At 41.8% G+C, this 72,089-nt stretch overlaps 1 protein-coding gene across 1 annotated transcript; it reads right to left on the bottom strand.

Moving 5' to 3' along the window:
• Positions 1-30,066: 30,066 nt before the first annotated feature.
• LOC144584179 (uncharacterized) lies at positions 30,067-49,743 on the bottom strand. The gene is made up of 4 exons (XM_078379738.1): positions 48,318-49,743; positions 46,801-46,851; positions 44,261-44,404; positions 30,067-40,306 (listed from the first exon to the last, which is right to left on the bottom strand). Exons 1-4 carry the CDS (start codon positions 48,441-48,443, stop codon positions 40,199-40,201), a joined length of 429 nt encoding a protein of 142 aa, XP_078235864.1. The 5' UTR covers positions 48,444-49,743; the 3' UTR covers positions 30,067-40,198.
• Between the last annotated feature and the right edge of the window lie 22,346 nt (positions 49,744-72,089).

Here is a 72,089-nt window from a genome sequence, read left to right as displayed (position 1 = left end):
GTGAAGGCCAGGCTGTGGAGCTGAGCGGGAGCGGCCGCCCTCCCTCATTGGGGATAAAAGTGGTTTGAGCCTCACGGGGGTGGGGACATTGTTACATTGGAGCTGGTGGTCCGGTTGCTCAGTGGACAGCATAGGAGGGCTGAGGGCAACTGCTTTTGGGGTGGCGGCCATTTTGTGAAGCTGTGCTCGGCCGCATGGCCGGCCGGCGGCGGCCATTTTAGATTGGGTTTCATTTTCAAAAAAAAACAAAAACATAATAATAATAATAATAAAATAGAAGAAGAAGGAATACTAATAATACTAATAATAAATAAATAAATACAGGAAGGGGGCGAGTTACGGATTGTAAATTTTATAAAGGACGGTAGGGTATTACGGTTATCAGCAGCCAGGTGGCCGGCAGACCATTCATTTCAGATACCGGCCTGGGGAGATAATTGTAAGTAGATATCAATAAGAATAAAATACAGGATGCCGCCCAAAAAGGGGGGCGGTAAGAGGAAAGGGAAGGAACCAGCGAGGCCACGGGGGGGGAAGCAGCAATCCCCCGTGCAATCATCCTCTGATGATGAATCTTGGGCTATGTTAAAGGAGTTGCATTATAAGGTGGCAAGCATGGAGGCAAAGAGATTTGAGAAACGGGCTCCTAGTGGTGATGAGGTTACGCCTCGCCGGTCTGCCAGGGAATCAAAGGGAAAACGGAGGGCTGAATTGAAGGCTCTTACGTGTGAATTAACCAGGCGTTTTGATGTGATTGAGTCGGAGCAGGACCAGGAGCTTGGAGTCCACGACGAAGACGAAGGCACATCGAAGGGAAGCATGGAGGACAGGGGGCGTAAGCGGAGACGTACAGGGGCGGCGAGCAATGAAGAGGCGGGGGAAGGAACGTCCTACGGGTATGATCCCTATGAGGACCCGGCTACATATACACCAGGGGCTGCTGACACTACAAGGAAGGATAGAAGGGGTGAGTATGATGGAACGCACAACACAGCAGCACAGGGGGTATACTGGCCGTGGATGGAGGGCCAACAACAACCGGTGGGATCTCATAATGTGGGCATGTCTCCCATGTCATGGCCTGGGGGGTTTTGGCCACAGGTGGCCCCGCAATGGTGGGGTTGGAGTATGCCTGGTATAGCGCCAGATAAAACTGGGACGACAAAAGCAGATAGGGAGTTATACACTGCCCAGCATCCTTCCGTGCCCAATACAGGCTATAACTCCGCCCCATATTTAGCTACGCCTTACACAGATTACAGTTCGCCCCTAGGAGATCATTTGACGCCAGCTATTAAGGAGCGGATTTGGAAAGGCGATTATATTGACTTCTATGACCTCTTGAACAGGGAATATGAAGTGAAGGAACTGGACAAGGATGATGAAAAAATTAAAGAAAAACACAGGAGGAAGAGGCCGGATAGGAATTGGAATAATTGGGTGACTGGTTTCACCATTTATGCCGGGGTGTTGGTAAAGATGCAACCCTGGAAGGCAGCGGCACTCTTTCAATACTATGACATCATGCGTAGAGCAAAGGCGGAATTTGAGGGCCAGGCGTGGTTGCGGTATGATGAGGCGTTCCGAATGAGGAGTGCTATCAGGCCGGAACTGCGCTGGGATGAGGTGCACCCTGGGCTTTGGCTACAGCATATGTCGCCGGCTAAAATGAATCTGGGCGACAGATTCGATTGTGGGCACCTTAATATTAAGTTCCCAGGGAATACTGGTACCCGCTCAGGGGCGGGGCAGACGGTTCAACCCCGGCTGCCTTGCTATGAGTTCAACAATAGGGGGTCCTGCAACAAGTCCCCTTGTAGGTTTAAGCACGAATGCATTACTTGTGGGGGCAAACATCCGAGGTCCAATTGCTTCCGGGCAGCAGGACAGCGTCAGGGCAAGCAAGGTGGTTCCGGTAGGAAGCCTGAAGGGGGCGGCAGCGCTACTGGGAAGGGGCCCAACGCCAATCAAAATTGATAGGTTGGAAGAGGGCTTATTACAGTATCCCAGACAGGAGGATGCAGCATATTTGCGAGATGGTTTTAGATATGGATTTCGGATACCAGCATTGGGTGTTCGAAAGGCATTTTTTGCTAGGAACTTGAAGTCAGTTAAGGGAATGGAGGAGGTGGTTTTGAGGAAGATTAGCAAGGAGGTGAGGGAAGGTAGGGTACTGGGGCCATATGACAGGCCGCCACTGGTTGACCTAAGGGTTTCGCCGTTAGGAATTGTGCCCAAGAAAAACCCAGGGGAATTTCGGTTGATACACCATCTATCTTATCCGGAGGGCGAGTCTGTAAATGATGCCATACCGGAAGAACTGTGCTCAGTTAGATATACATCATTTGATGAGGCGGTAAGAATGATCAGATCTTGTGGTATCAACGCTGAGTTGGCCAAGGCCGATGTACAATCGGCCTTCCGGATTTTGCCAGTTCATCCGGACGATTTTAACTTACTGGGTTTTCAGTTTCAAGGCCATTACTATGTGGATAGGGCCCTCCCGATGGGGTGTTCCATCTCGTGTGCGGCCTTTGAAAGGTTCAGTACATTTGTGGAATGGTTGCTACGACAGAAGATTGGGTGCGCATTGACGGCTCATTATCTGGACGATTTTTTGTTTTGTGGGCAGGCAAACACTGGTAGGTGTCTCAGGTTTCTGGAAGCTTTCCGGCAATTGGCAGCGGAGTTAGGGTTGCCATTGGCTGAGGAGAAAACGGAAGGGCCGTCAACGACCCTTACCTTCTTAGGGATTGAATTGGACACAACTCAGCAGGCTTCAAGACTGCCGCAGGACAAATTGGTAAACATAAGGAAGCTGGTTTGTAGTTTTGGGGATAGGAATAAGGTAACTTTGAGGGAGCTGCAACAATTGGTAGGACACTTGAATTTTGCCTGTAAGGTGGTAGCGCCAGGAAGGGCTTTTGTAAGGCGTTTTTCCAGCGCCATGTCAGGGTTGAAGAAACCGTTTCATAAAACACGGATAACACGGGGTATGAGAGAGGATCTGCGGATTTGGGAACAGTTTTTGAATCAATTTAATGGGGTTTCTTTTTGGAGGTCGGAGATTAACCTAAGGGCAGATGTTCAAGTGAATTCCGATGCTGCCGGGACTTTAGGGTTTGGCATTTACTTTCAGGGAAGATGGTGCGCAGGGATGTGGCCGGATGAATGGCACCACCTAGGTATTACTAGAGATTTAACATTTTTGGAATTTTTTCCAATAGTTGGAGCATTATGGTTATGGGCTGATGAATGGGCCAATACTGTGGTGCGATTTTGGTGTGACAATCAGGCGGTGGTGCACATTGTTAATAACTTAACATCACGTTCTGAGAGGGTTATGGAGTTGGTTCGAGCATTTACTTTGAAGGCGCTCCAATGTAATGTAGTGGTACATGCTCGTCACGTGCCGGGCATAGATAATAGGATAGCTGACGCCCTTTCACGCCAACAGATCCAGCGTTTCAGGGAACTGGCACCAGAAGCCAGGGATCTGCCAGAAGTGCTTCCGGCAGAGGTCTGGCAGATTGGCGTGAGGAAGCGTCGCGAGCAATAGATATGGCTTTGGCCCCGAGGACAGGTATGAAGTATAGAATGGTAGTGAAGGAGTTTTCAGAATTTCGGTTCAGGGCATGACTGGAACCAAGGTGGCCGGCACCGGTTGAACACATACAGCAATTCATTGTGGAATTGCATCAGAAGGGTTTGGCCCCTGGTACTATTCAGGGTAAGTTGGCAGCTTTAAAATTTTATGCGAAAGCGAATGGTTGGAAGGATTGGTCAGGTGAATTTAGAATTAGAAAAATGATTGAGGGATGGTCCCGGGAGAGGGGTCGGTCAGGGGATGACAGGACTCCTATATCGCCAGGGATATTGCTGAGTTTAGTGGATCTATGGGGTGCGATATGCAAGGATGGGTACGAAGCAGTGCTTTTTCGTACAGCATCTCTAGTAGCCTTTTTTGGGGCGCTGCGGATTAGTGAGCTGGTAGCCTTAAGTAAAACAGACAACTCTCGGGTGGCGTTACAGAGGACAGACGTAGGGATGCAAAAGGATCAGGTCGTATTTCGGATCAGGAGGTCAAAAACTGACCAACATGGAAGAGGTGGACAGGTTAGGTTGGGTCGTTGTAGTATAGACAAATTGTGCCCAGTGCGGGCGGTAAGTCAATTTCTGCGAGTCAGGGGGGATGCCGAGGGTTATTTTTTCCAACATGCAGATAGCACACCACTGACAAAATATCAGTTTTGGAAAATAACTGATATGGCGCTGGAAAAAGTAGGGGTACAGGGCATGCGTTTTGGTACACATTCATTTAGAATAGGGGCCGCTTCGACTGCGGCGGCCATGGGTTACGATGCTGAAAGGATCAAGCAGTTGGGTCGTTGGTCATCGGGTTGTTATACTAAATATATCAGACAATTACCTAACGTGTAGGTAGGTGTTGTTTTTGTCTTCCAGGAGGAGAGATGCCGGAAGCACGATGGAACGTTATGATGGTGGGACATAGCTTCATCTATTGGGCAGCTCGATACGCTGCTGCTTCCCGGTGGGGAAGTGATTTAGGACTGGGAGCCCAGGCCTCCATTACATGGAGGGGCATACGAGGCATGCGATGGATTCAATTTGGTCGGCTCACGGCATTTGGAAGCTCGCCTCCTGACATCTTGGTAGTTCACTTGGGGGGCAATGATTTGCCCCAGGTGTCTGGTAAAGCACTGATACTGGATATATTGAGGGATTTGGATAGGCTACATGCCTTATATCCCAGGATGAGGATCGTTTGGTCGACGATCATTCCACGCTTAAATTGGCGTGGTGCTATTAATGTGGACAGGGTAAACAATGCCCGTCGTCTGGTTAATAAGGAAGTTTGCAGAAGTGTCTGCAATCGCGGCTTCGGTTCTGTGATTGGCCATCGCAGGATCTTGACATCCAAACTGGAGTATTTCCGCGAGGATGGGGTCCACCTGTCTGAGGCAGGTTTGGACATTTTCCTGGATGATTTGAGAGGGGGCCTGCTGGAAGAATTTGGTTTTCTTGGTGGGCTCATGGGACATAGCAGAAGCTAGTCCTCATGTGGTGGCGGGTAGTGCGGGAATAACTGGTCGTCACGGTGTTTCCCTTTTGGTAATATTTCTAAAGTAACAGTGCGTCAATGCTGACAGTTCCTGCGGATCGTGCGATTACAGGGCTGAAGGCAACTGAGGCGCTGAAACACCTTCGGACCAAAAAGTCATTAAAGGAGATGGCTGGAGGTCCGGGTGTTTTAATTAAGCCTTCCAGGTTCCACCGGTCGGTAGTACAGCTGGAACCTGGGGGCTGGGACTCGCCCATTGGCATATAAGGAATTATTTGGTGTTATTTCCCCGCACTACCGCAGGTCCCCTCAATATGGATTTGGTTATTTGGTTTAAGGAAATTTAATTTGGCTAATAAAGTGTGGCCCAAGTTTAATACCAAATGTATGTTGTCTGCGTCTTCATTTCGGTGCTTGGGGAAGCAAAAAGGACAACCTGTTCTGATAGAGTTCAGCTCCCCTGAAGACCTTAACTGTTTGCCACTTTTTCACCCTGTGACTGTGTGCCAAGGATGGATAGAAGGAATAAGTGGAAAAGATCAAAAAAAAGGAAGGAGGAAGTGGGGGGAAGTAGAGAGGCAACTAAGTGGATCATGTTGGGGAGTGGAACGCCTGCACTGCAACTTGCAAGACTTCTTGTGTCACTCATGCCATGGTTGAGCAATTGATCACATTACTCATTGTGCTCCCTACATGCCCTAGCCGTATGCCAGAGAGCCCAAAAACATGAAGACCACTTGCTCAGTTTTCCTTACATGCCCAGAAAAAGCCAACAGATTTCTTATTTGAGCGTATTCAAGTAGCTGCAGTCGCCAATCAGCTGTTCCCCCCCCAAAAAAAATAGTCTGCTTCCTGAGACAACCACCCCATTCCCCACCTCGTAATCAGGTTGGCTCTGGAACTGTGCATCTCCCCTCTACATAAACTTTGCCCTGGATTGTGCTGTCTATGAGAAGCAAAACTGGGCAAAATCAGTTTCACTGCTTCCCACGTTTTTAGTTAAACCTCAAGCCCTTTCTGTCCCACATGTGGGGAATCTGCATATTCTGCTTCGTCAGAACTAGGTCTCACTGAGTTCATTGTTCAATTGGTTCACTGAGTTCATCTTACTCTTGGATAAGTGCACTTAGATTGTGAATGTATTTCAGTGTATTAAAGTTGTTGATATGCATTCTTGGATTGTGCAGCCATAATATAAATGATCTCAACTAATCTCCTCTCTAATATCTCCATTATATTCATTTCAAGAATATAAAATTGTGAGTTATCTTTATGGATGTTGGTACAGCAATTGATTGATTGATTGATTGATTGATTGATTGATTGATTGATTGATTGATTGATTGATTGATTGATTGATTGATTGATTGATTGATTGATTCAATTTCTATATGGCACTCACAACGGCCAGAAATGAATGTGCAAATTCAGTCCTCTTCCTCTCACAAGCCCTCTATTATTCCTATATTTGAAATTTAGCTTCCTTGATGGGTGCATTATTATTATTATTTTTCTAATTTGAAAAAAAAAATCATGATGAGACCTATCTGTCAGTAAAACTTGATCAGGTGCACTCAGAAACTTTTATTTAGGAGAGAACTTTTACAACTTTTAATGGTGGTATTTAACTTTAATAATCAATGTACTTGTACAAATGAAAGTGCTTTTGGAAGACCTGGAATCAAGAAGTTTTTAAATTTTTATCTTGGCGAAAAAAATGAACCCTTTCAATCTCATTGTGATCAGGTTCCTTGTCAGAGTCTGACCGTTCCTTAGTTTTGGTGGGAAACGACAAGAGAGATAGTTCTTTAACAATAAACTATTAATAGAACTCAGGTTTCTCAACAACAACCTCTATGGGATCAACATGTCCAACACCAATGGGAAAATCTGTCCATAACAACGGTAAAATCTCTTCATAAATTTCTTTCTTCAGCGGGAAGTATGTCCGAATCATTCCTGGTCTGTTGGCTTTCTCAAACAGCTACTCCTGACAGCACATATCGTCCCGCAACAGGGATGATAAGACCAGTCTCCCTCAGGTGGCTTCTTGTTTGGTTGGAGAGGACCTGGCCAGATTACCTTCCTCCAGGGACCCTGTCCTTGAGGGTATACCAGTACCGTCCTAATACTTCTATTAGCAATTTCACTTCCCTGCCTTTTATATCTGATTCTTTGTTTTCGTGACTTCCATCTCTTATTGCTCCCTTCTGAGGTATCTTAAACACCTTTGGTCCTCCTCCTTCCTCTTGCCATTCGTCTTCTAGAACTACTACTTTTCTTGTTTCCCCTGATTCTCCCCCTCCTCCGTTGTCAAGAAAACATCTACCCCCTTTCTGCCTTTCTTTCCTAACTCCTCCCCGTTTTCTGCCGCCTTCAGCTCTTTCAGACTTTCCATAACTTCCACTACCTCTCTGTCTCTCTCTGTCTTTTCCCTCCTCTATAGACGTATGAGGGGACACTTCGCTCTCTCGCTCTCTTGTTGTCTTTTATCCTCCGGTCGACACTCATGCACATACATTGTTTTGTTGTATGCTGTCAAGTGGATTATGACTTATGGTGAACCAAGTAATGTTTTGAAGATGTATGAGATGTTTAGGAAAAATGTTTACCAGTCTCATCCCCAAAGTGAGTTTTCATGGTGGAATCCTAGTCCTAAATCCTAGTCCAGCACCGTACATGTTAAACTAGATTGGCTATCCATAAATATACATAGATAAGATACGTTTATTAGCCAATGGCCATCAGACTCAAAGTGCTCAATAACAAATCATCAAGATTACATAACAATGACTTTCAATATTTGAGATTAAAAGTATTTTAAAAGTATTTAAAAGATACAGTACAGTAGCATTTTATATAATAAAATTCACATTTAAATAAAATTAGGCTTCTTGTTTACAGAGATACCAACCTGTACAAACCTTTTGTTTTATTTCCTGTTCATCTTTATCAGATTGGGTTATCCAATTTTCCCTCAATTTAATAGCTAAACAACCATATTTAGAGACTTTACAGGTTATTTCGTTGTTTCCATCTGCTAGCAACTTCTGGAGACAACCTTTCCTTTTTCTCTCCTCCACTCCATGTCTGATAGTATAGGATTAATATACATACACATATTTTTCCCCAGTACACGATGTGGGATACAAATTAGATATTAAGGGGAAACACTCAGAATTCTCTGATTAACCTGTCTCCTCTCTTACAGTAGGAATTTCTCAGAGCTATGTGTATTACATCCAGACATGCATACTAAGTGGATGCTTACTTTCCAATGGCTGATAAAAAGCACGCTGAATGCAAGATACATTGGTGATGAAACTCCTGTTCTATATTTTTAAAAAATCAGTACTTAAAGAAAAACATCTTATATTTAAAAATATGCTCAGAATATTCTATAGCTCAACCAGGATAGCTCAATGGCTTAGGTATCTGGCTGCTGAGCCAGAGGTTGGGAGTTTGATTCCTCACTGTACCTCTTTCAGAAGGATTAGATTCAGTGTTCCATAGGGGCCCTTTCAGCTCTGCATTTATCAGATTATTATTATAAACACTTTCTCTGCTGCTTCTTGCGCTTTATATATGGCCACACTGTTGTAAAACCACAGCTATTCACTTTGGGTGACTGTTATCTCAGTCCTTCATCCTCTAATAAATTAGCAGAACCTGGAACAGTTACTGCTTTGGACTATGGCATCTCCAATCCTGCAGCCATCATGACTATTGGCTCCACTTTGATCCACATGAAAGTATGTGTCTGTATAGTTTTTTTTGTCTTGTGGAACTGTGTTAGGTGATGTAAAACCATTCTATTGCTTGTGCCTCTCACCAACATCTTCTGATACAATGGGTGAGCTACAAATATAATTGCAAACTTAAGACACAACTTTTGCAAGCTTCGTAAAATAGGTTCACATGAAACAAGGGCTGCAGTCTAGACGATGCATATGTAAGGCTGTTGCCTTAAAAAAAGGTGGAATCTAGCAAACATTGCAAAACCCACAGAATAAAGCACCATTTTATATTACAATGCTAAAATGTAAGTCCTACATATAGCTTAGCATAGATTTACATCAGCGCTAAGGAAACTGTGGGACACTAGCTCTTGCTGAACTCTGACTCCCAGCAGCCCTAACCAGCCCAGCCAATGATAAGGTATCATGGAAGCTACTCAGTATACAAAGGGTATAGGTCCTTCTCAAAGTCCCATGTGGTTCTGTTTAGCCCCCCTGTAGTTTTTTTTTTAAAGAGGATAAGTGTTTCATATACAGTCTCAGGAATAGAGAAAGCTGACCGCCGAAGAATTGATGCTTTTGAGTTGTGGTGCTGGAGGAGGCTCTTGAGAGTCCCCTGGACTGCAAGGAGAACAAACCTATCCATTTTGAAGGAAATCAACCCTGAGTGGTCACTGGAAGGACAGATCCTGAAGCTGAGGCTCCAATACTTTGGCCATCTCATGAGAAGAGAAGACTCCCTGGAAAAGACCTTGATGTTGGGAAAGAGTGAAGGCAAGAGGAGAAGGGGACAATAGAGGATGAGATGGTTGGACAGTGTCATTGAAGCAACCAACATGACTTTGACCCAACTCCAGGAGGCAGTGGAAGACAGGAGGGCCTGGCGTGCTCTGGTCCACGGAGTCATGAAGAGTCAGACATGACTAAACAACAACAACAAAGATTTCTAACCTATTAACTCGTAAGTCCCATTGCCAAAAAGAAAAGTGGCTTTTTCATAAACAATTCTGCACTTCATTGCTGATCTCAGGCTCTTTTGATCAGAAGCTGATCTCTATCTTTGGTTTCCGGAATCATCTTTTCCCTGGAGGTTTTGTATTTCTTGATTTCTATGACAAATCCTACATTCAAGGAGGAAAAAAAACACCAGATGATTCAGCCTAAGACTGTGTTAACAGGGGAGAAACTACAGGCACACAATAGCAACATTTTTAAGTTTACCACCACCAACAACAAAAAGTGATTGTAAGGCTAATCCATCACTTTTCTCAATCATTTTCCCCCTCTCTCCATTTCCTTTACCCCCTCCCGAGCAATCTCACACCCTGCATTCAAAACAACCACACACAGAGAGCTGTACAAATTACATGATGAGAGACTTTCCCCCCCCCACTTCCCATTCATTCTCATTTAAAAGGCAATCCTAAACAAACCGTGACCCTACATGAACGTTTATGAAAATGCGAATAACTGGCATGTTCGTGTTTTCGACATAAAGACATTTGACACATCCCCTACAGATATTAAATTATGCATAATTCAGTTGTTCGTACTCTGAGTTAGGCACCATCTCATGTTCATCAATACAGCTGGTGCTTCTAGTTCCTGGACACTATCCCACCAAACCTGTCTTGTTGTTAGTAATGAACTGGAGTTTCCATCAGTGCTGGCCCAGCACTCTGTCCACCACATGACATTGGCTAACAAATGTGTACACAAATGTACACATAAAAGGAAGAGAAGAAAAAAAATTCAGGTAGGGTGGGGTTTTTTTAAAAAATAAAATACTGTGAAAGAAGGAGAGATTTTTCTGTGTTCTCCCTGTCCCATCTGTGAATCATTAAGTCTGTGCAAGTGGGACGTGTTCCTTCTGTGTAGGTATGGCTTTCCGGCCATTGCACAAAGACCCCAGCAGTCGGTGTGTGAGTTTATCCAGTGTCTTTCTATACGATGTTGGAGTCAGGAGTAGAAGCAAATGACTCAAGTGTGGTGAGCCATATTTCTCATTAAATAGAGCAACTGGAAACACAGCTCATGGAAAGGTGAGCTCATTTATCAAATCTTACATGGGTGACACAGATGCTGTACTTTATTACCTCCAAGGCTCTAGGTAAAATCAAACAGTTTCGTTGAGCAAAGCTGAAGAATCATAATGTTGTTCTTTCTGGTGGTGCTTCATCTATTTCTTGAATATTTCTTGCCTGTTCCTTAGCTCTAGGAAAACAATAGAAAGCTAAAGAGAGAGGGCTGGAACTTGATTTGAATACAGAAGGTTCCAAGTTAAATTCTCAGAAGCTCTCCTTAGACCCAGAAAATAATTCTGGCTAAATCTTTAGCATACTACCATCAATCTTTGCATGTCAGTAGTACGTGATATGTCTTCCAGATATTTGGAGGACCAAGCCCCATAGTTCCTGACTACTGGTCGTGATGACATTAACTTGAACGAGATATTGTCCATAATATCTGTAAGGTGTTTTGGACAATATCTCATTCAAGATATTGTCCAAAACACCTTCATTCGATATGAGTAATATTGAACTAGACAGACAAATTTGCTCTGTATAGGATTGCTTCCTATCATTTGCATTGTGAAGTCTCCAATCATGTTTTCAGATGTTTGAATACTCTGTTAGATGTCTCAGAGATAATGCCTGGTGTCTCATTATTTAATTTCTAAATAGCAATTTTAAAAAATGTAAAAAGAAAGACCAAAGTAGAAATGATCCAGAGTGACAAGGGTATGCGAGATGGTGATTTGACTGCATGTGCAGTACAAAGGCCCCTTCACGGACTGCTGCCGTGTTATGGCAAAGGGGCTAGAATAACTCAGAGAAGCTATGGGCTATGCCATGCAGGGACACCCAAGATGTACAGGTCATAGTGGAGAGTTCTGATTAAATGTGATTCACCTGGAGCACGAACTGGCAAGCCACTCCATATCTTTGCCAAGAAAACTCTAAGAACAGAAACAAAAGGCTAAATGATATGATGTTGGAAGATGAGCCCCTCAGGTCGGAAGACATCCAACATGCTACTGAGGAAGGGCAGAGGACAAGGACAATTAGCTTGACAGCTAATGAAGTGGTGAGGCAGAAGCTGAAAGGATGCTCAGCTGCAGACATGCCTGGAAGTGAAAGGAAAGTCCAGTGCTGCAAAGAAAAAAACTGCATAGGAACCTGGAATGTAAGATCTATGAACCTTGGGGAGGTGGATGTGGTCAAAGAGGAGATGGCAAAAATAAACATTGACATCCTGGGCGTCAGTAAACTAAAATGGACAGGAATGGGCAAATTCAATTCAGACAATTATTATATCTACTATTGTGGGCAAGAATCCCATAGAAAAAATGGAGTAGCCCTTATAGTCAACAAAAGAGTGGAAAAATCTGTACTGGGATAAAATCTCAAAAATGATAGAATGCTTTCAGTATGAATCCAAGGCAGATCTTTCGACATCACAGTAATTCAAGTTTATGCACCAACCACCAATGCTGAAGAGGCTGAAATTGATCAATTCTATGAAGACTTACAACACCTTATAGAAATGACATCAAAGAAATATGTTCTTGTCATTATAGGGGAATGGAATGCTAAAATAGGGAGTCAAGAGATAAAAGGAAAAACAGGTAAATTCAAAATGAAGCCAGGCAAAGGCTAATAAAGTTTTTTCAAGAGAACAAGCTGGTCATCATAAACACTCTTTTCCAACAACACAAGAGGCGACTCTACACATGGACATCACCAGATGGGCAATACCGAAATCAGATTGATTATGTTCTCTGCAGCCAAAGATGGAGAAACTCTCTACAGTCAGAAAAAACAAAACCTGCAGCTGATTGTGGCTCTGATAATCAGCTTCTCATTGCAAAATTCAAGCTTAAACTGAAGAAAGTAGGAAAAAACCACTGGGTTAGTCAGGTATAATCTAAACCAAATCCCTTATGAATACACAGTGGAAGTAAAGATCAGATATAAGGAACTAGATTTGGTGGACAGAGTGCCTGAAGAACTATGGATGGAGGCTTGTAACATTGTACAGGAGGCAGCCAAAGAAAAGGAATTGCAAGAAAGCAAAGTGGCTATCCAATGAGGCCTTACAAATAGCAGAGAAGAGAAGAGAAACAAAATGCAAGGGAGATAGGGAAAGTTACCGAAAATGGAATGCAGACTAACAAAGAATAGCAAGGAGAGAAAAGAGGGCCCTCTTAAATGAACAGTGCAAAGATACAGAGGAAAATAATAGAAAGGGGAAAACCAGAGATCTGTTCAAGAAAATTGGAGATATTAAAGGAACATTCTGTGCAAAGATGGCCATGATAAAGGACAAAAATGATAGGTACTTAACAGAAGCAGCAGACACCAAGAAGAGGTGACAAGAATACATATGATTACTATTGCCTTCATTTACACAGGCTGTGATTTGCATGCAGCTATCATGAAATAACTCACAAAAACTTTATTGGGCTCCATGATCAATGCAGATGGGAACAGCAGCCACAAAATTAAAAGACACCTGCTTCTTGGGGGGAAAGCGATGACAAACCTTGACAATATCTTCCAAAGCAGAAACATCACCTTGCCAACAAGGGTCCGCATAGTCATAGCTATGGTCTTTCCAGTAGTGATATACGGAAGTGAGAGCTGGACCATAAAGAAGGCTGACCGCCGAAGAATTGATGCTTTTGAATTGTGGTGCTGGAGGAGACTCTTGAGAGTCCCCTGGACTGCAAGGAGAACAAACCTATCCATTCTGAAGGAAATCAACCCGGAGTGTTCACTGGAAGGACAGATCCTGAAGCTGAGGCTCCAATACTTTGGCCATCTCATGAGAAGAGAAGACTCCATGGAAAAGACCCTGATGTTGGGAAAGTGTGAAGGCAAGAGGAGAAGGGGACGACAGAGGACGGGATGGTTGGACAGTGTCACCGAATTTACCATCATGAATTTGACCCAACTCTGGGAGGCAGTGGAAGACAGGAGGGCCTGGCATGCTCTGGTCCATGGTGTCACAAAAAGTCGGACATGACTTAACGACTAAACAAGAACAAGTAGTACAAAGGAAAATGTTCAGAAGAGAGTAATATTTGGCAGGGTTTTTTGTCAAGAACAGCTTGCCATGCCTGTTTGTTTATTTTCTCCTGGCAGAAATGCTCAATAAAAAGTTTTTTAAAAAACAAACAAAAAAATGCATCTGTTGGTCAAAGCACATGATTCTCTTCCTCTCATTGGTTATGCAACTATAAATATTAGCAATACGAATTTCAGATTTCTTGATGTACAAATCCTGTAATTCTGCATTCTAGTGGTTCTACCTAACAGAGAGACACCATATAGACACCTAAAAGTGGTTTTCCTTGGAGAAATATCTTTGGGGTTTAGGTACACCAAAATTTGCCTGAGCTTCCTACTCAGAAAGGAAGTTCCCACCTAGCACTGGGGGAGGGACAGGAATCTTGGGAGAAGCTAGGTCTAGCTAGGCTTCAGAGCTTTCCAGCTAAGGCCTTTCTCCTAGGTGAGTCACATTCCGGTGTGTCAGATATCTCTCTGTCAGATAGAACTCCCAGAATGGGAAATTATGGGATTTGTAGTCCATATCTGAAAATCCCATACCTAGTAAACACATGGTTAATTTCATGAGGTTCATGTCTTTAAGGAAATCCCAATTTGAGAAGGAAACCAGGTTAATTTTAGGGAATATGTAATCCCCTTAGCATCTAGTTTCAACTCTACAGTCTTCTCTCCACTGAAAAATGTACTAATTTTTTCATCCTTTGGAGTTTGAACAAAGCTTCTGGGATCCAGAAAAGGACATCCACCAGATTCTGATCTGGCCTGACTGTTATGTGCTAAAGCTCAGTAAAGACTATAAATGATCATTCAATAATTCAAACACTCCAGAAGTGGTTTGTGCGTGTGTGTTTTGAGGAGAGCCTCACTCTTCCATCAACAAACACTGTAGTGTTCTTTATAAGAGCATCATAGTGTTTGTTGATATAGGATTCAGATCCCCCCCCCCAATTTTGTAAGGTTTTGTCAATTTACTTTTATCTTTATTCAGTCTGCATAGAAGGTTTTGATGTGCATTGTGGGGAAATGTCAGTACATTGCCTTTAAGACTTCAGGATTTTAAAGCAGATTTATTTTGTTCATTGTTTGGTTAGTAACTAGTATGGTAAGCTTAAAGGTGAACAAAATGTTTTGTTCCTGTTGTTTTATATTTACTGGTGTCTGCTTTAGGAAGGTTTACAAAGCCTGCACTTTCTGGCTTGGCATGTTCTCTGATTGTAACCAGTGGTGAATCTCAAACAGGATAAAAGGGGGAGGGAGGAGAACTACCCTACCCTAGCATATGAATAAAGCGTCAAAAAAGTATCTGTTCTTACACACCTATTGGTGTCCTAGCACTGAAGACACAGGTTCTGTTGGATAGAAAGTAAATCCTTTTTTAAAAAATACACATAATGTGCCTTTACGATCTAACAAAGGAAGAAGGATCACCTTTGGAGAAAAATGTCCTTTTTTGTTTTCCTTTTATACCCTTGCAAGTTTTTTTTTTTTTTTTTGTGGAATCCATCAGAGGATAAAGAATTGGGTGTCAAACAGGGGAGGGGGGAGGAAAGCAGAAAGACATAAAACCTAAAAAGAGCCTTCTAGCCTTCTTGAAAATCCCCAATACAGCCCCACGTCGGGAAGGCAGCTTTTAACTTGTCCTATTGTGCCGAGGTCCAAAACACCTCCGTCCTGTCTATCTGTGCAGGATTGTAAAGAATAAAAGTCGCCTCATCTTTCTCTTTTTTGGCTTCCTTCCCATTCGTTGCATGAGAACAGATGCGGATGCAATGTCTATTTTTGTGCTACACTTAGCTATAAAAAAAGAGAAACACACAGGAAAAGCTACCACGATCAAAGGAAAACTTGTGGTTTTTCACACTAATTTCGGTATCGCCCTTTTTTTTCCTGACATAAATTCTCGCTGTGTTTTGCTTCATGCAAGGGGTTGAAAGGTCATTTCAAACTCAATGCAAAATAAGGGGGTACAGCTGGAATAGTGGTCATTCTGGAGGGCACCACCTTGGCTCACAGTTGAGGGTGGGGTTCACACTCTTATGTGCAGCCCCATGAAAGAAATATTTCAAAGCAGAAGCTTGGTTTATTTCTGAGTGAGATGAGTTATAGTGGAGATTGATAAATTTGTTAGTATCGCTTTCAGCCACACTGAAAACCCCAGCCTTGTTCCTCTCAGGGGATAAAAAAGGTTTATAAAGGTTGGGAAAAGGGCATGAAATCCTGACCAACTCTTTCTGGCCATATTCCAGCTCTACAGCATTCCCAAAATGGAGACGGCCACATCTCTATCGGAAGGTGCCTCTCGGGGGAAGAAAAAAGAGGTCACAACCCTAACTGGCAGCATCATGTTTAAAGGCATGCACAGATGAGCACTCGAAACCTGAAGTGGGAAGGAATGCATTGATGAGTTTCAGTTTCTCCCACAGTTGAAAAAAAATACATTAATTTATCTCTAGGTTGTTTCCACCTGAACATGAAGAAATTTGTGGATTCTGGTAAATTGTCACTAAAAAGGCAGCCTTACTCATCCCTTGACGTGACCCAGCAAACCTCTCACATCATTCTGTATGAGTAAACATACTTAGGATTGAACTTTGGAATATCCTCCCAAGATAGCACATTTTGAAGATGCGAAGCTGTGCTTGCATTTTTCAGTATAATAAAGAAGGAAGAGATGAAAAAATGAAAAGGAGAACAGAAGAATAATCAATACAGTGGTGCCTCACTAGACGATGATAATTTGCTCCACTGAAATCAATGTTTAGCGAAATCATCGTCTAGTGAAAAGCATTTCCCCATTGGAATGCATTGAAACCTGTTTAATGTGTTCCAATGGGGAAGAATTGTTGTCTAGCGAAGATCGGTCATAGGAAAGCCGCTTTGCAAACCGCCAATCAGCTGTTTAAATAGCTGTCTTGCGAAACTTAGGTCCCAAAAACACCCGTTTTGCAAGCACGGAGGGAGCTGACAAAATCATTGTCTAGTGAAAATTGGTTTGCGAAGCAGGGATCAAACATTGTCCAGCGAAATTCCCCCATAGGAATCACTGTTTTGTGACTCGCTGTAGCGATCGCAAAAAAGTCAGTGTCTAGCTAAAAAACTGTCTAGCGAGGCACCACTGTACAAATGACTTGTTGCACGGAAATTGTAGCAATGTTACCAGTCATTGTGTAATTCTGCAAGAAGAATGTTGCTTTGTTCTCATTAGTTCCCCAGAAGTTGTGTGTCTTGGGCATCACTATTGCTTGTAATGTGTTACTTCCCAGCTGTTTCTGAGACCTTATGGAGGATACAGAACAGGAGTTGGGCTTTCAATACAGCTGTTGGTGGTGGTGCTGTCACAGCCTGCTGTGGCATTAAAAAGCAACAACACAGTGACAAAAAATAGCAAGCAAACAAATAAACTTTTAAAAAAGACCTCCTGCTGACCTCAGTCCCTCAAATGTGGATTGCAAAATCTGAAAGTCTGGGAAATCCTGCCAGTTGTGCAGGCCTAGAAAATAGAATAACAGGGGAGGGGGGTTTCCAAAGATAAATAGATACTCTTGCTGGTTCCTGCTTTGATTTTTTTTTCCACGGTGGGGACAAAATAAACTACTGGGGGTCCTGTGTATTCATGTAAAGTAAAATTACTGCTTCTGGACTGTTTCCTGTCTGGAAACTGACTTATTTGGATATTGTTTGCTTGTTTGTTTGATTATAGGAGCCTTGTGGTGCAGTGCTTCAACTGCAGTACTGAAGTCAAGGCTCTACTCAATACCTGAGTTCAATCCCAATAGGATCAGGTAGCTGGCTCAAGCCTTCCATCCTTCTGAGGTCGGTAAATTAAGTACCCAGTTTATAGGGTGGGGAGATGTGTAGCCTGCATAATTAAGTTTTAAATGGCCCAGAGTGAGATTTAAGCACTATGAGATTTAAGCAGTAGAGATGGAGACGAATTTAGAAACAAATTGAAAATTCATTAAAAATTGCTAATTTGTTTATTTGTAGCTGTATTTGCATTTCTCCCTGATGAATACAAGTCGATTAATTTCAGTGATTTTTGATTTGTTGATTCCTTGGGCTATAAAACACCCTTCCTCAGGCTCTTAAAGACCCCAAAATTACAGGGAAACTTCCCCTGTCCCTTCTCTACAATCCCTCCAAGTTGGTGAAGATTGGACTTTGGACATCCGAGTTAAACATCCCCAGGAAAGTCTCCACACTAGGCACCAAGAGATACCAAAATTGTAGAGGAGCTTCCCCTGACTCTCCTCTACAATCCCTCCAAGTTTGGTGAAGATTGGGTTCCCTCAGTCAGAGGCTAAAGGGCACTTTCTGAGGGGGGGTTGTCCAATTTTGGGTGTATAACCCAGACATTTAAAACTCAAATTTCAACAAATTTGGAGTGCTTGTAGAGGAGAGTCAGAGGAAGCTTTTCTGCAGTTTTGGTGTCTCTAGGTGCCTGTGGGAAATTGGGGAGGGGTTTTTGTGAGTGTATAACTCACACATCCAAAGCCCAATTTTCACCAAACTTGGCGGGCTCGTAGAGAAGAGCCATGGAAAGCTTCTCTGTTATTTTGGTATCTCTAGGTACCTGGAGGCAGCATTTTATAGGGTTTAAAGACAAACCAAATGAACAAATTGTTTCACTAATTCATTGGGAAAAATCATAAATTTGTTATTTGTAATTCATTGACCTTGATGAATCATGAATCAAAATGAATTGCCATTTGTCCAATTCATGCCCATCTCTAATAAGCAGCATGCTTTGTGCTTTGCTTTGCTTTATCAAAATTCCTGTGTGAGCTAGTGAGATGTGTTGTGGATGATAAGACCCAGTTTCAAATCTCAGCATTCCATGTTGGAGCTACCTGGCTTGCATTGTGCTGGTCATTGTTCCTCAGGCTGGCCTACAGTACAACGATGCTGTGATCATAAAATAGGAAGGGCAACTCTGTTGCTTTCCATTCGTAAGATGAAGAACTGAATGTACTTATAACAAAGTAAACCCGACAGAGCGTGGGTTTTAGCACTGTATTTTTTAAAAAAGAATTTTGTTCATTCTGTTGCTTGATCCACCACTCAGCAATATCAGAGAGGTACTCCATTGTCTGAAAACTCCAAGTTGAAGGGTGCATGATATTCTCTTGTCTTGCTCCTAGATTGTAAAATGCCCTTACCTTGGAATTCTTATCAGTTTCCTCACCTTTAGGAAGGTCATGGAGATGGATCCTTTGAATGTGCCCTTTTAAATTGCTTTGTGTATTTTAATGATTTTAGTGTTCCGATGCATTTGTGTGGGAGGGGGAGTTGCGTTATATGTATAGCCACCTTGAACACTAATGTTTCATAGAAAGGTGAGAAAAAAAATCGATACATAATTTATAATGCCATAAAATGCTTAAGATGTCCATCTTTGGAAGGCTGGATGACCAAATGCAGGTACAAACCCCACATCCATGATCATCTATGGAGTTTGCATAATTTGTTCTTCTTTGATAAGTGATGCCCTATGTAAGGAAGCTCATATTAATGCCAACACTGTTTTCTTTTAGGCAACACCGGAGGGTTTTTTGATCCTCCCATGCTCATAACACTAATATTAATCACATGCCATCAGGCAAAATTCCAACTTATGGTGACCCTTTCCAGGGTTTTCTAGATAGAAAATATATAGAAGTGTTTTACTTTCCTTCCTCTAGGGGCATCTTGTCCAAGGTCACACAGGCTGTCTCTTCTCCCATGAAGCAAAGTGAGGGATCAAATTCTCAACCTCTGGCTCTGCAGCCAGAAAACCTAACTCACTGAGTAATCTTTCTTTCTTTCTCCAAACCTTTATTGGCATAAATACAGCTGGGATTACTAACAATAAACACAACGGGTTATAATTTGGAAGTTAATTTAAGAATCTCAAGGAGAAAAATAGCGACAGCTTCAGTGATACGGGAGGAAGAATCATTCAGAAAAATCTCAGGGGTGTTCGGCAGGGAAGATAACCAGGGTTCTAGTAGTGCCTTACGAATGGAAAAATGAACTGAGCAGAAAAACAATATATGGTCAAGTGTATCCGGAACCAAATGGCAGAACAGGCATAATCGATCCTCTTTAGGAATATTTGCAAATCGACCGGTATGGTTCGCTGAGGGAAAAATGTTAAATCGGGCTAACATAAATGCTCTTCTTAACCTGGGGTTGATAAGTGAGGAAAAATAATTTGGATGATGACCAAGTGAAGGGAAAAGACCAAAAGAGAGCGGGGAACAGGTAGGATTCAGTTTGGCTGCAAGAACCTCAAACTCATGCTGCCAGAGTTTAGATTTAATAAGAGCATGGGCCTGTTGAATTCCTAAATCATTTAGGGATTCTAGATTCAAATCAAGGGATTGAAGTTTAATCTCAATCAACTTCAGCCACTTGGAAAGGAAATTGTCTCTGAGTAGATCGTATAGTAAGGAATTGGGCTTAGAGTTTAAATGTAAATGAAGCCAATATTTAAATGTGGTGGACCAAGCAAGGGTAGAAGGGAGATGGGTACCCAATTCCAAAACTAAAGTTGAAAGACGAATCATGTTGGGGACTCCTAAGATTTTCCTGAAGAAGGCGGCTGCCAAAGTGTCAACATCGTGATCTATGGCCTCAATCCAAATAGGAGCTCCATATAGTAAGTGGGAAAGCAATTTAGTCCGAAAAATAAGCAACGCTGCAGGCACAAATTGATTGCCAGATGAGTAGTGAAATTTTGAGATGGCATTAAGATGGAGGCTAGAGGAAGATAGAACCAATTTTTTGTGGGGACGCCAACTGAGTTTATGATGCAGAGTGATACCTAGATATTTAAAGGATAAAACCTGCTGAAAGGTTTGTGCTCCGATTGTCCAGGGAGATAGTGATACAGAGTTGGAAAAGTTAATTATTTTAGTCTTGTCAGCATTTATAACCAGGTCGTTAGCTGAACAAAAAGTTTGAAATTTGGATAGGGTACGACGGAGACCAGCTTTTGTTAGAGATAATAGGACTGCGTCGTCCGCGTACAAAAGCACAGAAATTGGGGAACCATTAAGAGAGGGTGCAGCATTAGTAGAAGCAGAAAGAGAGGAAGGCAGGTCCGCTAAAAATAAATTAAAAAGTAGTGGGGCTAAGACACATCCCTGCCGAACACCTTTGTCAACTAATAATTTGTCAGAGAGCTCATAGGAATTTGGCAGCCGAATCTGACATATATTGGAGGAGTGGAGACGCCTAAGCAAAAAAAGCAGTCGGGGTTCAATACCCCAGTTGTTAAGTTTATCCCACAGTAAATTCCTATTAACTGAATCAAAGGCTCCTCGTAGATCGACGAAGGCGGCAAAAAGTCTAGCTTTGTGATAAACTGAGTATTTTTTGGCAAGGTGATACAAAAGCAGAACATGATCCAGAGTCGAGGCTTCAGAGTGGAAGCCTATCTGTTCCTTCCCAGGGAGGTTTTTAGAAGAGGCCCAAGCTGATAGTTTTGATAAGAGAAATTTAGAATAAAGTTTGCCTATATGAGACAATAGGCTGATTGGGCGATAGTTACTAGGAAGAGAAGGATCGCCCTTTTTGAAGATTGGTATCAGAATAGAAGATAGCCAAGAGTCCGGAAATACACCGGAGTGATTTACTATGGTAAATAATTTGGCAAGCAGATGGGACCACCAAAGAGGATTGTTAGACAGAATCTCTGAGATAACATGATCAGGCCCTGGGGATTTGCCAGGTTTAAGGGTGGAAATTAACTCTAGTACCTCATCGGAGGTAACCGGGGGCCAATCTGGGAAGTTTTGAGAGGGAGTGATAGAATAATGGGGAGAGCACGAGGAGGAGAAGATTTTTGAAAAATGGGTAACCCAAGAATCAGAGGGTATTGGAGAGTACGGAGAGAGAGCATAAGATAAGTTTGTACGGGAAACAAGGGACCAAAAAACCTTAAAATTCCGAGAAAGAATGGCTTGCAGCAGATTGGTCCATTTGCGTTGGGCGTGTAGATGTTGTTTCATATCCAGAAGGGTGGTACAAGACCTTCTGGCTTCGAAGTAAATTTTAAGAGCATTAGGGGAAGGGTAGGCTCGAATAGAATGAAAAAGGGATCTGACCTGTTTCTTTGCCAGCCAACAATCGGAGTCGAACCAAGAATTAGCTCGATTGTGGGAAGAAGACCAATAAGGCCTACTAAGAGCTTGAACCAAGGAGGCCAAGAGACAGTCGTAAGTGTCTATAGCCTGGGGGGTAGAGTTGGTTGAACCTATAGTAATAATAAGGTCAATAGTCTCTGGCAATTGTGACCATGATAAAAAGTCAGTGTCAGTTTGAGGGGACCATTTAAGGCGTGGTGTGGGGCTGAGAGGGGGGGGAGTAATAGGAGGGGGACGGACTGGGAGATTTAAGGATAGTCGAAGAGGCAGGTGGTCACTGTCAGTTCGTGTTTCAACAAAGAAATCAGATATAAATGGAAGGAGAATAGGGGAGGCAAGGGCATAATCGATTACACTGGGGCCCTTGACAGAAAAATGAGTATAACCCCCAGGAATGTCTCTCCCCACAGTTCCATTTAATATAACAACTTGGAGACTGAGACTAAGGTTGGCTAACAAAGCAGCATAAGCATTGATAGAATGGTCTTTAGAGGATCTTGCAAGGTTGAACCAAGGAGGGGTTGATGTTTCAAGATCCCACTTCAAATGGCTAGCCAGTTTGATGTTATTAGGTCCTATTCTGGTATTTAGATCACCCATAAGAAGAACAGAAGCTGTGGAGTGAGTCCTTAAATGGAGATTTGCAAGATTCTCAATCTCGGTCCAGTAATTATTCGGGGAAGGAGCAGAAGGTGGTATGTATAAATTGAAAAGTAAAATAGTAAATTTGTTACACTGCAATAACAGAATCTGAATATAATTGGAATGGGAAGGGATAGAAGATAGTGTAAACAAGGAAGAGGATTGAAAAAGACAACATAGTCCAGCTGCAGGGCGACCCTTAGGGTTAAGTTTAATAGCGGGTATATGAAACGTAGAGAAACCCGGAATAAACGGAGGTGTTAATGACCAGGTTTCTTGAAGAATAATAATATCATAGCCGGATAGAAAACTGGTTAAATCCTTATCTAAGGCTTTTCTCTGCCACCCAGAAATATTCCAGGAGAGGAATTTAATATGAAAAGGGGAATTAGGGGGCAACTGAGAAGTATCATCCAGTCATGAAGAGGCTGGAAATCTAGGATTAGGGGTGGATGGAATGGGAAAGGGGGGGGAACAAGCAGATTGGAGGCGAGGGGAAGTTATCTGGGGTGGGCTGGGGCTAGATTGTGGTAAGGAAATTAAGGGCATAGTATGACAAATACCTAAAGAGGAAGAACAATTTGAATCCCTACAGGGTTTTGTGCTATTAAATGTAAGTTTGGGATTGACTAAATCAAACTTTAAAGGGGGAGGGTCTTGAGTAAGAGCATCAACGAGGAGAAAAGCGTCGGGTGTTACACTACGTTTGATTAAACAAATTGGGGATAGCGGGATAACGGAAGAGGGCTTGGAAGAGTTGGTAGCTATAAAATTACAATCAGAAATGTCCAGTTGTTTGGGAAGGTCAACATCGGGTTGTGGATCCTGGGAGGTTCCTGAGAATGTCGTGGGTAGATTCATGATGTTATCAGAGGGAAAATTTTGGAGAGGCAATGATTGTATTTTAGGCGAATTAGGAAGTACTCCTGTAGTCTTCTGGAAGGGAGTTGGGCTCAGGATGGAGTTCTGCAGGGGGTCCAGGGGCAAATCAAGAGGATTGGTAGAACTCTTGCAACATGAGGTCCGGGCAACTGAAGAAACTTGCAAAGAGGCATGCAAAGGCAATGTAGATATAAGAGGTCTGATTGGAATAACATCTTTAAAAAAACGATGGGGAGTAACTCCCCAAGTGCGTAAAAACTGTGCAGATGCAAACAAAAGTCCCGGGACAAGATGAGAGTCAAACTTCAAAAGTACTCTACTCTCAACATGAGACTTGGATAATAATTCACTGAGTAATCCAAAACTCATAGCAGAATCCTAGTCATGTCTACTCAAAAGACTTCAATGGACTTATTTTCCTTCAGCTTTAAGACCTCATTGAGTGCTGCATTATAATCTCTCTGAAATTACAGTGGTGCCCCGCTTGGCGATTACCCCGCTTGATTATGAATCCGCTTGACGATGAGTTTTTGCGATTGCTGTTGCGATCGCAAAATGATGATTCAAATGGTTTTTTCGCTTAACAATGATTGGTCCCCTGGTTTGGGAACCAATTTTACGCTTAACTATGGTTTTAAAACAGTTGATCGGCAGGTTGCAAAATGGCTCCCTGCTGTGTTTAAGATGGATTTCTCGCTTTACAGGCACCAGAAAATGGCTGCCCTATGGAGGATCTTTGCTGGACAATGAGGTATTTCCCCCATTAGAATGCATTAACCAGTTTTTAATGCATTCTAATGTTTTTTTTTTTTTTTTTTTACTTTCGCTTGACAACGATTTCTCTCAAGCAATTTTGCTGGAACGGATTATCGTCGTCAAGTGGGGTACTACTGTATATGTTTTATTACACAGTTGTCTTTCTCAAAAACTCTAATTTTCATGGATTTAAACTTTTAAAAAGTCTCAGAGCAACTTTTAAAAATCTAAGTTTTATATGATTTGAGACTGCTTCTTTACAGGTACTTCAAAACACAAGACACATGGCAGAATTCTACTGGTGTCTGCATAAGGTTTTCATAACTTGATGTGGATAATTGTGGCTATTTAGAAGAGAACTAACCTATCAATTCTAAAGGAAATCAACCCTGAGTGCTCACTGGAAGGACAGATCCTGAAGCTGAGGCTCCAGTACTTTGGCCATCTCATGAGAAGAGAAGACTCCCTGGAAAAGACCCTGATGTTGGGGGAGTGTGAAGGCAAGAGGAGAAAGAGACGACAGAGGACGAGATGGATGGACAGTGTCACCGGAGCTGCCAACATGAATTTGACCCAACTCTGGGAGGCAGTGGAAGACAGGAGGGCCTGGCGTGCTCTGGTCCATGGGGCCATGAAGAGTCAGACACAACTTAACAACCAAACAACAACAAAGCAAGGTGGGGAGGTGCATCTCAGTTGCACAATTCATATGACCAGACATGCATCTGACGCACGCCTTAACACCTTAGCTGTATTTAGCCATGGTGAGTTATTCAAATCATGCAGAAATGACAGCAGGATTCTGGTCAAGGAAATGCAATAGTAGGTAACAATTCTGAGTGAATTCTACTTTTCTTCTCTGTTGTTCTCTGCTGTGCTTGAAAAATTTCCTGGGCTCAAATAGGAACAGAGAATATGGCATCCCAGGGCACAAGTCAACCATCAGTTGGCTGGATCACTGTTCTAAGTATTTATTTTTAAAGCTTTGCTTCTTAATTTAATTGCAAGTATATTAACCTGCAAACCCATTAATAGTTGGGACTCACGTGATCCGTGTCCGCTAAGGGAGACAGTTTTAGCATGCAGTTAATAAAGGAGATGTCAAGATGTTTCAGTTAGAATTACCTTTATTAGTTTGCAAACAAAAGCTCAACTCTTTTTTTTAAATAAATATTTTGGCAAATGTTCATTAGTTTTTGAGTAAATTGTACGTCACTGTTTGTGACTTGGCGTTTTGACTAGGGATGAATGAAAATGTCATTTTAAAAGTAAGACTCTCCTAAATCAACAGTGAAGCAATGAACTTAAGCAAAGAATAATAACATGGGTAGACTTATTGGAGAAATTGAGAAGGACACTTTAATGCTTAAATTTTTGGTGTGTGGGGGGGAAATGAAAAGGGTGAATTGATCCATCTCTGACTTTGACAGCAATGTATAATTCAGAAATAAGTTAAGATTCCCTCACTAAATTCCACCAGAAAGAGGGCTCTAGAGCAGGATGGAGAACTTCAGGCTCCCTAGGGCTGAATGAGATGTTATCCTGTGAAAATCATTTCAGCACTAGACCTGAAACAGTTCTTCACACATGCTTTATATTGTAGAGTTTCAAATTTCTGGTGAAATTCCTTTTGCTTCACAGTAGAAGTACAAAGACTCACAGAGGAGAATAGCTATAAGTTCCCCAGAGAGTCCACTCCTTTCTCATTAAGTGGCACTTAAGGTCTCAATAACTTCACTCTGAAACATTTGTAGGAGAAACAATAGAAACATTTTCATTACTTACAGTGGTGAGCAGACCAACAGATAAGTGCTTCCAACAGATTAAAGAGAAGAAAGAAAGGAACACTTGGCAGAGAGGCGGGGCTCTGTTTCAATTCAGAGGCAGGAAGGAATGATTAGCTGGATAAATCAACATACATGCCAGCCTAGAAAAGTCCCCCCCCCAGTCACTCAAAACACAGATAGCATGTAAGGTTGTAAAAACTGCAACACTTTGCACCATGACACAGCTCTAACAATGTAATTACAGCTGATAACTTCAAGGTCATTCCCAACCTCTCTTGTAGATAACCAGGACTGAAACTTGATCTGTCTGCCTGCAAAGTATGCAGTCCATAATGGAGCAACAGCTCTCCAAACGTAGGATATTAAAAAAGAAAATCGCCATCATGTACCACAGCCTCATTTTCTTGAGGTTTCAGCCCACATTAGGGGCAAACAGATTTGTTTACAGCCTCAGGAAGCTTCTGAGGAGATGCAAACAAGAAACCGTGTGTGTCTTTGGGAACAAATGACATTGCTTTCATGTCCATCACTCTGACCACGGAGATCATGCAGGATTGATCCCCTAAGGCACTCAGATGCTGCTTAGCCTTTCCAAAAAGGCTTGGTGCGATTTAGGGTTGGGTGGGCATTGCGCTTTGAGAATTGGCACCTGCCTGCTCCATCCTCATCTGCATTCCTCATTTTAATCAAACTTCTGTAAACATCAACCCCTTGAAAATAATCGTCATCATCAAGAGATGCATTGGCAGGCACAAGGAAGATGAATTAAGATGCTTTTCTTTCTCCGATGCTAATTTTCTTCCTAATTAGTCCCTGTTAATATTGCTCTGCAGACAGCTCTGCTCTTGTTTTGTGTTTTTCAACCACCTTGGCAGTAGCAAGAGAGAGAGAGAGAGAGAGAGAGAGAGAAATATTTCTAATGAATGTGATCTGCGTGCTGACTAATAATTTAAGCCTCCAGACTTTCTTTGACACCATGCCTATCCTTATTTTGACAAGTGGGTGACTTTCTTTTCCTGTCTTATTTACCCCATATGTGAAGAATATGTTGTGTCATGGTTGAAATCTGACATTTTGTTCTCCTGCCACATTGCCACCATTTTAAGGGATTTATTTTCATTAGAATGAAGTACTTAGAATTCTCCCAGATAAAAATAACTCCTCAATTCTTGACATCTTGTCTCTGTCAAAAACAAAACAAAACAAAAAACAACCCACTGATACCAATAATACTCAAATAGATGGGTTTACCTTAAATATGATACACAAATTTTCCGACATCAGATTCCCCCCTAGAATTAAATGCCTTTCAATTATTAGCTTACACACATCCACAAATTTATGAAGAGATACATATTATTACTCAACATATGCATTATCTCTGCATATAGCTGTCTGGAGTAGCAGAAGAAGGATCGACCCACATGTATTTAAGAAAATGATCTGTTTTTAAAGGAATATGTTAATCCAATAGATTAGTTTGAAGGGAATCCCCCTTAAGTAGTTGGACTTTAAAGAAGTTAAGTTCTATCTGAAATCAATGAAAAACCTAGTCATGACTCATTAATTCCTTTTACGTTTGTTGGAAACAATGAAACAGTAGCTGGATCAGGACTTTTGTACCTAATACACAAGACATTTAAATATGGGGTTATAATAAGCTTAGAATAACCCTATAGATAATTGAGTCCAGTCCCTGTCAAGGAGTTGAAGTGGGGGGAATCAAACTCTCAGCCTCTAGCTCTGTAGAGACCTAAATCAATGATCTATCCAGCAGTTCTTCCTTACCATGCACAGCATTTGTATTTGGGTTTTGAGGTGGTTAAAGGAGAATGTTCTTGTTCGTGGCCTGTCTGGGAGATCTCCACACCTGTATTTCTCCTAAGTCAGTGTGGTAACTGAGCAATTTTTTTCATGAGAAATTCCAAAGGGAATGTATGTGTTTTTTCAACAACAACAACAAAAATAGGTTTGCATTTTCAGAGCCATTGATTTTTGTCCTAAAACAACCTGTAGGTCTTCCAGACAAAATAAATGATCTTTCTTCTCCTCCTCCTCCTCCTCCTCCTCCTCCTTCAAGATAGTCCCTGTTACTTTGTGAGAACAGTGCAATCCAAGAGATTCTGGGGAGCCAATAAAAATAGTGCCTGTTCAGCCAAACTGGCTCAACTTATGAAGCGATCTTAAGACATGTAGTTTTCAGAGTTTCTGATAGAGATGGGCACAAACCACTGATTTGGTGGTTCAGGCTAGTTAATTGATTAGCCTCACAGGTCTTTGGTGCTTTGGTGTCTCAGAGGCAATGGCTTGGCTTCCCTGCCCCACTTCCTCCAGGTGTTGCCTCTGCCACCGGAAGAGGTAGGGCTGCAAAGTGCCAAACACCTGTTTGCCCAATAAATGAACTGCCCACCTCTAGTCTCTGACATTCTTATAAAGCACGAGGTGCCCAAGGAAACCACCTTCCTCTTCTTTAGCATTAAAGGAGCCCAAGAAAGCACTTGGCAAAAATGTTCTGCTCCGTCTTCCATGGCTGAGTATCGTTTCAGGCAAGGGATTTGTGTGGAAGTGGCCAATGGGGAAGACTGAGTGATGTCCAGACACAGCTTTACATTGAGGATGTCCTCAGAAGTGTTACAGGGTCTGGATTTTCAAACAAAGCATATAGGAAATATTCCATTCCAAATTAAATGGAAGGGTACTTTCTCATCTCTTGTATCTTAATTTCTACTGCTGTTATTTTCTTGGCTGTCACTGCTGGATGATGGATGACTAGTTTCACACAAATCTGTGTTCCAGATTGTAGCTGGTAACATTCCACCCATATGCAATTTATCTAAATCCATCTCTTTTTTATTAATTATTTTAAAAAATCTGCTTTGCAGTTATACAGCAATGACATTTGCATTTATTTGTCCTTCTGTCATTTAGCTTTTTACATGTGTGTTTGTGCATGCATGTGTTGTGTGTGAGAAAGAAGTCTGTGATTGGCAGGCTCAACTTTTTGTGAAATCTTAAATAAACAGCATTTTGAAATATTTGGTTTTCCCATCCCCCCCCCCCCCCCCAGTTGTGCAATAAGGGAATTTTAAACTCTCAGGCAAACTAATGTTCTGCTGAATGCATATTAGAAAGCTGTGTTCCAATTTCCAGAATCTTTCATTGAGTTGGGCAAGCTGAGGAACAAAGGCTATATCAGACCAAAAGCTCTATAGACATGCTGTATGCATGTTTTCAAAAAGATATCAAAGATATCCCCTTGCTTTTTGAATTTCTTTTTCTTTTAAGGGAGAGGTTGGAGTTAACAAAGATTGTCACTGCACACCAAGGTCAAAATCATCCATATCATGTAGAAGAAACAAAGTAAAGAAAGACCAGGACAAAAATCAACTCATTTGAAATGTAGTGTTGGAGGAGAGCCATACAGCTACCAAAGACAGCCAGAAAAGCACAAAATGGCTACTCAAAGAGGTTCCAGTTCAGAACTCTCGAATGAGCAAAAAATAAGGCAACTGAGCCTATCCTACCATACACATATACTGGAAATATAGAACTGACCAGAAAAAAACTGCAGTGTTGGAAAAAGTGGGGTGAGGCAGTAGGAAAGGAGGACCTAACATGATATGAATTGACTCCACAGCTGTTAGTTTGCAAGATCTGAACAGAACTAACAGGAAAAGACAATAATGCTGGGGGGGCCAGTAGGAAGAGAGAATAATATGATATTTTTTTGGTTTCCAAGATCTGAGCAGAGCTGTTAATGATATGGAATTTTGTAATTCAATAATAGTCACCACACAAGAGAAGAGACTTGCAGGTTTTTTTTTTTCTTAATTCTTAATTGTGCAAGCACTGATTGGATAAGTAAAAGTGGTGTAAGGACTAGTGATATTTTTAATACCAGCTGCTGGCTGATGCAGGGTGGATTCATGAAAAGACAGGACTCAGGAAGGAGTAATGTACATGTATCTAGGAAGGGGAATGGGTAATGGACAGAGGGAATGAAGCTGGTGGAAGCTGGAGCTTTGCCTTCACAATGAAGATTCATCATGTTCCCAAAACTAATGGGGAAATACAGCATCTGTATCCTAGCCATAGTCTTGTTTCCACGTTCCCCCTTTGATCCAGAAACACACAAATCCATGCACAACCCTGAGAAGAAATCAGTTCAGTCCACCCTGCAACCTGCAAAGGAGGAGTCAGTCCTGATCGGTGCAGCAAATATCAGATACAATCAGATAAGATAGCATGTTCATGCCCCTAATTTAAAATGACCAAAAAAAAAAGGCTAGTAAAAAAGTTAAGAGATAAGAAGCTTCAGTTGATGTACAATAAGAATATTGATGGGGCTCGTGTTTAAAGTAATGGTTCTGAAAATACATATAAGGGATTAGAAGAAGTTAGATAATTTTGAATGCATTTTTTCCAATTTCTGACATACCCAATTCCTTTATTGAAGGAGCTCACGACCTGAGTTCAATCCCAATGGGCACAAGTAGCCAGTTCAAGGTTGACTCAACCTTCCATTCTTCTGAGGTCACTGGGGAGGGGAGCAGCAATGTGTAGGTTCCATAATTAAATATTGTAAACCCCCAAGGAATGCTTTAAGTACTTTGGAGCAGCATATAAGTAGTACACTTTGTTTTCTTGAATCATACCCCTCCACCCAGTCCTTGGCAATGTAACTTACCCTGTTTTCCTGAAAATAAGCCCTAGTATGATTTTTCAGGATGCTCGTAATATAAGCTCTATCCCAAAAATAAGCCCCGGTTAAGTGAAACCCCACCCTCCAGCATTGTGCAGCATTGTGCAGCCATCAGAGGATGACATGACTGTAAAATAAAACATCCCCTGAAAATAAGCCTAATACATTTTTGGAGCAAAAAATTAATATAAGACCCTGTCTTATTTTCTGTGAAACACGGTATTTAAAAGCAAGTTCTGGTTTTCCATCACTGCCATTGAGTTCGCCAAGGTTTAGTTATCTTTGTTGTTCAACAAAGCTTGGTTTGATTTCAAATGTCCCTCAGGCTTTGATTCTTCCCTCCACTAGTTTGCAGACAGAGAGGGGAGAAAAAGGAAAGATTGTTTTAATGTCAAAGATATGTTTACGCAGCACAACTTGAATGGCTGCAAATAATGCCCTTTTGCTTTTGAACACAGAGGTTTATCAAACACAAAGCAAGACGGCACTGCAGTGCGACTCATGCCTTTCAGCCGTTTCACATTTTTTACATCCCCAATGTTACCAATTTCTCTTGTCAGTTTCATGCCAGGAATACAAGAGAAGCACTGCTTAATGTTGCTGCTTTGCATTTCTCAAGTGCCTCTTGGCCAGAGATCTGGAAGCTTTTTGTATATTTCCAGAACAGAAACCTTATCATAGAGCACAGAGCTATTCCCCATGCAGGAGACGTACGAGTTCAAACACAGAAGCGCTTTGCCTAGAGACCTAAAACAAGCCATTAGTATGACTAAGTACAGATGAGCCATATCTTCGTGTGGTCCTGGGCTGCTCTTGAGATGGAGTGTGGAAGAACCTTTCATCAAACAGTTAAATAGCTGATATGTAGAGATGAGCACAAACCGCTGTTTGGTTTCTCGGCCAAAAAGGTGTTCCATGGTTCCTAGCTCTGCCTCCTCTGGCAGGCAGCTCTTCAGAGGCAGTGCACAGAGGAGGTGGGGCAGGGAAACCCTCTGGTCCTCACCAGAGGAGGCAGGGATGGGAACCGGCAAACACCTGTTCAGCCAAGAAACGAACCAGTACAAGCTGGCCAACTGGCAGTTCATATCCATCTCTACTTCTATGCTCCCAGAGTGTGGAACTGTCTTCTAAGGCAGGCCTGACTGCTCCACTCCCTGTTCTTCTGCTAGCAGGCTATCATCTTTTTGTTGACTCTTTATGACTCTTTACTGGGGAAAGACTCTTTTAGTGGTGAATGTTCACCCCCCCTTTTTTATTGTACTTTTAAGTGCTTTTTACATTGTTTTAAATTGGTGTTTATTTTTAAAACGTCGATTTAGTTGACTGTAGCCAGGATCCTATTGCAGGTTTAAGTGGACTGGCTTAAATTATGGTGGTGAGCTGTCACTGGTATCAAGTTGACGCTTGCCTGTAGTATGAGTTGGTTTGTGATGAGGCGTAGAAGCAGCGTCTCATTGGCTAACAGCAGTTTACCATTTTTATTATGCAGGTGTATCTAACCAACAGGATTCTAGCCAATTTATCACATTTATTAGCACTGCCAGTGTTTTATCCTTCATTTTGCGAGCTGTCTTGGGTCCTACATGGTATCTAAAGTAGGATAGCAAAGTAACTAATGATAACAAATGGTAATAATCCTCCTTCTCCACATTCCATCTTCTGATGTTTGTTCTGGATGGCAGGTATAACTTTGATACAGTTACACAAAAGATGCAAAATACTTCTGTTTAAAGCTCTGAGGCATGGTAAGTTTCCTAAGTCTTCCACAGAGAACTGTTCAGGGAAACTTCCACTCAGGTGAGGAGAGGTTGTGTCTAAACATCACACACAGGTAGCTGGTTTACTGAGGGAAAGCTTGCCTGAAGAGAAAGGTCTTTGCCTGTTTGTGGAAGGACAGCAAAGATGGGGCCAGTCTGGTCTCCTGTGGGAGGGAGTTCCAAAGTCTGGGGTCAGGAACAAAGAAGTCTCTCTCCTGTGTCCCCATCAGATGCACCTGTGAAGGTGGTGGGAGTGAGAGAAAGGCCTCTCCTGATGATCTTAACACTCAAGCCAGTTCATAATGGGAGACATGGTCTTTGAGATAGCTTGGACCCAGGCCATTTAGGACTTGATAAGTTAAAACCAGCACTTTAAATTATGCCCGGTAACGGATCAGCAGCCAGTGGATCTACTGTAACTTGGAGAGTTATGTGGTCCCTGTAACCAGTCTCCAGTCAGCAACCTGGCTGCTGCATTTTGGACCCGTTGAAGTTTCCTGACACTTTCCATTGACAGCTCTTTCATAGACTAGTCTCTGTTTTAAATTAAACATTGGACTAGATACGTGGAAACTAATTGGGGTGTTAAGAACTGGAAGAAATCGGAGATACCGAAACAGGAGGAACTCATTGAGAAGATATGGGAAGCAGCAGAAATGGATATTCTATCAGAAGTCTTGAAATACTGTCCAATACAAAAGGCAACTGAACGATGGGATTTATTAAATAAATGGGTTGAGTCGCCAGATAGTGCTTGAATTACGTAGAATTAAATTAAAATGTAACCCTAAGTTGAAACCTGGAGGGCAATCAAATTGCAGAAAGGTGAAAAGTCGACTTGATATCGCAACATGAACAGATTGGATGACTGTACATTTTGTGTTCTCCTTCCCCCTCTTTTCCCCCCATATCCCCCTCTAACTGGGGTGTGGCCCCGGTAAAACCAGTCCTTAAATATCTCAGATTGAAAACCGTACCGAGATCACCATAATTTGTAAGCAACTTGGTGGCACAGAACATAAACACGCTGATATACAATATTCTGGCCGAAGGTAATGATTCTCATGGTTTTCTTTTTTTTCTTTTTTCTTTTTTAGTTTTGAGGAACAGGAACATTTTAAAAGGTAGAAGGAGGGTTGATATATTTAAATGTCTCTCACCCATACTGAGTGAGATGTGTCACCCAGCTAAGAACTACACACTTGGCAAAAAGTGTTTTTTTTTCCCCTTTTAGTTTTATCAGAAGAACCATCCTCTGTCACATATCAGAGGAAAGCCAGCCCTGTGAGGGCTTGATGTCACCTTTGTTTCATCTCAACAGACATGCACGGCAACAGAGGAGAAAGGCGAGATAAAAATAAATCCTTGCCAAAAAGAAAGATGTGGATCACAAAAAGAAAAATGAAATGTTTCAGGAGATAACAATTGGCAGTGACTCTAAGCATCAAACTGAGGAAAAGAAGGAAGTGCCCAAGGACTATGTGGCCAGAACCACCAGTGAGCATTTTCTCCATTCTTGTCATATCAAATGAACAGCAAGAGAAGAGACTCCTTTTTCTCCAGCTTCCACAGCCATGTTCAAAGAGAAGCATCTATTCCCATTGAAGTGATCTCAAATATTGTACAGTGGTGCCTCGCTTAATTACGATAATCCGTTCCTGAAAAATCGCCGTTAAGCGAAAACATCGTAAAGCAAAATTAAAACCCCATTGAAATGCATTGAAACCTGTTCAATGCATTCCAATAGGGTAAAAACTCACAGTTCAGCGAAGATCCTCCATACAGTGGCCATTTTTGCTGAATGTATAGCGAGGAATCCGTCCCTAAGCACAGTGGGGAGCCATTTTAAGCAACCGGTGGCCATTTTGAATACCCAACGACCAGCTGTTTTTGATTGTCGTAAAGCAAAAATCAGTTCCTGAAGCAGGGAACCGATCATCGCTAAGCAAAATTCCCCCATTTAGACCATCGTTTTGCAATCGCAATTGCGATCGCAAAAAGCCAATTTGTCGTAATGCAGGGCAATTGTTAAGCGAGGCACCACTGTATAGTCAGAGTTCTGGCTAAGGGAGAAAATGGAAGAGCAAAGGTATTGATTCCATTCAACTGCAATTTCTCATTGGCCTCTCAAGGCGCAGCCTTTACGCTGACAGAAGGTTGGTCTTTTTGGGACTGCCTGCCTGGCGGGAAAAGCAGCAGTGGAAGGAGGTCAAAAGGCAGATTAGTATCAATAGCTCACACGTAGGAAACCCTTTCTCAATGTCTCTTCCATATATCAACGCACAATTGGAGCTCCGTCAAAAAATTGAAGAATGATCTTGTTTTCACCGTCTGTCGGCTGAATTTGGAAGAAGCAGCAGTGTTGGTCTGTGCTAGCATATCAGGCAGAAACAAAACTATAAAAATAAAGAAGACAAAAATGCTGTGGCACCTTAAAGGCTATCTTTTTTTTTTTTTTTTGACAACTTCACTTCTTCAGACATAAGAGGCTGGATGTGGATGAAATAATACCCACTGGAAAGATGAAAAGTGGTTTCTCCAGGAGTGGGGAGTCGTTTCCCTTTATGCTCTGCTCCTGGATTTCCTGGAAGCATCTGTTTGACAATTGCTGGCTGCAAGTCCCCTTTCTCTAAGCATGCCCCTGACTACAACTCCCACAATGTATGTACAGTGGTGCCTTGCAAGACAGTTACCCCGCATGACAGTTTTTTCACTAGACATTGACTTTTTGTGATCGCTATAGTGATTCGCAAAACAGTGATTCCTATGGGGGAATTTCGCTGAACTATGTTTGGTCCCTGCTTCGCAAACCGATTTTCGCTAGACGACGATTTTGACAGCTCCCTCCGCACTCACAAAACGGGTGTTTTCAGGACTTAAGCTTTGCAAGACAGCAATTTAAATAGCTGATTGGTGGTTCACAAAGCAGCTTTCCTATGGCCGATCTTCGCTAGACGACGATTCTTCCCCACTGGAACACATTAAACAGGTTTCAATGCATTCCACTGGGGAAATGCTTTTCACTAGATGATGATTTCGCTAAACAGTGATTTCAGTGGAACGGATTATCATCGTCTAGCGAGGCACCACTGTAAATAAGTACATACAGGACTGCAGCCAAAGAATCAGATTAAAGCTGCTCAATTTGTTAGCTAACTGTGAAATATTACACTGAAAGGACCAAAAACAGATTTTAAAATTGTGATTCTGACTGTTTATACTTTTATTCTAATGTCAAATTTGACATTTGACTTTATTTATGTTTCCGTTTTTTGAATTTGCTCTATAAAATGTATGGTAAGTTCAAATGGAAAAATCTTCCAAAATATGTGAAATATCGTTTTAGAATTTCTCTCCTCATGCTATTTTCTTTACTTGCAGTTGTGAACAGATCAAAAGCAAAGCAAACGAACTGGCTGTTCCCAACAGTCTAAAGAGAGGGAAAGGGACACTTAGCAGAGAGGCAGAGCTCCTTCTGAATCCAGAGGCAGGAGGGAATGATTGGTTAGTGCTGGAAAGACTGACAGTCACCCCAGCCCAGAAAGGTCCCTCCCCATCCCTCAAGCCACTGGCAGTATGTGAAGCTGTAAAAACTCAGACGCTTTTGAGGTCAACGTAATACTTTACACAATCCTGCTCTAAAAATGGAACATTTAACAAGTCTGATTGTTGTTGTCTATTTACTTCCCCCCCTCACTTAATGCATTCATGTATATTGATGTGACACTCTGAAATAGCCAAGAGCACTTTAATCAGAGGATTATCTACAACCTAATCAGTGAAAATACTAATCAGGAAGTGCAGGAAAAAAAATCCCACTCCAGTGCAGCAGGAGGAACATTTAATGATGTTTATAGCCCCTGACTCTCAAATAAGAGTTTCCCATTTTTATGTAGCTGAGTCTGGTGGAGGTGGGAGACAAGAACAATTTCTTACTCTGTTTTCAGAGGGGGATCATTAAGGATGGAAAATAATTTTGTTGGATTTAACCATCTCAATGGAAGCAGAAATTTGATACCATTTGATATTGGGTGCAAAAAGACATGCACTTTGTCCTAAGAACTGTTCACATGTGCAACCCTGGAGGTATGAGCAGCATATAGTTTAATAAATATATGTACATAAACATGCTTCAGTTTGTGGAGATCATGTATAAATTAATTAAAATACACAAATACATCCACACAAGTGGGAAAATGGGTAAGCAAATACTTGCACGAGGAAAGGTGCAAAAAACCCACCACTGTATAGGTTTCAGCACACATGGGAGAAAGCAACGATTCAGAACTGAATATTACACAGAGATATGAAATGCAGCCGGCATTCTCAGAAGGCAACACAAGGAAAGGCCGAGACATTTGCACATATCTAAGCACAACCAATGAAGTGGCGTAGTTCAGTTGGTTGGAGTGCCTGGCTATGGAGCAAGGGTTTGGGTGTTCAAAACCCCACTGCCCTGCCTAGGAGAAACGGCCTGATGAGATCACCCCAGTGATGGTGTCTTTTTGGAACTGTTTTATCTGTTGGTTGTGAAATTCTGTTTGTTTACTTCTTTTAAAATGTTCTTAGCATTTAATGCTGTTTAAACAAACAAACAAAATAGAGATACAGGAGAGGATTAAGGATTTATGGATAGAAATGAGTAAAAATCTCCTTTTAGGTGGTTCATTTTGGCTGTCTCTTGGCCAGACAGGTGTTTGACACTTGCCAGCCCTACCTCTTCCAGTGGGTGCTCACTCAAGAGGCAGGGGCATTGTCTTTGAGTGGGCAAACACGAGAGGACGAACCACCCAACCAATGGTTCATTCCCATCTCTAGTTATGACCAATGAAAACCTGTGGACTTCTTTGTTTCCTTCTCAATTGGCACAGAAAATGCAAAACAAGAGGGTGGACAAAATCGGAGGAGCATGGAGCTGCAAAAGCAGAAAAATCTGGACATGAAACATCCATTCCCTCAAAATGTTTTTAACCTTTCTCCTTTTGTGATAACAAATCTAGCAAACCCCCTTAAACTGTAAACGGCTCAGAGAGTGTTTCAAGTGCTATGGGATGGTATATAAGCAGCACACTTTGCTTTATTTGTGTTGTCTCCTGTTTAGGGATCTCACAAATCCAGCTTAATCAGTCCAGTTCAATTCAAGATAAGTGATTAGTAAAGGTAAAAGTTCCCCTTGAAATTTAGTCCAGTCGTGGCTGACTCTAGGGGGTGGTGCTCATCCCCGTTTCCAAGCTGTAGAGTCAGCGTTTGTCCGAAGACAGTTTCCGTGGTCACGTGGCCAGCGCAACTAGATAAAGAATGCCCTTACCTTCCCATCGAGGTGTTACCTATTTATCTACTCGCATTTTTACAGGCTTTCGAACTTCTAGTTTGGCAGGAGCTGGGGCAAGCGACAGGAGCTCATTCCGTCGCGTGGATTCGATCTTACAACGGCTGGTCTTCTGACCTTGCAGCACAGAGGTGTCTGCAGTTTAACCCGCAGCACCACCATGTCCCAGATAAGCTATTAGCACTATGCTAATAAGTATCCCTAATATAATAGAATGCATGATTATAATACAGTGGTGCCTCAACTTACGAATGTCCCTATTTATGACCATTTAGAGTTACGGCCAGCTCCAGCCATAATATTTTGCTTCTACTTGCGACTGGAACTTCCACTTACAAACAGAAAAAGGTGGTGGTGGGGAAGGCAGGAAATTCAAATTGCTAACTGTAGGTGGCAACAAGGCTGCTTCTTTGTAGCTCTTTCACCCCAGCAATTAGAGAGTGTGTGTCATCATCGGAGGCGTGGGACTGCCTCCTTCTGCTTCTCTCTCTCTCTCTCTCTCTCTCTCTGTGTGTGTGTGTGTTTCAGGCTGCCTTGTAAGGTAAGGTGATTTTTGAGCTGGGGGTTATGTTTCTGTGCTGTGATGGGTCTTGGGGGGGTTGTTGATTTGTTTTCCCCCCATTTCTGATGATTCTTGGGGATTTTTGTTGCTTTTGGGAATGTTTTTTCCCCATTTCTGATGGGTCTTGGAGGGGTTCATTGCTATTTTTTTGGGTATCCCCATTTCCAATGGGTCTTGGAGGATTTGCTTGCTTTGGGTTTTTTTCCCCATTTCCGATGGGTCCTGCATGCTTCCCTTGCTTTTTCCTCTGTTTTCTTTGCATTTCCAATCTGCTCACTTTGTTTTCTGTGCATTTCCATTGGGTCTTGCATGCTTGATTGCTTTTCTCCCCCCCCCATTCAGCCAGAAGGGATTAATCTCATTTCCAATGAGTCTTGCAGTGATTTTGTGTGTGTGTGTAATTTTTTTCCTTCGGCCGGAACAGATTAATTGCATTTCAGTGCATTCCTGTGGGAAATGGTGCTTTGACTTATGACCATTTCGAGTTACGTCCATCTTCTGGAACGGATTATGGTCATAAGTGGAGGCACCACTGTAATAACATGTATCCCAATAAGGTCAAAATGTCACAATTACCAAAAATTATTTATTCAAATACACAAGCATGTCATTAGCAGTCTCGAAGCATTTCATTATTTAATCATTTGTATTTGATATTGAAGTCCCCCAATATAAATAACTGTTTGAATATAACATAAATAACAAAAATTATATAAATAAAATCCATAATATTAATAACACTGTGTGTCTTTTTTTTGCATTCTGAATGAAATTGTGAAAAGCTGTCATGTTTAACCCTCAATATGAGGCTGCACCCACCTGAACACTGCATGTTGTCCAAAACATTGACTGAGCACATTGAACACAACTGACAGTTACATTTAAAAAAAAGTTCTATTCAACTTCATCCCACAGAAATTTCAAAGTTGTAAGAAATGCTAAGCCAGGGGCCATGAGCTTGAAAATTCGAACTCCAAATGACATGGCTCAAAAGAATAGGATTACCAGAATCTTGTCAGGCACTCACAAGCATTATTGTATCCATGAAGAAATGCAATGTGATATGCTATTTCCCCCCCCCCATTGGCAACAAATTTAATGGGGCTCATGATATGCTATTTCCCCCCTCATTTGCACCAAATTTAATGGGGCTCATATGGATCATTTATAGGATGAGTGTCCAATTTGTGGTCTTCCAGACCTTGGATTAAAACTGCCATCAGATGTATAACCAATGGGAATAAATAGTGTTAGCATCTGAAGAACCAGAAGCCACCCATCTCTATTCCATGGGCATAATGCTTTCTGGGTGTCAATTCTACTTGAAGAGGCACCTGGAACAATTTGGGAAGTAAGAACCAAAAACTCGGTCCATAGGTAGAGTTGGAGATGACAACAATTGATATTAGCTTTCTTTCTTCATGATTTAAGAACACAAGAAGAGCCCCACTGATCCATCTTCAGAGGATGCATGTAGAGTAACCAGCTGCTTACTGAAGCTTATTTCTGAATAAGCATGCATACATTTTTCACCTGAGTAAACTTAAAACAACAACCATAATAACTCTGTTATAAATAGTAGGCATTAAAATAGATAAGGAAAAACATAAATAAATAGAAATAAATAAATAAATAAATAAAAGAAGAATAGAGTGCCCTTGAGTAACATGTATAAATGAAAATGGACCAAACTTGACCCAGTGAAAGATGTTATGTGACCTCTTGTTTTGTTTTCTTGTGTTTCTCTTGAGCATCTACGTTTATGGCTTTGCTCCTATGTTGAGGTAGTGGCTGAGTTCTCTGAGAAAGTGGGCGAGATCTTCCAGTAGCTCTTTTGAAGTCCCCTTTGACGTTGTACAGCCTTGACCCTTTTAGAAAAACACAAAAGAAGAATGTGTTGAAAGTTGAAATCATTTTTAAAAAATTTTATGCTCACCTAACAGATGCACCTGGGAAGAGACCCTCCTCCAGGGAGGAGATGGGGAGAGCATCCTGCCCCAAAGTCTTGGAAAAGGGATGTGATGAAATCTCACTATTGGTGTGATTCTGCATAAGATTCATTGTTTCATATGTTGCTTCAACTCTTGAGAAGAGAGAGAGACTAGTCTCTCTCTCTCTCTCTCTCTCTCTCATGTGGTTTCCATACATCTCCCCCCCAAAAAAAAAATATGCTGGACAGTTTTCTGTCGTATTATACAGAAGGGTGATCATGTGAGTGTTTCCCCCTGCTCTGGCATGCCCAGTCTGCTGCCCAAGGAAACGTGATCTATTGTATAAAAGATGGCCGACTAGAGCAGAGAATTGTTGACATGATTGCCCTTAGGTTACTGGCAACTTTCTGCAGAATCTGTGTGAAGGGCACACAGATATAGAAAGTACATAAGAAAATGCTGGTTGATCACAAAGACTCAAATAACCCATCCAATTCTAGTTCTTTAGTAGTCTCTGCAGCAAAATGACAGGTACTCATTTTCTTTTACAGAAATAAGAAAAGAAGTGTTTTAAAAAAGCACATAGATATAAATAAAATAAAATACTATCACCATCACCATCACCACCACCACCACCACCACCACCACCACCACCACCAATAATAATAATAATAATAATAATAATAATAATAATAATAATAATAATAATAATAATAATAATAATAATAATAATAATAATAATAATCCAAGAGTGCAAAGCCGTGGCAATGACTGAGAACACTAAAGAAAGAAAACAAACAATTTATCCTGGATTCAGAAATCATATCTAGATAGCATTTGATGAGCGGTGTATAATAATAATAATACAGTGGGGTCTCTACTTTAAGAACTTAATCCGTATTGGAAGGTGGTTCTCAAGTTGAAAAATTCTTATGTTGAATCTTCATTTCCCATAGGAATGCATTGAAAACCATTTAATCCGTATCTGCTCTTTTCCGTCCATAGAAACTACAGTGGAACCTCTACTTAAGAACTTAATCCGTTTTGGAATGGTGTTCTTAAGTTGAAACGTTCTTAAGTTGAAGCAAAATTTCCCATAGGAATGGACTGAAAACCAATTAATCCGTTCTGGCTGCTTTTTTGTTATGTAGAGGTGCGTTCGTACATTGAAGCATTAGTTCCCATAGGAACTAATGCAAAGCTGGTTAATACGTACTCTACCACTAGGGGGAGAATTTTTTTTTTTAACCTAAAATGACCTGTTAAAAAAAGAGCAGGAAAGGTTTTTTTTCCTGTTCTTATCTTGGATTTCAGTTCTCAAGTAGAAGCAAAATTTAGCAAATGGAGCTGTTCTTAAGTTGGATTGTTCTTAAGTAGAGACGTTCTTAAGTAGAGACCCCACTGTAATAATAATAATAATAATAATAATAATAATAATAATAATAATCATCATCATCATCATCATCATCATCATCATCATCATCATCATCATCATCATCATCATCATCATCATCATCATCATCTTAGAACTGCAGAGCTGGAAGGAATGCTATGGATTATCGAGTCAGGTCCCTGTCAAGTAGGCCTAGTGGGGGAATCGAACTCCCAGCCTCTGGCTCCACAGCCACATGCCAAAGCCACCAATCTACCCAACAGTTCCAAATAATGGAAAAAGTAGTGAGCATTAAGCGGGGGTTGGACTCGATGACCTCATAGGCCCCTTCCAACTCAGTTATTCTACGGTTCTATATAATACATATAATCTATTTTTAAATATAGATTTGGCTTTTCATAATGAAGATAAATTTTTAAATATTATTATTTTTATTAATTTAGATAGTTTGCTTTATTTGTTTTGTCTTTAATTTAGAGAATGAAGATCAATCAAGTCAGGGTTTGCACCCTATTTTTAGTAAAATGTGAGCTAGCATCCCTACTCATTAGATGAACATTTATATGATCAGCACGTCACAGTAAAATATAGTTTTTTTAAAAAAAAAACTTCTTTGTAGTCAATTAGCTTATTTCTGCCTTTTATCACAATGAAACAGTTGACTTCAGTACATGTGAGCTCCATATCCAGAAACTCATTTAGATGCAGTAACTGACTCTCTGTCATAGGAAAAATATGCTCAAAAGATATTTCAGTGAATTTTAATTACTACAAGCTGAAATTTACTGATGTAACTCCAGCGTGGTTTATTTTCTAAGGCCAGATATGAAAGAATTACACTGTATTTACATGTCCAGTTGTTTTCTCTTTCCTCCACTTTTTCACACATAAATGGCAATTTGTAAATATTTCTTTGATTGCACATCATATGCTGACAAATAAGCTGAAATCCAAACAAGGAAAAAAAGGTATGCAATGCGGCAGGAGAGATCCAGCTATTGGCATGCTCTTCTGGACACATGACTGATATGAACGTATACATTGATGGGGTGAGCTGAATCCCTCTCTGTACGGTTCCGTGTTAATATGCCCTTCTAAGCCTATTGAACATTCTGAGAATTGTTTTATGGAAATAGGACTGTTTGCCTCCAAACATAAGCAGTTGCTGAATGCAGTAAAAGCTGAATTAAGAATGCAAATATTGTCTTGGGGCATCACTGCTTGGTAAATGCAAGGAAATACGAAAAGAGACACTTCTCACCAGAGGACGACAAGACGGATTTCTGGTTTGTTTCTTTTTTCAGCCTTTAGAGTGCTTCTCCACATTTTTACATGGTTTTCTGTGCATTTTAATCAAACACACATTTTAATCAGGTGCGCAACGTGGAGAATGCTGCATCAACCAGCAAAAATGCTAACCCTGGGTTGTATTGGGCTGTTGTAATCGATCCACCTGTCCTGTTCTTTTTGATTTGTGTGCTCTTAAGATTCACAAAGAGAATATGATACTTCTTTTGCACTTAACTTTCCTATGGAAACTATGGACTGAAAAATCAAAAGTGAGACAAAACATGGTTGTTGTGGGGCTTTTGGGCTGTTCGGACGTGTTTTGGAGGTTTTTCTTCCTAATGTTTCACCAGTCTCTATGGCCGGCATCTAGCCAGAGAGATCGGTGGAACATTGGGAAGAAAAACCTCCAGAAGACGGCCAAACAGCCAGAAAAGCCCACAACAATCATCAGGATAATATGGAACCAGGTTATAATAGGCTGAAAGTTATGTTTTGTGTTTAAATCATAGACATAATCTGTTGTTGTCTTATCTGGCGTCATCATAATAGCTAAAGATGGGCAACTAGCTCTGCTCCTCCCTTGTAGTTTTGCTCAAGCAAGCAGCCAGGGGAGCAGAAGTTTCTGCTTGTGTGTAAACTCTAAACATGACCCAAAATCCAGGAAAATATGAATTGATAGTTCTCATATAGAGCCTCTCTCTGAGAAGCAACCTTTCCTCAGACTTGTTGCTACTCACATGAGTAAAGCAATGGAGGAGGAGTTACTCCTTTCCTTAATCTCTGTTGACAATGTCAGCTAAATAAACAGCTGAAGAGAGCTGGGAGGTCATATGCCAGAATATCCCAATTCTGAATCTGCCCTTAAATGTTCTTAATTTGCACACATGGTCTTTCTGATGATACATGGAATGGAGTCATTCAGTCAGATCTTGCCCATTTGTTGTGTTAGTTGCAATTGTGCAAATGTTTGTTTTATGTCAGTGAGGCAAGATGGTTCTTTTAATGATGCTACCTGTGAAAGCGCAGAGTGTCATCATAACCACAAATAGCATCATTGGCAATGGATGTGGAATTGTGGCAGTACAATAGCAATGATACCACCTTTTTCTTCTAGTTAAACCAAAACTAACAGTTGTTCACCAGAGCCGGTCTATTAATATATGTGTTTTAGCATGTTTTCAAAAACTTGTTGAAACAGATCAACTCACCTCTGGTTCAGGCCAAGACTCAATGACTACCCCGAGGCTTTCTACAAGGTTAGTACCATTATTAGATAATTCAGAATTGTTCCCAAAATCTATATGTTTTAATGAATTCCAAAATATCTTCAGATTATTTTTTGCACATTCTTTCTGAAAAGAGACAATTATTTCAAGGTCACTTCTCTTAAATCACATTTGTAAATACATAAAAACTCTGCTGGTTTCGTTTTCACACCAAAGAGTGGGGAACATTTTTTTTTCTTCTCAATTCTGCCATGCCAAGCTTTTCTTAAAGAAAATTTGCCCACTGGGAAGAACAATTTTTATCCAAGTTTCACAATTGCACAAAACTACAGTAACGCTTTGTTGCATGGACTTCAAAAATGTAAAAACAGGTAATTTGTGCATTCTTGGCCTATTTCTTTGTACCTCTGTTCCCAGCTAAAGAAGATTCATATATTTTGCTATAAAGCAAGCAGTTCTCTGTCTAAAAAGATTCGGAGTGGAGGGGGGGAGAGAAAAATTCCTTATCTACATCCTCACAGATGAACTCTGAAATTTTTTAGCTCAAAACTGACCCTGCAGCCTCCATTTTGAAACCTGCTTAAATCAGAAGAACTTGAATTGTAATCTAGCCATGATCTTTAGAACTTGTACATTTCTTCTGTACCACTCCCAGGGCTGTAATGCCCAGCCTTATGAAGGTTTCTCTAGGAGTTGAATGCTAGCTTCTGCATGCAGTAGTTTAGCAGTCTCAAATTGAAGTTGTCTTGAAATAACTATGAGGAGGAGGGCATTAATGAATACCTCCCCCCTTCCAACTTTGGGAAGTAGTCTTCGTACTGAGTAGCTAATAACTACATGAAGTTGCTTTACAAGATTTTAAAAGCACAAGAACTGAAAGTGGTCTTGATGGCAATACTATGACATTAAGTCATTGTGTTCCAAATTTTAAAAAGAAAGCGAAGAAGATATCTAAACAATATCTAGAGCAAAAACTGCAGTTTATAATCTGTCACATGTGGTGCAAACATACAAACACAAATACACTTATAAATATATTCTTCATATAAAAACCATTGTTGATATAAATTATGCCTAATTATATTTAAAGAGCATACATTTCATTAGAAGATTCTTGCATCTTAATAGCAAGAATTCAACATCCTGTAGACATAAAGTTCCAGCAATTAGATTAAACAGTCTTTAATGATGTTGTGCTCTCAAGTATAGGAGCTTCCAAGATTCTACAATTAAATTCTGATACTGCCAGTCTGCTTCACTCATCAGTTATATTCTCCCTGTTGCATTTCTGTTTTATTTAAAGTCAAATTCTTTTGGTTCAGCCCTGTGAATTGACTCAATTCAAAAGTTCTCTAGTGAATACTTTATTTCAGCGTTTACACGACAAAAGAAAAAAAACTTCTTAACACAGCTATAGATTCAAACCAGATGAAGCACTGTGCAATTCTCTTTAAATCTTTTGGAATTTGAATGGAACAGGTCTTACATTTTTAAACAACATCCTATATATTCAAAAGTAGTTTAATATTCTAGAACATTTCAGGATCTCCTAATGCCACGTCAGGATATTTCTCCTCTCTCACTTGTCATCCATTAACTTATAAATCCTTTCTCTGCAGGTATCACAGGCATCCCATAAATATCACTACTGTGTCTGAAATTGGTTTACATTAGGAATATGTACCAAATTTGGACAAATCTCACATTACTAACCAAATTGGCTTGTTCTGAATAATTACATTAAATTTAATTTTCAAAGCAAAGCAAAGTGTCCTGATTGTGTGCCACCCCATAGCGCTTAAAGCTCTCTGGGCAGTTTACAATTTAATTTTATAAGCTACGCATTCCCTCCCCAATGAGCTGGTCTTGGAAGGATGGAAGCTTAAGCGAACCTTGAGCCACCTACTTAGTATTGAACCTGGGTCATGACCACAGCCTTGACTCCAGTATTGCAATTTAACCACTGTGCCATGAGGCTCTTCTCAAATCAGTTTGTGTCCAGAGCACTTAGCAAATCTAGCTGGACACAAATTGCATCAGCTTTTCCTTTGTCTTTTTTAGCACAGTATAGAGATACCTAGTATGTAACTAGGTATCGGGAGGCAGTGTAAGACAAGAGGGCCTTGTGTGCTCTGGTCCATGGGGTCACGAAGAGTCGGACACGACTTAACGACTAAATAACAAAAAGTATGCAACTCTCTGATGCTAGCTGTCTAATATTTTACAGGTTTACTCCCTTCTTTAAAGTCTATAATAACTTCAGATTTCATGTGCATCAGTGTATATTTATGTACATTAGAACTGATTTGTTTGAGGTCTAGATCAAAGCAGAAGACCTACATTCCATTCCAAAGCAAAGCAAATTTATGATCGGAGAACGTGGACTTTGATTCAACGCACAGTCCGAATTCCATGGGACACTGATTGCTCTGGAACACAACAAGGTACACTCCAAACCACAATGTGGACCCATACACAACCCTTCTTTACATAGTCTGGTTAGCGTGATACTCAATTCTTACCGTTAAGTCAACTGGGAGATCTACTTGTGGCTTTGCAGTATCTGCTTTCATCTGCAAATAGGAAATGACAAAACATAATTAACTGAAGCTTGAGTAGAAAATTAATCAACAAGTGTTAGACATGTCCTGCTGTTTTTTAATCTCTCATGCTTACATCTCTTCCCTACACAGATTGTCTCCTGGTTTGAGAACATTTCAGATTTGTAAATTCTCAAAGTGTCACTGTTTATTTCTCAAAGCTCCATTGTTACTAAAGCCAGAAAAGGAGAGAATCATTTTTGTAGGTATAATATACTCCCTCCCTAAATATTCAACTTCCACTTGAAAGCATCATCTACTGCCTATTTGTTTGTAGCAATGCAAGAATAAGCACGTAGGCAGTCATAAGAAGTACTACAACTGGATGAATTTTAATCTTTTAGGATGGTGATTCTCAGCGTTTTGTATCTTACGTACCACCCTGCATAGCACTGTGGTAGAAAGAGAGAGTCAACGTTTTGCTGAGCACGATGCTTAGATGTCTGCAGGCATTTGGTTGTTGGTATTCTTATATTTTTCTCTTACAAGGCACTTGAAATATTGCAGTGATGTCTTTTAGAAATAAGCCCCAAACCAACAAAATAATGATTTCAATGGTAGTTAAAAGCTGTAATTATACTGTTGAGTGTACATTTTACTGCTACAGTAGCTGTGAAACACAAAGATAATAAATGAAAATTGCATGAAAAAGTACATGGGGATTAAAAGAGAGGGAATTCATAGTAAATGTTATGAAAACCACTGCTGTGAGCAACCCAAAGCATACATATAACTGGTTGAGAACTGCTGCTTTAAGCTACGTATATTTTATGTTCTACTTCTTCTGCTTTAATTCATAAGAGCCCCAAAACATAAGATGACATTTTCTGGATATGATGAGATACCTGTCTAGTCTAAGAATGCTGTTCCCATATCTGCCAATCAGATGCCTATGGAATACGTACAAGTGAAATAGCAATGTTTTAACACTTTTCCACATTTTGTCTCCATCTTATCACAGAACTTCTGACTAAAGGCATAGGTCCCATTCAGGAATATGGTAGAAGTGTTTGTTGTAAATGACAGAAATTTTCCTTCCATATGTCCTGTCCAGTTTATTTATTCTTGCTGCAGTTCAAAATGTACTGTCCCATTACAAGAGTCTAATGCTACAAATTCACAGGGTTTAAGTTTTTGAAGGCTGAGCAAAATACAGAATGGGATTCTGCAAGTTAATTTGCACCTGTAACTCAAGAATAGCTGTCATTTCACTTTCTTTACCCTTGAACAGCCATAATATTTACAGGAGTCCAGTTTTTCCTGTTTTTCATAATCTTTTTGAAAATTTTGAGTTTCCTTCTCAGCTAAAAATGACAAAAAATTAAAAAGTAATGAAAAGACTACTGAATGTAATTAGATTTGGAAAGTAAAACATTTAGAATATAAAAGTCAAGGAGTTAGAGAAATACAGCAAATTTCAAAGTTTGTTTAGAACCTACCAGTTGCATTGTATTTTCATTATAAGCCTGAGTCTCCTTAATCGCGATCTTCAGTATGTTATTTCTTTCTATTGGACTGGTGGTGTACATTCCAAACCAAAGCAAAATCAAACACATGGACAGCATTATGGTGACTACAGCTTGCTTCAGTCTTTTTCAGGTGCCCGAACTGGATCAATGATTCAATGCGCAACTCTTATATACACACGATGATGAAGGAAATGATTAAGACCTCCCACAAAGTCAAGGAGATCTTATGGAGGTGGATGGTGGATGGAAAATGTCTTGAATAATGGAATCTCCCCATTGCATATCTGATGATGATCTGTGTGTGGTTTTGAAATGAGGGCAGCTTTAATTTTGAAGGAAGATATATGCATATATGGGCACAACAGAGATAAAAATGAAAGAATTTTAAGTTCTAGTGATTTCACAGTTACGTAGGTGCTGAAATCTGACCCCTTTCCCAAACACCAAGCACAATGAGAGTGAACCATGTCCTTAATTACCGTATTTTTCCATGTATAAGACACCCCCATGTATAAGACGCCCCCCCCACTTTTCTAACCCAAAATTAAGAAATCTAAGTGTGGCTTAGCAAGTGTAGGGGGAAAGGGATCAAAGCACTACAGGATCACTTTGATCCCTGCTTTCCCCTCCACTTGTTTTTTCTCTCCTCAGCTTACTTCTGTATATAAGACTACCCTCAAGTTTTAGTCTAAAGATTTTAAACAAAAGTATAGTCTTATACATGGAAAAATACGGTGCCTCAATGCATGTTAATTAGCAGCCAGAAATTGAACATCTACATTTCCAAATTCAGATGCCCAGGAGGAAGTCAATAGGGGATGGGAGACATGTGGTCCAGGAATCAGCTGCATTGCTTCCTCCAGAGCATTGGCACTGGGAGCATTATTGCACACACATACACATTGCCTCCTATGAATTGAGATTTCAGCTGTGGAGAAGCCCAGGATGTTGGGGGAGAGTCAAGGAACTGGGGGACATTACATGGCGGCCCTAAGCCAAGTGGGTTCAGCCCTCGAGCTGTGCTATGAGTGAGGATTTTCCAATGGGCTTCCTCACCTTTCTTCCCACAGCTGCCAGAGCTTCACCGTTCACCCATTGCGACAAGGACACTGATATGCCCCATCCATGCTGTTCTTTCTTACGTTGGTGAATTTTTATCCCATCATCCTTCCAACATTCAGGGCTGTATATTCGGTTTTCCCAAACAATATTAGGTTTGCCTTGCTTATTGACAGAAGGATTTCTCTGTGTGTATAAAATAAAAATGCAAAGATGTTTAACACTATAGTGGTATGTAGGTGGCCTTTCAAAATTTGATGTTTTTTGTGTAAAGAGAACTTGGAGGGGGAACGATTGCATCCCAATTTTCTAGGAGTCTGGGAAATAGTTCAATAATTTTTCACAGGGATGTGCACTATCTTTTCTGAGTTGACCACAAGGTGGAAGACATTAACACTCCAGACTAGCTACCACCTGATCCCTCATGTTAAATTTAGAATTTATGTGCTACTGTTGGATATGTAGAAAGGGGTACAAAAACTAAAGAAGATGCTGAGTTGGTGGTAATTGAAACAGAGAGCATGTTCTTTACTTTAAAATGGTTGTGCCTTGCCTTTCCTGCTGCAAAATCAATGATTAGATCATCAAAGTGTTGTGGCCACAGCAAGACTAATTTCAAACCCTGGGATCAGGAAGGGAAATGTGTGTTTCTGTAACACACATATTTTCACCAAAATACAGTTTCATGATCTGAAAAGGTCTTACAGGAAGTGTTACCATGCTACATTTCACCTTGTGCTTCAGTTGAAGTGTGGGGAAGTATCGGATCCCCTTATGAGGAGAAAGGTGGCCTAAGGAAGGAAGGAAGGAAGGAAGGAAGGAAGGAAGGAAGGAAGGAAGGAAGGAAGTGTGACAAACCCAGACCTACTGGGATCTATCACACAGTTACTAAGCTGCCACCAACCATTCCCTATAATAAGTCACACAGACCAGGGATGGATTTTTAAACAACAAAAAGAATAAAGTTTATTTTAAATACACACAGGGAAAAATAAGCAATCAGGTGAATAAAATAAAGTAACGTGGCTTATTTTCACACACACCAGCATACAGTTTGGTTCACCTAGAACCTTTAACTTAAAGCACAGACCCTGAACCCATCAGTTCTGGCTAACCAACAGACCCCTGAACCTTTCAGGTTGGTACTCTGACACACAGTAGTACCCTGTCAGACACACAGACTCCCACAACAGCTTCTTCTTCCCCAGCTGCTGCTTCGTCCCTCCCAGTGTCTCACAGTCTGTCTCAGCATCTCATATTTATACAGTACAGCCCCTCCTCCTGATGTCCCGCCTTCCACTCCCCACAGGATGGAACTTTCCCTCCAAACCCATGACAGACAGGTAACATCAGTGCTGTATGTAACACCTCCCCTCTTTAAAAGTTGTTTTGTAGGGGGAAAGCTAAAAGTGCTTTTCACCAAAAAACAACCTGAATAAAATACATACAAAAACAGTTATACATACCATATTATACTTACTCATACTTACATTCTAAGTTAAACATTTCAATTAGGCATTTAAACATTTACTATATACATTACATCAATTTACCTTCATTCATACAAACCAATTCAACACCAGGTACATTTAACTTTTGTCATTATTATATACATATAGTCCATGTTCTTTCGCCGTCTTCAGTCTTCAGGTCTTCTTGATAAGGCGTCAGCAACACAGTTCACTGACCCTCTGACCACCTTCACTTCAAAGTCATAGTCCTGTAAGTTCAAAGCCCACCTCATAAGTTTGCTATTGTGGGTTTTCATCGTCTTTAACCATTGCAATGGTGAATGGTCAGTACACAGAATAAAATGTCTTCCCCAGATGTAAGGCTTGGCCTTCTGGATCGCGTAGACTATGGCCAAACACTCCTTCTCCATGGTTGCCAAATGTCTCTCACCTTTTTGAAGTTTCCTACTCAGGTAGGACACTGGATGCTGGTCACCATTCTCATCCTCCTGGCACAGAACTGCTCCTACCCCGCTGTTAGACGCATCGGTGTAGATGATGAACTCCCGGTCGAAGTCTGGAGCACGCAGGACAGGATAGTTGATTAACGCCTCCTTCAACCTCTGGAACGCCGCCTCACAGTCGCTGGTCCACGGGATGCGGTCATCAGCCTTCTTCCTCGTCAGATCGGTCAGCGGAGCCGCAATCTCGCTAAACCTCGGGATGAACTTTCTGTAGTAGCCCACCAACCCAAGAAATGATTTGACTTTTTTCTTGGTGTTGGGTCTAGGCCAATCACGAACAGCTTCCATTTTGGCCTCCAGGGGTTTTATCATTCCTCCCCCTACCATGTAACCCAAGTATTTTATTTCTGGGCTACCCAGCTGACACTTGCTGGCCTTTACTGTTAGCCCTGCTGCACTTAACCTCTGCAGCACTAACTCCAGGTGTATTAGGTGATCTTCCCAGGTATTACTGAAGATCCCTATGTCGTCAGTGTAGGCCACTGTAAAGTCACTGAGCCCTGCCAAGGTCTGGTCCATCAGCCTTTGGAATGTGGCTGGTGCATTTCTGAGACCAAAGCTCAGGACTCGAAACTCATAGAGACCAAAAGGGCTGCAAAAGGCAGTCTTTTCTTGATCCCTGGGATCAATTCTTAATTGCCAATATCCCTTTACCAGGTCCAATGATGAGATGAACCGACAAACCCCTATGGTTTCAATCAGGTTGTCTAGCCTGAGCATTGGGTAGGCATCAGGAGTGGTTACACGGTTTAATTTCCTGTAATCAACACAAAACCTAATGCTCCCATCAGGCTTGTCCACAAGGACTATTGGAGAGGACCAAGGACTAGAAGAGGGGACGATTATGTTCTCCCTCAGCATTTCGTCCAGCTCCTTCCGCACCTTGTCCCTATAGGGTCCCGTTACTCGGTATGGGGATACTGCCTGCGGGGGTGCATCCCCTGTATGGATCCGATGCATCATTCCCTTCACTATCCCCGGCTTGTTGGAAAACACCTGTTGATATTTACTAAGCAGCATTTTTAATTCTTGCTGCTGGTCTTGGGTGAGTGCAGGACTGATCTTTACCTCCTCTGGGTTGTATTTTACTTCCCCTCTACCCTCCCAGAAGGGTAATTCAGCTTCCTCACTCTCAGCTGCTTTTATCGCGAATAAAACCCTCTGTTCCCCTCTGTAGTAGGGCTTTAGGGCATTCACATGAACCACCCTCCTTGCTTGGTTCTCCTCCTGCTCTATTAGGTAGTTCAGGTCTGACATCTTGGAAATGACCCTATATGGTCCTGCCCATTTGAGCTGCAGTTTGTTCTCTCTGCAGGGCCTAAGCCAAAGCACTTCCTCCCCTGGGTCAAAGTGCCTCTCTCTAGCTTTGCGGTCATACCATGTTTTCTGTCTGACCTTCTGAGCTTGCAGGTTTTCTGCTGCCAGCTCTAGATTTCTCCTTAGGTCGTTCATCAGTGTGTCTATGTAAGTCACAACGTCTTGTGGGTCATCCTGGGTGATCTGCTCCCAATTTTGTTTGATCAACTCAAGGGGCCCTTTCACCCCTAAGTGTGCAGCAAACATGTCAGAGTGACCCCCTTTCAAGATCATGGGGCGATCCCTTTCAGGTACCACCAGCTGACTTCTGATCCCATCTCCCCCTTTTGAGATATTCCTCAGGGTCTCTCTATATAAAATCCCCTTTTTCTCCAGAAATCTCACTGGGGTTTCAGGTGTTAGCTGAGCGTCAGTCACCTGTTCAAAACACTTTTGGAGAGTGGCGTCTGCCTTTTGCTCCTGTCCAAATCTGCTGTCTGTGGTTAAGGTTTCCACCACAGCTTCTGAACTCCCCTCTGCTTCCGTCTCTGGCTCATCATTACCCCCCTGAACTGTCCCCGTGGTGGCTTGTGAGCGTGTAATCACTAGCACCCGTTTCACATGTTCAGCCAGGTCATTTCCCACGAGCACGGCTGCTGGCAGAGTCGATGAAATCGCTAGCCGCCAATCTCCCCTCCAGCCTTGAAAGTTGACAGGCACCTCTGCTACTGGCAGAGAGATTACCTGCCCTTCAATCCCTGCCACCTTTATGCTCTCATTTGGGATTATAAACTCCCTAGGGATGATATCTGGATGGCACAGGGTTACCTGGGAACAAGTGTCCCGCAGCCCCCTATACTGACGGTCAAGGATTCCTACGTCCACCCCGGCTGTCTCAAACAACTGAGAATCTGTTTTCACCAGCAAGCAGCGCTTTACCTCTATAAGAGGACCATTTTCCTCAGCCTGATCAGCATAGGTAGCTGTTCCAGACTGAGTAGCCATGGCAACAGGCTCCCTCAGTGACACTGAGCCTTGCTCTTTCTGGACACAGAACACAGCTTTTGGCTTGGTCCCACTAGCATTCTGAGGCACCATTCCTTTTAGCTGCTTTAATATCTCACACTCTGAGATTAGATGACCCTTTCCCTGACAGAAATAACATTTTCTGGTGTAGTTTGATTCTCTCTCATCTTGTTTTGGTTTTCCCTCCAAAATCTGAGGTCTTAGTTTCATGTCTGAGGGCTTCCCTTCACCATGGGCCCCTCCCCCTTGCTGGCTTTTCCCTTTTATTCTCAAATCCAGCTCCTTTTGCTTGGCCTCAAACTCAGCCCTGATCTGTAAAATTTCTTCCTCAGCCCTAGCTTTTATCTCTTTTACTGTTTCTTCAGTCTTATCTCTGATTTCTTTTAATTTAATGTCTTTTTGCTGAGTATATTTTTCAAGATCTTGCTCACTTTGTCTGACCTGAGCCTCATACTTTTCCTTCTTTGACATTTCTTCCCCTGATAAATTGTTAATAAACTTATTTAGGAACTTCAATTCCAATTGTACCAGTCTAATTTGGTGTTTCAGTTCCATCTCTTTTATCCTCATGGCCATTCCCCTTTTCTTGGCATCTGCCTCTGCCTGACAGATTTCAGCTCTTTCTTTTCTTCTGATTTCCATTTCCCTCACCCTCAGTTCATGCTGTTGGGCTAGGAGTATTTTTCTGAGTTCTGGGTTTTGTTCTCCCGTGCTGTCACCTTGCACTGAGCCAAATTCATCCTCAGAACCTTGGTCAACCTGGGGGTCTTTCACTTCACTTATTTCGGCCATCTGGCTTCGAGTCAAGGGCATAATCCCCCCTCAGAACAGGCTGCTTTAAAAAGTCAAGCCTCAGAATAAAACGACCACTTTTTTTTTTTTTTTTTGCCTCAGAACCAGCTCTCCCTAGAGATTGCTGCTGTTCTTCAGCACTAACTTGCAACAGTATCAAGTCAGAGCCTACCCCCCTCTGCTGGGCCTCTCAGCTGGCAAGCTAGCTCGCTGTTGCTACGCAGTTTTTCCTCAGCTTTTTCCCGCCAAAACTAGGCTGCCTCAGAGCACCTTAATCTAAGTCTCCCCAGTTGGCACGTTCTTCTACTAGTGCACCTCCCCGTGAGGTACACCTAGAAGATTACCTACGCGCCTCAGACTGTCCCTGACTAGACCCCCCTTGCTCTGGGCACACTTGCCAAGGCTTTGCTGGACCGCTGGACAACTGGACCAGTCGTATCCCACCCGCTGGACACCAATCAATGTGACAAACCCAGACCTACTGGGATCTATCACACAGTTACTAAGCTGCCACCAACCATTCCCTATAATAAGTCACACAGACCAGGGATGGATTTTTAAACAACAAAAAGAATAAAGTTTATTTTAAATACACACAGGGAAAAATAAGCAATCAGGTGAATAAAATAAAGTAACGTGGCTTATTTTCACACACACCAGCATACAGTTTGGTTCACCTAGAACCTTTAACTTAAAGCACAGACCCTGAACCCATCAGTTCTGGCTAACCAACAGACCCCTGAACCTTTCAGGTTGGTACTCTGACACACAGTAGTACCCTGTCAGACACACAGACTCCCACAACAGCTTCTTCTTCCCCAGCTGCTGCTTCGTCCCTCCCAGTGTCTCACAGTCTGTCTCAGCATCTCATATTTATACAGTACAGCCCCTCCTCCTGATGTCCCGCCTTCCACTCCCCACAGGATGGAACTTTCCCTCCAAACCCATGACAGACAGGTAACATCAGTGCTGTATGTAACAGGAAGGAAGGAAGGAAGGAAGGAAGGAAGGAAGGAAGGAAGGAAGAGAGGGGGGGAAGACGGAAAAACAAATTTGTCCAGTGAAATACAAGACATGCAGACCTACTTTTTAGCCACCTGATAAGTAAGTAAAGCACAAAAATGAAATATCAAGATAGGCATCAATCAGATAAGATACCCATGAAACTCTCGGAAGGGAAATACGAGGAACAGCAATGCACAGTTCTGTGAACTGATTAGCCATAGAAAGTCTGACGGGCCCAAATCAATGGTGTGTACTCCACAGTTGGGCTGCACTGAGATATGAATCCTGAGCTCCATAGTCTATCTCTAATACTCTTACTAGAGAGGGGCGAGAACTGGAAAACTGGGGATTTATGACAGTTTGTATTTCATGCACTTTCATAAACCTTCCATTTGATTTTTCAATTTTCTGCCTGCCCTGTCCTGCCCCTGCCCCCTGCCCCCATTGCTTCCCTAGCCTTCCCTGTCACCACTGCGACCATCCTGACAGGCAGCAGATCCAGCTTCGAGGACCCGGGCCTGTTGCTTCCATGCATGAGCCCGTCTGTCAGCCGAGCAGTGGACACAGGAACACAGGCAGTAAACCCCAGCTGCTGCCTGTCAGGATGGCAGTGGCGAAGGAGGAGGAAGTGGAGGAGGAGACAGTGGGGGGCCATCTTGAAGCCAAGGTAGGGAGCTGATGGGGGCAGTGGAAGGGGCGTTGGGTGGGCATCCCCTTTCGCCAAACAAAACAAAGAGCCAAGAGGGGAAAGATTTACCTCCTTTGGTGCCAAATGGTGCCTCTGATGCCAGGGTGCTGAATCCAGTTGTTATACACAGCTAGAGAAGGTCCGCTGAATGAAAGGCACTTAAGTTGTGACTTAGAAGCCCAATTCATTTCCGTAGGTTTGTTGTCTGTATTTCAATCAGACATCTAGACTGGCATATAGCAAACTGGGGCAGGACATTATTGTTATTCCTATCCACAACCCAATATGTTCTGTTAACTTTTATAGGACACTGTTGTTTTGATGGTTAGCTAATTTATATTCCCATATGGAGGGGATCATTCTTTGTGGTAGTCATCACTGTAACTTCATTATACTCTAACTTTAACATCTGCAAAATTACGCTGAACTGAAAACAGAAATCAATTGCTGTACACAGCGACCCGTTTCAAGTAGTTCTTGAAGCGGGCAGCGGCTAAGAGCAGAGGAGCGACTGTAATCAAAGAAATGAGAAGAAAACAAGGTACTTTCAGAAAACAAAGTACCTCATTAAAATCAGATTTTTCTCTCTGTTCACATCATTTATTGATTATCCTTCCCTTGCTTCTGCTCTCTTGGGAGGAGAAAACATTTTGCTTTATTTTGTTATTTATTTATAAAAAGATCCGTAGCTCCTTATTATTTCAATGTTGTGTTTAGAGTTGCTTAGCCATTTCACAGGAAAGAATGATGCACTGGTGTATAACAAGATGTTTGTCACTTAGTGATTCAGGCCTCAGATGGTGATTTCTCCAGGTGAATAGGTTACCACAGATTCAACTGCTCAAAAATAATTCTGACATTCACTGCTTGTCATTTCAAAGACAGTAGCCAGTGTCTTTCCAGTGTCCTTCCAAATAACAGTAGACTCCCTTGAATCAACTCCTGAATGTAAATCCCATTGAAGCAATGGGTCTACTCTAATTGGGACTGGCAATTGGAACTTGGTCAGTATTTTTCAATACACTACACTGCTGGTTGTCATGATGCCGAAGCTGAGTCTATCATTGGCTGCATGCAATGTCTTTAAAACACTTGGTCTGATGCTTCATTTCTGTCTTTGCAAAACATTTGTGTAGAATATAGTTACATTCAATTAACACATTTAATTTTGCAATAATTTCATCTCTGATGAAAGCTACAATGGGGAACAGATTTTGGTCTAAATTGGCTATGACGCAGAATGTCAAAAGGTACATTCCTAGAGATGAACATGAAATGAACCACACAGCCAAAAAAAATCCCTCCACAAATTGGGCTATTTCGTGGTTTGTTTCAGGATGCTTCGGGGAAATGCACTTGCCCAGAATGAAATGAAACACCAAAGTATTATGAGTCATACAATCCATGGTCCATGCAATTCAGGACTTCCACGAGAGGTAGAACACCTCCTGTGTGATTTAGATTCCAAACTCTCAGAGAGTCTTCAGCCAACTCTCCTCTTTACCTTCTCCAAGTTTGGCAAAGACTGAATTTGGGGCATCCACGTTATATCCCCCCAAACCGCATGCCCCCCAAGCCAACTACCAGCTGAAGAACAACAAACCACAAACCATCATGAACCACCATTTGACCAGTTGGTGCCCATCTTGATACATGCCCAAAACAGTTGGAACTACTTCTAGGATCAATGTGAATGGAAGTATTACTCATGACTGAGATAAAACAAATCACATTAAAGAACCTCTTAATCACAAACCTGACTGCCCCAGTGTCTGCCATCTGGACATGCCCTTGATTTCTGATAAGCTGCAGTTCGGAGATAAGACCTTCTATCTATCCCTTGTTAGTGTGCCTTCTACAGGGTAGATGGAGAACCTCTGTGACCTGTATCTGGTCTGCCCATCAGAACCTCCTCATCCTGCTTAAGAAAAAAAGTGCAGCCAGTCTGACTAGAATTCATTTGATTTCATTGGCATCAAAACATACGTAGCATAGCTCAATATAACTCAATGCATGGCACTTCTCTGTAATATTTGCTACATGATCCATTCTTTGTATTTTCAACAGCCCAGCCGAGCCAGAAAAAGTCTGTTAGAAGTCATACCTTAGAGAAGAGCTGTCAGGAAATTTCTAGAAGAAAGAATACTTCCATTAGATTACTGTACCATGGCATCAGATGTTTCTAAGAGAGATATAGGTGATACTATAGACCCTATACTAGTAACTGCTGATGGCCCTAAATTCCATGAATTTTTCTAATCCCCTTTCAAAGCCATCCATGTTTTCAGCCATGTCTGTTTCTTGTGACAGTGAGTCCTGATTGGATGAGGGGGGTTGTACTGTAAAAAGAGAGAAGACAGTGTTAACTAGGGCAAAGAGGTTCGTAATGAGCAGAAGCAGATATGATCCAGTGGGGCAATCTTGAGGAAGAGAGGGAGAATAGTCCTCAAACTGGAAGCAAATCCTTAAAGGCCATCCTCATACTGTACAACCCAAGTCACAGAGTCAAGCAAGAGTTGTTGTTGTTGCTTGGTTGTTAAGTCGTGTCTGACTCTTCGTGACCCCATTGACGAGAGCACGTCAACTGCCTCCCAGAGTTGGGTCAAAGTCATGTTGGTAGCTTCAATGACACTGTCCAAACATCTCGTCCTCTGTTGTCCCCTTCTCTTCTTGACTTCACTCTTTACCAGCATCAGGGTCATATCAAGGGAGATTTCTCTTCTCATGAGATGGCCAAAGTATTGGAGCCTCAGCTTTAGGGTCTATCTTTCCAGTGAGCCAAGCAAGAGCAGAGAAAGTATATTACAGGGCTGTGACTTTACAAGATAAAGCTCTAGCTGACACTTGAACTGTCCAGCTTAAGAAGCCTTCCAATCTCTTTATGCTACAAAGGCTTAGTCCTGAAAACAAAGGGAGAAATAAGTAAAGAAAAGCTGTGTGAGGTTTTGCAAAGAGTACAGTTTCCTCACTTTCAGAAACCTTCTGTTGGTACCTTTGATAATGACCAGGAATGTTAATTCTAGGGAGCTGGACATCCAGTCTTTTTCAAAGTCCATGCTTATGGTATAACTTTTCATGTTTAACTCACATTTGTATAGAAAATGGGAGATATAAAGTACAACATGCAAAGTTTTGGACTGATGCGTTTTTGCAAAATGCCGAAGTGCCATTCATCAGGCTTGTACAAGTGTGAAGAACTTAAAATCCAAATGTCCATTTACTGATGACACTTGTAGCATTCTTTGGCATTCTGAGTATGACTAGAGTATGGTCACGTGGACTACCACATCTTTGAAAGGTTTGTCGAATGCGTAAGTGAAGCCTAAAACAAAATGCTACAGTTAGTCACCTCATTTACATGTCAATCCAAATGGAGTCTAGGGAAGCCTACTCATTTTTGCTAAGAACTGCTTGGCAAAATTTGTTTGGTCCATCTTTAGTGCTCATTAGGGAGGTAAATCTTTGTTTCATATCCTTCTTGCATTGAGAACAAAGATTATCATTCTTTTTCTCCTTCTCACTGCCAATTAAGAGTGTTTTTGCAATTTCTGTTGCTCTGCTCAGCTTACAGAAAATTCATGAAAGTAGTGTGTTTTAGAAAACAATCTTGCAGTTTGTAAAGAAAACCTTGTACTTTTTGAAATAACCAGGTTTCTGTGCATATATAGAAATATGGGGTTGGCACACATCTCTCTCTCTCTCTCTCTCTCTCTCTCTCTCTCTCTCTCTGTGTGTGTGCGTGTGTGTGTGTGTGTTTGCAATAAACCTGTCATTTTTGCTGATGTGCTCCCAATCAAAAAAAGTCCAAGTTTCAAGTAAGAGTGAAAAAAACCACAGTCAGCTGAGCATTCCCCCCCCCAAAAAAATGGTGTCTCAAGAAACTTTTCTGCTAAAAATGAGTGAATATTTGTTACATCCTTACTCCTCACATCTGAGATTTCTGCTTCACTGGTCTATCAGATAAAGCATCTTTATGGTAAATAGGAAAAGGTGGAAACTGGTAGATATATTTCAGGGGGCATGATGAGATTTGGGCAATATAAGCACCTGGCGCTTTAGAAATAAATAGTTAAATTTTTTGCTTCTAGTTTCAAAATGTCATAAGAGAATGTTATGCTTCATGTGTTTTGATGTATTTGTGCACATGCAACCCATATGTGGGCATGTTTGTGTGTCTGCACATGTGTGCAGATTAGAGATGGGCATGAACTGCCAATTCTTTGCTTCTTGCCATTTTGTCCTTTGGATGAAGAAGCGTTTGGCGCTTCCCAACCCTGCTCCTTCAGTGGGTGCCCACTAAGAGGTAGCACATTCGTTTCCCTGCACTGCCTACCCTGGGTGCTGCCTCTAAATGCCCAAATACCTGTTTGCCCAAAGGATGAACCAGCATGAACCACTAGCCAGCAGTTCATGGCCATCTCTCGTGTGGATGTGTTCATGTGTGCCCCGGTGCCAACCCTACAGTTAGGGACCGCAAGACAAGCAACAATTTTGGGTAGTCATTAACAGACAACAAATGGCTGTTATGCCTCTCATTTTTTAAACTGAAAGGTATTTTCTGCCTTGTGAGCCAAGATAATCAAATATTATGCAGCTTGAGAGGATGGAGAAATACTATGACCTGGTGTGTCACAAATAAGCAAAATGACCTGGATCATCCTGGTGTGCCTGTGTTCTTATGCACAAGTGTGCATAGCTTCTTCTCTCCTAATTCTGCCTCTCTTTCATATGCATGTTCAATGCCAGCCTTCACCTGTAGAATTTTGACAACGTTTGTATGCATTTTAATTATGTCTTCAGAGCCATTTTTTTCCAACACTTCAAATAGCACACAATAAAAGGAAGACTCCTAATAAGCAACATAGTTCAACCGCTTGGTTTCTCCCTTTTACCTCCAACAGTCTTCTGATCACTCGGACAACTGGTGCTTCTAAGATCCCAATTAGACCAGTGCTGTTTTACTTGGGATGAAGAGAGTTTAATTAAATCAGTGTGTGTAGGAACATTTCCATGTTTCTCTCCTCTCTTTTTCGTTATCCTCCACTCCTTTGATACGCCTGGCAAAGAAATAAGTGTTCCTGGTAGGAAGCGTGGGCATTGAGACTGATGCTTTCCTTGCTGCTTTTATTGTTATGAATGGAGTTCTTTATTCTTCAAATGCAAACCAAAAGAGGGTCGGCAACGAAGGATCAGAGACAACGTTTGCACCTTCATCTATCTTGATCTAACAAATGACAAGGGATTGCGGGACAGTTGTTAGAACTTTGATTGTAATCCGGTAGGCCTTCAGAGATACTCAAATCCAGCATGGTTCTGTGGTTTATTGTATGCTTTATATTCAGAGGGATGCTAAAGGCCCTATCAATGGATCACTTCTGAATCAGAAGAGCTATACTCTTCACAATGTGTGTGTGTGTGTGTGTGTGTGTGTGTGTGTGTGTGTGTGAGAGAGAGAGAGAGAGAGAGAGATTTATTTTATTTATTTTTTTATTTATTCGATTTTTACCCCACCCCTCTAGACAACATCTACACGTTGAGAGAGAGAGAGAGAGAGAGAGAGAGAGAGAGAGAGAGAGCATGCTATTGTCCTAATTTAGTTCTTCTCCACTTTATCCTTAGAATCATGGTTATTCCAGCCCTAGGTACCATCCATCCATCCATTCATGCATGCATGCATTCATTCATCCATTTATTTATTTATTTATTCATTCATTTCCCACCTTTCTTTCTGCAGAGGACATTGGTTGGCTCACAGCTAATTGAAACAACAGGCCTGTGCAAAACCAAAGACAACTACCTGATATTGCAACTGTCAAACGGTTTCACTGAAATCAGTGAGTGCTCAGGTACATTATGAATTCCAGTGCAGTAAGTCTTATCCAGGACACGTTTGGCACCTGTATTAGTAATCTCTTTAGCCTCAGTAGTTGGTTATAACTCAAACTACAGAAGCTATTTTGTCTTTTATTACTCCCCAAATTATTTCTGATTAAAAAAAAAAATTGTTATTTTTTATCACTGGTGGAAAATCCTTCTAAGATGGGGTAGGCAACATCTGCCTGTCCCTCCAGATGTTATCAGAGTGCAGCTCCTATCAGCCCAAGCCAATATAGCCACTTTTGTGGGATGACAGCAGTAGAGATTGGACAACATCTGGCAAGACACAAGATGCCCACTATTGTTCTATATAGAGAGACAAGAGAGAAGGTTCTTGACTGTTAACACCCTCCTATTCGAATGTCTTCTCTTAGAAGCTCCACTGGAGCCAATATTATGAATTTCGTTGTATGTGTATATACTTACAATGACAATAAATTATTATTATTATTATGTTTATCTGAGCTCAAAGTTAAACCTAGCAGTTTTAGCTCAAATATTTGATACCTGGTAAGGATTTGCTTCAGAATCAGAATTTAGTCTGAAAACGAAGTGACACAGGGGCATTTGGCTGTTCTCAAAGAGGTCCAAAGTGAAATGAGGAAACACAAAGCAACAATGAAATCAAAGCAGGACTCTCTGGAGCACCAAATTTTGCTGCAGTGCTTTGGATGTTAAAAATCCAGAGCACCAGCTTTCATTTCAGAAGACCTGGGGATGACAGACAGCTTGGCAACAGTGCCCAGGTAATGCAAAATGGATCCACAGATGGACGGGAGCTGGGCAAAGAGTCAATTGCATGGTTTTGGAAAGGGGAGAGAGAAGGCCAGGAGGGAGGGAGGAACTGGTAGGATTTTTACCGATACGCTGGAGGTCAAGCAGTAGTTCATGTGAAAATGGAGAAAATAAAAGACACAAACTTGAGTTTCAATCTCATCCCAAGTCTGTGCCCTTTATTTTCTCCAGTTTCACGTTTAACTCCCCTCACCCACTATTCAGACAAATACTAATATGCACAAATATTCTTTTTAAAAAACCCTCAGTTGCAACTAGAATTGGGAATGCTACAAATCAGCTTGAAGCAAATTGGCTGAGATCTGTAAGGCAAATAATTCAGACAAAAAACAAAGCAGATGGTATGCACACACCTTAGTACCTAGTAGGTCTGAGTCTTGATCTCCTACCTTTCAATTTACTCCCTTCTGTTTTGCTTGAATTGCTAAACCATTTGAGATGGTTTTTGAAGCACTTAATGTTGCTTAAAGTTCTTTTGTTTGTTTTAGCTTCTTTTAAGGCAAGTTTATTATTTGTGCTCTTCCTGAGATCTATGGATGCAGAATAGGTTAGGAATATTTTGCTCAATGAAAGAATGGATATAGCACTTGAAAAGGTATATATGAAGTGTCAGAAGGCTGGGAGAAAGAATGTTTTGTTTATCTGCCTGAGGTACGAGATCCAAGCACCAACTGGCCAGTTAATCTGACTGCAATACCTGGAGCATTTCATTGGCAACAGTCAGCATGTCATGACAGAATAACTGTATCTCCATTTTTTAATGGAATGCCTCAGTGTCAAGGGAGGACAGATTTGCTACCCTCCCCATCTGTAAGGGAAAAAACCATGAAATGTTTGACACTGGATGTGTCATCACGCAGTGGTGTGATCACTTTGGCTTCAAGGCAGGTGGTTAGCCTGTTGAGAAATTCCCCATCAAGGTGTCTTGTCAAGTTGAGTCAACCTAAACCAACATGAGCGAAGAATTTAGTGAGTCTTCTTTGTATCCCTAGTGCTGGCTGGCCTCTGTTTCACATATTTCACATACTCTGCTGGCTAATTGATGGCACTGATTTGTGACACACAGTGGGTAGTGCATAGCATCTTTGCACAGCACCATTAGAGACCTGGAGCTGTAGCCAACAATGTTAGCACCCGGTTCACAGCCTTGATGGTTAGGTCTCAGTCGCTCAAGTTTAGCATACACAAGAGGAGGACAAAAAGAAGGGGTATCAGTATTGAAATACACAATGTCCACAGTGGTTCCCTGCTGAACCCACTTGTTTTATATTTCCTTCTGCCCAGAGAGAAGCAGCTGTAGATGCTATACATACTCTGTGGAGGGTCTCACCATTTCACCAGTAAATTTTTGCATGCTCCACATTTCTGTGCCCCAAGTAAAAAATCATGTTTGCTCCACCCTAGTCTGGTTCTGCTGGAGAATGAAGGGAAACCAACATAACCACCCTCACATACACACTTTCATTGACAGATTAGAAGCAATGGGTTGTGGTAGTCCTTGGCTGATGCAGGGTTTAACTTATTTAGGGCCAACCAGCATGGATGGATAAGAACCAGGTTTGCCTTCACCATCCCACTTTGCCATATTGGAAGAAGCATGCTTTGAGATAGGGCAGAATCACCGAGAAGGAAGCTGAAGTTGTGATTCAACATTCTAAAGAACTTGGAAAACTCCTACTCTTCTGTCTAATACCGTATTTTTCGCTCCATAAGACGCACCTTTCCATAAGACGCACCAATTTTTTAGGAGAAGAAAACAGGAAAATATAATCTGTTTTCTTCGCTCCATAAGACGCACAGACTTTCCACACCCCTGTTTTGTGGGAAAAAAGTGAGTCTTATGGTGCAAAAAATACAGTACGTACATTCCCTATTTATTTATTTTCTCTCCCAGCCAATTAGAACCATGAAGAATACTACATGCTCCTCACTCCCTCATTCCCATCACATGCTTACAAATCATATAAACAGTACATTTAAAGACATCCGGGCATCACAGTAGCAGATGTTCAATTTTGTCAATCAGTCATCTTTTAAAGATCACCTTTTATTCCCCCAGCGGGTAAGATGAGCACATGAAGTCTTCCTCAAGTCTATGTCTTGTAACAAGAGGATAAAGGTAAAGGTTCCCCTTGACATTTTTAGTCCAGTCGTGTCCGACTCTAGGGAGCGGTCCTCATCCTGTTTTCAAGCCATAAAGCCAGTGCTTGTCCAAAGACAGTTTCCATTGCCACGTGGCCAGCGTGACTAGGGAACGCTATTTTACCTTCCCACCGAGGTGGTACCTATTTATCTACTCACATTTGCATGCTAGGCTGGCGAGGAGGGGGGACAAAGTGATGGGAGCTCACTCCGTCACGTGGATTCGATCTTACGACTGCTGGTCTTCTGACCCTGCAGCACAGGCTTCTGTGGTTTAGCTCACAGCGCCACTACATCCCTTAACAAGAGGATACCCTAATGCAATAAAGCAAAAGCAAAAGCAAAAGCAAAAGGGAAAGAAAGAAAGAAAGAAAGAAAGAAAGAAAGAAAGAAAGAAAGAAAGAAAGAAAGAAAGAAAGAAAGAAAGAAAGAAAGAAAGAAAGAAAAGTGTTCTGCTCATATTACCACCCCAAAGTGCTTACAGCATTCGCTGGGCGGCTTACAATTTTATTATGCATGCTACATACTGCCCTCCCAGCAAGCTGGTTACTGAATTTACTGATCTCCGAAGTATGGATGGTTGAGTCAACCTTGAGCCCCCTACCTGAATCCACTGGGGTTGAACCAGGTTGTGAGCAGAGCTTCCACTGCAGTACAGCAGTTTAACCACTCTGCCAGGAGGCTCCTATACACATGCGCTGTACATATGTGATTTCTTTTCCAGTGGAAGACTTATGCACTCGCAACTATCTCTTTAGCTTTAATAACATCACGCTTATTTCAAAGCTCTTGCATTGGCTTTCATTCCCCAGTTTTGACAAATTTGCATACATGAAAATGTATTTTCTTAAGGTGAGATGGCTGATTTCACTGAATGCCAGAAAGTGTCCATATATTCTGAAACAGCCATATATATTTGTCTATGTAGAGGCAAGGGAGGGAGGGAGAACTAGACATGTGGCTTTGGGCTTTGTTATTGTTGTTATTTTAGAACATTTATACTGTGAGTGTCCAGTCTGATCTATTGGCCCGTACTTTGTTTCTGTCCCCTGTGAAGAGCTGGCTTCTACAATTACAAGATGTTCCTTTGGCTGGCCTTCACTCTTCCTCCTTGCAAATGGCCTTGTTTACTAAAGAGAGGGGACACGGAGAGAAGCTGTGTCTCCACAGGTCATGTCTTGGTGGCTTATCTTCCCTGTCACATGAAGGATAAACAAGGAATGGACATCTGCCTCCTTCCTGAGGGAAAGGTCAGCTACGGCTGAAATTTCAACACAACCCCTTCTGGTGCTGCACAGCATCATCTCACCAGCGGCCAAAAGTGTTGGTATGCCATTTAGCGATCCAACTGAACATATGGACAGTCTAATCAAAACACATTCTGTCTGTATCGATGGTGAGTCAGAGTCGAGGGTCGAGACCTTTCCATTGTAATAGGAACTGACAAATCAGATTGCCCATCTCTAGAAAAATGGCCACGGGGGGCCTAGTTTTCCTGAAGTTGAGTGTTTATTAAGAGTGTCTGGTTTTTTTCCACTAAAGAGAAGGGGGTGGATAGAAAGAGACCGAAGAAGACCCTGGGCAAAGACAGAAGTGTTTAGTGTTTAGTTAGGACAGAATCACGATCTTCTTTTCCAGGCAAAGGTCCAAACATTTTGTTGAGAAGGTCCATGCTTCTCATTTGGCAGCACTGCTGTGAAATGAATTGAGAGCCTCAGTCCAAACTGCCCCAGTGCCTTTCAAATTTATGGTCTGAAACATTCAAACTTGTTCAGATCTATCATTTCCCCCTTTATTCCTCATGCAGCCATGCTTAGTATCACACAGAGTTTCACATGCAGGAAAAAAATATAGTGTGGTACTATATAGTGTGTATATAAGAGGGACGTGGTGGCGCTGCGGGCTAAACTGCAGAAGCCTGTGCTGCAGGGTCAGAAGACCAGCAGTCGTAAGTTCGAATCCACGTGGCGGAGTGAGCTCCCGTCACTTGTCCCAGCTCCCACCAACCTAGCGGTTCGAAAGCATGCAAATGTGAGTAAATAAATAGGGACCACTTCGGTGGGAAGGTAACAGCGTTCCGTGTTTCAGTTGCACTGGCCATGTGACCATGGAAGATTGTCTTCGGACAAACGCTGGCTCTATGGCTTGGAAACTGGGATGAGCACTGCCCCCTAGAGTCGGACACGACTGGACAAAAAAAATTGTCAAGGGGAAACTTTACCTTTACTTGTGTATATAATGTGATCAGCAGTGATGGTGCTTTGTGTGGAGTCACATGGGCAAAATACACCTCTCTGCCCTGAGGAAATTCCATTCTAATGCTGTATAGCCAGGTGGAAGGTTGTAGCCCATAATAACAATAATTGTGTGCTATCCAGTCGATTTTGACTTATGGTGGCCCTTCACAGGGTTTTCTAGGTAGACGTTTGCCATTCCCATCTTCTGGGATCAACCTGGGACTGTGCAGCTTGCCCAAGGCCACACAGGCTGGCTCTTTTGCAAGACACCATGGGGAAGTGAGCTCACAATCCTTGTCTCCACAGCCAGATACTTCATTCACTTACCTACCCAGCCAGTTGCTATTGCTTGTGTTTGCCTGAACATCTGAAGCAAAATGTCCTGTAAATGTTAATCATTTCCAAGTGTTCACTTAATAAAGTGGAGAGGGCAAATAGGTTTGTCAAATTATTTAGGGATTCCCTAATGTTTCTTGAAAACCCATGCAAATTTGTTCCCCTATATCTTTTACCCTTAGTAGAGAAAAGCAGGTGGGATAATATGAGTTGGAAAATCATTTGGTGGCGTAGGCTTCAAAAGAAAGTGAGAACAGACATTTTAAACTGCAGTGCTCCTTGGCCACCAAAAAATTCTACATATCCAAGGCCATTGGTAGATGAAGCCAAGTCCAATTAATTAATTAATTATGGTTGTATCTCTACTCTTCTTGGTGATTACAATAACAATCTACAGTGCTTATATACTACAGTGAAAATGGCATCAGATAGCACAGCACGGTGGCAGGCTCCCTTCTCAAAATGTGTGAAGAAACACATGAATGAAAGCACAAGCGAGAGCTACTGTATGGTTGCAGTAGGATGGAAGAAAAGATAAAGAAGTCATATGGAGGGAGTCGGCAGGGTTGGAAGCTAAAGCTATGGGCTGGCATATTAATGAGTGGATAATTTATTTATCCTTGGCCCAGCAGTGTCCACTTCTGCTCATATGAGAGACAGCATTTTCAATACACATGTTTAATCCCACAAGTGAAAAGTCCATGCCTCCAGAGCCGGTCCTACCACTAGGCAAAGCAATGAGATGGATGTGGAAGGAGCAACTCTGAGGTCAGTGGAGAGAACTGTGAAGCCAACACATCATGTCCTCCACCATCGAGGTGGAGGACATGATGTGTTGGCTTCACATCATGTGAATTGAAGCCACTTTGATTGAAGCATGTGTTCCATTGGTAGTGCACTCTGATTGAAGCATCACTTTGATTGAAGCATGTGTTCCATTGGTAGTGCAGAAATACAGTCTCACAATCGTTCTAGTGGCAGCATCATCTTATTGGGTAGAAATTTGCACCACTATAGGCACCAAGTGCTGGGGTGGGTAGGAACAGAGGCAGGCTCTTTCCTCTTGGTTCCTTCTCTGTTCCATCCTTGCATGTCAACAATTCCTGTTTTGCAGCTGGCTATGGCTCATTGGCTCCTTCATCTGGTTGCCTTCTCCCAGCGAATTATGAAAAATATCACTGGGAACAATTCCTCAGAGCTATAACCATCAATATTGGCATCCGGGATCATCAGTGTCATATCCCACCCACCATGACCCCCTCAAGGAAAAGGAGGAGGAAATGTGATGTTCCTCCAAAGGAGAAAGAGAATATTTATGTGCTCTCAAAGGCTTCCACGGCTGGGATCTGATGGTCGTTGTGGGTTTTCCAGGCTGTTTGGCCGTGTTCTGGAGGTTTTTCTTCCTAACATTTCACCAGTCTCTGTGGCCAGCATCTTCAGAGAAAAGAACAAAAAAAAACCTCTGATCCCACAGCTACAAATACTCAGCAATCCCACACACTACACCAGAACACAGACAGAATTCTAGCTCCTGTCCTCTGAAGATGCCAGACACAGAGACTGGTGAAATGTTAGGAAGAAAAACCTCCAGAACACGGCCAAACAGCCCGAAAAACCCCCAACAACCATCAGAATGTTTATGCTCCAGAGAAAGTGAAGGTGAATGAGGGCAGGAGATGTTGCAGTTTATTTTCCTAACATCATCAGCAGATTCACTTCTAGATTGTGATAATGATGATGATGAAGTGCCAGTAAGTCGATTCTGAATCATGGAAACTCTTTTCAGGGTATAGAGTACTCAGAAGTGGTTTACCATTCCCTTCTTCTGGGGGCAGCGTGGGGCTGGCTTTACTCCAGAGAGGCACAGCGGGGAATCAAACTCCCAACCTCTGGTTCTGCAGCCGATACCTAAATCACTGAGCTATTTTGGTGCCTCCTAAAGGTTGGTACCTGAGGACAACAGCCCAGTTAATCCACGCTAGCTACAGACTTCACTTAAATGAAAAGTAAGTCAGACAGCTGCTGGACAGCTCAGTGGTTGAGTTCGGGGGTTCAATGCCCAACTCTGCAGTTCTAAGATGATGATGATGATGATGATGATGATGATGATGATGATGATGATGATGATGATGATGATGATGATGATGATGGTGGTGGTGGTGGTGGTGGTGGTGATGGTGATGGTGATGGTGATGGTGATGGTGATGGTGATGGTGATGGTGATGAATTTGTGGAAGTCAGCATTTCTTACTCTGTTCATGGGGTATAGTCTAGCATTTCTCCGCACGAGCAGCAAGCGGATGGCAGAAGGCATTGGGTGCGAGCAGGGGTGAGTTCTTGCACAGCACAGTCCAGTTGTGGCCCCTAAATGAAGCTCCTGACCTCAAGCGGGGTGGAAGACACTGTCCCATTGGCGGTGCTGAAATAAAAGCCAAGAACCAATCTGGTTGACCACCATATACAAATCTTGTGGTTTGTGCTTTGCCTCAGGGAGCTGAGTAGCCTTGTTGTTTAGGTTCAGCAGCACAAGGAGGAAGAAACACAGCTGCTGAATTTGTGCAGAGAGGTGGCAGAAAAAAACTGCCTTTTTAAAAAAAGAAGAAGAAGAAGAAGAAGAAGAAGAAGAAGAAGAAGAAGAAGAAGAAGAAGGAGGAGGAGGAGGAGGAGGAGGAGGAGGAGGAGGAGGAGGAGGAGGAGGAGAAGAAGAAGAAGAAGAAGAAGAAGAAGAAGAAGAAGAAGAAGAAGAAGAAGAAGAAGAAGAAGAAGAAGAAGAAGAAGAAGAAGAAGAAGAAGAAGAAGAAGAAGAAGAAGAAGGAGGGAGGTTTTCGGAGCCCAAACCTGCTTTAACACAAGGTATGTGCTGCCTCCATAATTTGTTTTCAAATCAAAAAGTGGCTTTTCCAAAGGAGGCAATGTGGAGCACATTTTGTGCAGCACAGAGGCAGTTTAGGGAGTAAGTTGGGGGCTTTCAACAAAGCATGGAGGGTCATGGAGGTCTATAGGCCATAGACACCATCTCTACCTCCGAACTATAATAGTGGAAGTTCTATTCATTTTGATGGCTATTTCAAGACAAGTTGCTTTCTTATTGCAGCCCCCCCCCCATGTCTGTTTCTCTGTGTCCTTCATCTTCCTGTTTTCTACAGAAAGTTGGGCAAACTGTTTGTCGCTTAATGATCTGGGGTGTCAAACCTTTGCAGCCTGGATCATTAGAAAATTCTTTTATTCCTTGTTTTTCATTTCATAGCTGAAACCTCAAGCTCTCTCCCTATTAGCCTCTACCTCTTTTTCTAAGTTTAATTTAATTTTACGAGGCTAAGTTTCCCAAACAAAATAAATCAGCACAGTTATGTGTTTTTTTTAAAAAAAATACTAATTAATGCATTCATTTGGAGGAAAAGAGGAAAGAACAGGAAACAGGAACAAGCCGGCATTTTTCTTTCTGTTCTGCAAAGAGGGTGGGGTGGGGATATTTCCTTGGAGATTTTGTTTGGATATGGAAGCATTTCATGAGGCTGAAAAGCCTTTCTTCTTATTGAAAAATGGGAGAAAAACAGAAAGGAGAAAACAAATCTTCCCTAGGGACTAATAAGCAAAGGCATGTCTTTAATTAGCATATGGAATAAAGTTTTTTAAAAATGATGTCCTCACTGAAAAGCCAAGTCAAACCAATTAACACCTTGTATGCTACATATGAATGCCAACACCACCCTCTGAGGAGCAATCTGAAGCTCTTTTTGCCTTTGAGTGCTAATGTACCATTTCTATACCAAGGACAGGCTAAAATGGAACAGGCAGTATTTACAAAGCTGCATATTTAATATTGTTTTAAAATTATCATTTTTTCGCTCAAGAAAGAGGCTGGGATCCTGTTGTGTCACATTGATTTCAACACAGAGCACTGTGCAAACGGTTTGGCTCCCCCTCTCCCCTTGAGTAAAATGGCATCAACTATGACCTTCCAGAACAAGTGAATGTTGGGCTGTTATTTGTTGTTGTTGTTTAGTTGTTAAATCATGTCTGACTCTTCTTGACCCCATTGACCAGAGCACGCCAGGCCCTCCTGTCTTCCTTTGCCTCCCAGAGTTGAGTCAAATTCATGTTGGTCACTTCAGTGACACTGTCCAACCATCTCATTCTCTGTTGTCTCCTTCTCCTCTTGCCTTCACATGTTCCCAACATCAGGGTCTTTTCCAGGGAGTCTTCTCTTTTCATGAGATGGCCAAAGTATTGGAGCCTCAGCTTCAGGATCTGTCCTTCCAGGGAGCACTCAGGGTTGATTTCCTTCAGAATGGATAGGTTTGTCCTCCTTGCAGTCCAGGGGACTCTCAAGAGTCTCCTCCAGCACCACAATTCAAAAGCATCAATTCTTTGGCGGTCAGCCTTCTTTATGGTCCAGCTCTCACTTCCATACATCACTACAGGGAAAACCATAGCTTTGACTATGCAGACCTTTGTTGGCAGGGTGATGTCTCTGCTTTTTAAGATGCTCTCTAGGTTTGTCATGGGCTGTT

The sequence above is a fragment of the Pogona vitticeps genome, chromosome 8 (assembly GCF_051106095.1).
Source record: "Pogona vitticeps strain Pit_001003342236 chromosome 8, PviZW2.1, whole genome shotgun sequence".
NCBI classification, from domain to species: Eukaryota; Metazoa; Chordata; class Lepidosauria; order Squamata; family Agamidae; genus Pogona; species Pogona vitticeps.
This window is presented reverse-complemented; position numbering and strand designations above follow the sequence as displayed.

Excerpts from the sequence above, each read along its gene's own strand:
- LOC144584179 (XM_078379738.1), bottom strand. The coding sequence starts at position 48,443 with ATGCTGTCCATGTGTTTGATTTTGCTTTGGTTTGGAATGTACACCACC. Across the intron at positions 46,852-48,317 it reads ATGAAAATACAATGCAACTG|ATGAAAGCAGATACTGCAAA; the intron begins GTAGGTTCTAAA and ends TCCTATTTGCAG. Across the intron at positions 44,405-46,800 it reads ATCTCCCAGTTGACTTAACG|AAAGAATGTGCAAAAAATAA; the intron begins GTAAGAATTGAG and ends GTCTCTTTTCAG.